Source organism: Vigna angularis, chromosome 5 (assembly GCF_016808095.1).
Source record: "Vigna angularis cultivar LongXiaoDou No.4 chromosome 5, ASM1680809v1, whole genome shotgun sequence".
NCBI classification, from domain to species: domain Eukaryota; kingdom Viridiplantae; phylum Streptophyta; class Magnoliopsida; order Fabales; family Fabaceae; genus Vigna; species Vigna angularis.
In genome coordinates this window covers 26,190,083-26,262,171 of record NC_068974.1, presented here as the reverse complement: position 1 = coordinate 26,262,171, position 72,089 = coordinate 26,190,083, and the positions used below count along the sequence as shown (strand labels likewise).

Sequence of the window (72,089 nt, the reverse complement as noted above, 5' to 3'; positions counted from 1 at the left end):
AAGTTCCCGTTAATTACAAAAACACCACCGTGTTATAATAAGCTTCGGGTTTTCCAAAAACGAAGCATATTAGACGTGTTCTAAAGCTGTTTTTTTACTAGTGAATATTTTAGTGTTTGGAAATGGGCATTTATGGTTGAAATAATTACTAAGGTAAATAAATACACATTTTATTATTTATTTATTTTAATACATTAACCTACCAATAACAACGTAATAGTTACAATTAAATAATTGTATATTATAAATTATATTATAATCCAATTACATATATATCTCCTATTCAATGTATTCAAATTATATGTATAATATAGTTGTATAGTATCTATAACAAATACCGAAGTCATTTCTCTTCTTATGTATGAGTGGAGGTACTAGCTTTGAATTAGTTCCTCATTTCTTTTTACATTGTTGCTTTGCTGCTCCTTTATGAAATTCTTTGTTTGGCATTATATTTGGCGTCAATTTTTATATGAGTAGTGTTACTAGTTGTAGAAGTATGTAAATATTGTTATAATGAACAATTTGTGCTAACCTTGGAATGTTTTTTTTTTTGGAACATAATTCTTCTATATTTATAGAAATTTATTGGGAAGAGTTTATACTTTGAATAATGTAGTAGAGTTGGCTTTACTTAGTGTAAACACTAGTACAAAATGTGCTTTTAAACTTGCACAATAGATCTCTGTTTACACCAAACCGCTGCCTATCCAGACATAGTCGCAGTTTTGTTATTAACGAGACCTTATAGGCCTCGGTTCAGACTAGACCGGTGCCAAAAAGAGCTACCACTTCGGTTGTGAAGGCAACCGGTACCTAATTAGGCAAGCGTACAGACGTATATACCTCAGTTTAGAAAAACCCAAGGTGGAAGGAGTATATTGCATCGGTGGGTAGGAAGGACCGAGGCGTATAAGCCTCTACTGCCTCAGGCACAAGAAGGACCGAGGCATATAAGCCTCTCTTATTTCCCCAAAATTTTTCCCCAAATGTTGAAGCAAAACCTAGTGCCGTCTTTCTCGCTCCCTCACTCTCGCTCTCGCCTCCCCTCGCTCTCGCTCCCTCTCCTCGCTCTCTCCCCTCGCTCTCCCTCCCTCCCCTCGCTCTCGCTCCGTCGCTCTCGCTCTGAAGACTATTTCTCCAAAATCTCCTCCACGCAGAGACTCAAGGTGACCAAACCCGAAGCCGAAAACGAGATCCCTTCGCCTTCCTCTTTGTTCACCAAAACCCTACCGTCGGGAGCCACCACTACCTCGTCGTGCAACGGCTGCGAGCACGGCTTCCACCTCGCCTACGAGTGCGTTGCCTCTGGAGGGAAGAGCAAGCGGTAGTGGTGCGTCAATGGTGGTGGCGGTGCTAGGTGGTGATGAACGGAGCGTCGTGATGGTGCGTCAATAGAGGTTTCTGGTGAAAAAGGTGAGTGCGATTGGGGTTTTTCTTATGTTGATGGTGGTGGTGTGATTGGGGTCTTTCTGATGTTGATGGTGGTGGTACGAATTAGGGTTTGATGACGGCGGAGGCAAATGCGGAGGACGCGGCGGAAGAAAATGCGGAGGGCACCTTCCTGGAACATTTTCTATAGACCGTGAGGCAACTTCCTGGGACATTTTCTGTAGGTCGAAAACCAGTATACTACCTCGGTTCAGGTCCCAAGTGAGGTAGTAGAATCCGAGATATTGACTCGGTTCAGCAGCAACCGAGGAAAAATCCTACTGTTTTTTGACTCGGCTCGCAACCGAGGAAAAAAGAGATAGACTTTTTACCTCGTCTGTATATGCCTCGGTTACGGAACCAGTGTCTATAACCGAAAATAACCGAGGTCATATCCCTTGAGTGCACTAGTGAAAAGACATAATTTTATGGGATTTAAAGGGTTTTCACTCCTTTTTCAGTCACCATGTGTGGTTTTGGGTTTTGTTCTCTATTATGTTTTTAAAATTAAGATGATGGTTTTTTATTGTATTAATAATTAAAGTAGTTATTCTAAGTAACAATAGCTTAACTAAATTTATTCTTTGAGGACCATATTGTTTAATTCATTAGCATGTTTTGTCTCTTTAGAGCAACCTTCAACGGTTCAATTTCCTCAAGATTTTACTAATGATGGATTTCATTGCAGATTGTAGGCCTATGTCAAGCCCTCAATGATGTTTTGGATAGCATGGCTAAGAAGGATTTTCCAGTTCTTGTTTAACGTGGATGATTTTGACAATTTATTTGTTTATACGTTCTTAGAAAACATGAATGACATTCCATATGTTACATCAGAAGAAGAGCTACTATTAGTTAATATGTTGATGTACAAAGAATTGTTCTTTCCCATTAATTTGAATTGAATTTCATTGTATGAAAGTGGTTGAATGAGATTTATTTTATTTTTAATGTTTGTGGACATGAAATGAAGTTGTTATCTAGGTATTTCAAGTTAGTTGGTCAACCAAATAAGGAGGTCTTTTATGTTCATGTTTGGTATTATGTTGACAAATTTGGTTGATTTTGTAAAGTTTGGTAAAATATTACGAAATTCAATACTACGATAGACCCTCCTTGTTGAAATTAAAAGTGTTTGGACATGATACTTAATATTTTAAGTTGGAAAATTTTATGTAAAAGTCAGTCTACCCTGTTGTGCAGAACTCATAAAGTAAGTCCCCACTTATTTGAACTATGGTCCCATAGGTGTATTAAAGGTATATTTCTTATTTTTGAAGATAATTTTGTGACTTAGAAACAAAACTCAGAAAAACTGCATTGGTAGCAGAGGCCAAATAAGTGGAGAGTTTAGGTAAAGGTTTTGCACATAAAGGCCAAATAAGTCATACTTCAGGTGAACATTTTGCACAAGAAGGTCAACTATGACCATGAAACTCATTTTGAAGTGACTAATTTCATTGTCATCATTTTTTCCAATTATAAGTAATTTGGAACCAATTTTTATATAATTTATGAAGAAATACGTGGCAAAGGAAGCATAATTACTAAGAATCATTGTGCAGGAACACAACTGGTACCAAAAGCAAAATAATTGGGTACTTCAGGTTAAGGTTTTGCACAAGAAGGTCAACTATGACCATGAAACTCATCTTGGAATGCCTAATTTCTTTGTCATCATCTTTTCCAATTATAAGTAATTTGGAACCAATTTTTAAACAATTTATGCAGAAATCGTGGCAAAGTAAACATATTTACTAAGAGTCATTGTGCAGGAACACAACCGGTACCAAAGGCAAAATACTTCAGGTGAACGTTTTGCACAGGAAGGTCAACTATGACCATGAAACTCATTTTGGAGTGCCTAATTTCTTTGTCATTATTTTTTCCAATTATAAGTAATTTGGAACAAATTTTTATACAATTTATGAACAAATACATGACAAATGAAGCATAATTACTAAGAGTCATGGTGTAGGAACAAAATTGGTACCAAAGCCAAAATAAGTGGGTACTTTAGGTGAACGTTTTGCATAGGAAGGTCAACTATGACCATGAAACTCATTTTGGAGTGCCTAATTTCTTTGTCATCATTTTTTCCAATTATAAGTAATTTGGAACCAATTGTTTTTATCATTGCCACTTAAGCCAATTTATTTTCATCATTCTTTCTACATACAACCCTGGACATACAATATTTCAAAAATCCTGACATCCAAATTTAGTACGGATTGTATGGATTGCAGTGCTAACATTTTAAACATTAATCGTTCTGATCTTCAAATTTCATTAACAATAAATGTAACAACTACTTTTCTTTCAAAATTCTTAAGAACAAATATGTACAATCAACATCAATACATATTGAAAAAGTTCTTAACAAACAATAAATAACTTTGCAAAAATCATTATTCCCCAACATTCTACAGAATGCCTAAATCTTACAACACTTAATTCTTCTGCACATTGTCCACATCCAAAATCCATTCACAAACATATTGCTCCCTAACCTATTGCAGTTCCTCCTGCAAAGACAAAAATGCACAACATATCAATAAAATGCAACATTTCTATGAAAGCTCCACAACATGAAATATTTTACAGCTTACAGTTGTGTAAGTGGGCATTGTGTTTCAAATATAATAAAAAAAAACACAAAAAAATAAAATTAAGAGGGTTGACGAACCAATTCGGCTCACCATAGATACAACCCAGGTGAGCCGGGTTCTAGTGGATCGAACTCAAAATTAACCTGAATCAAAAGTCCAATTTTTTTTTCAAACCAAACCGTTCCAAACTCGTGATGAGTTAGATTGATGGATTCAAATCCATTAGCACTATAATAAATATACAGTTTTAAATTAAATTAAATTAAATCCACATATTTATCCCTGGTTACTTGAGTGCATTATTCCATCTAGTATCCAATTTTGCTATTCATTTTTAATTAAATTAATGAAACTATCACATGCGTGCTTTTATGGGTCAAGTTGTTTGATGTCATATCATATTTTTAACACTATGGTATAACTTACTCTACATCAGCATCAAAACACAAATACGAATCTAAATCTACGAAAAAAATATGTTACTAAGATCCTCAAACTAAAGAACATCACTTGATAAACTATATCTTTTCGGAAAAAAAAAAACTGCATAGGATGTGATGATGAAATTGTATTGTATATTAATTATTTTAGGAATAGAAGTTAAATCGATTAATTTACAATTAAGTTATAATATTTGGACGGTTACACTTTTGGAAAAAGTGTTTTTGTACTTATTATTAATTATAACTTTTATTCTAATAATAAGTGAAAACGTAAAACAAAAGAAGAAAGAAATAGATCTTAAAATTAAAAAGCATAACTTTAAAATACGTGCTTCCAACAAATTTTCAATAGCTATGAATTGAGTGGTAAATAATAAAAATAAATAAACTTAGTATACTAATGAAATAGATAAAAGAACAACTTCAAGTGCAGTATCATGAGACTTACCACTTTGTGTCAATTCGATGCCCCGTCCAGATGCTTCCATCGATGTGGGATAAGATATAACCTTTCCTTCTGTGCTACAAGCCTCATCAGGTAACAAAGGTCGTACTCTACAGAACACACGGATGTTCCCTTTTAGTTCCTGTAAAAACAGAGATTAGTATGGTGTGCATATTGTTTTATTTTTTTCCATCACCAATGAAATTTGGCTCAGGGAATTACCAAAATCGTATTGTGCAATTCTTTCCTCAGTTTCTCCCCTATTGTAACTTTATATTCTGCATCTTCCAAACGCCTTTGCAACTCATGTACAAGCTTTTGTTGACCTTCAAATTCTGTTCTTGTCTCATTTGCAGATATTTCAGAAACCTAATAAAGAACAAAAATCCAATGTATCATATCACAAGTCCAATGGGACTTCATTTTCTTTTAACTTTATGCCTCATTTATTACCTGCAGTTTCTCCTCTGCAGCGGAGAGCTTCTCTTGCAACACCTTTATCCGCTCATCTTGCAAATTAAGATTTATCTTCAAATAAATTTTACCATTTTAGGCAATGCAATAAAATAATAATAATAATAATAATAATAAGTGAATAATATACCGAATTACTGCAAGAATTTATAAACTACTTGAGACATGGGTATTTCTCATACCTTGGTCTGCATGGATTTTAGACTGGCATATTTTCAACTGATCATCCAAAGCTGACTGGAAGTGAATGTCTATTAGCTCATTTGCAAAATGAATTTCTTCATCACATGGAATATGAAATTTTGGGATAAAGCTTTCCTTAGTGAAAAAACCTTTTATGCTAATCCATTCTTCAAGGGCAACAACATCAGGGTGACTAAGAACACACCTATAAAATAAAAAAGTTAACATTTGAATTTCCAGAGAAAGATATAAAACCAGAGAATGAGGGCAGAAATAAACTAAATAAACATAGTCAAACACTTATATATGGATAATAATGAAACTGGCCTCCTAGAAGAGACCGAAGAAGATGATCAGCAGCCATAGTAAATTGAAAGAACAAAACCTATGCAAAAAACTTGTTCATACTAGGAAAATATTTTTTCGATAAAAACATTTCTGCAGCATTGAAAGATCCATAAGTTGAAAAACACGAGAGATCAGTGTTAATACATTCAGACAAGTCCATTAAAGTAAAAATATCTATAATAGCACATCAAAATTAACAAAACCCTACGTACCTTCTTCCTCGTATGAGAAGCTTTACTCTGTTCACCAAGTTCCTCCATGACAATACACCAAAACCAAACAAGGATAATAAAATAATAAAACCAATAAATGGTGGAAAAAAGTAGAACAAAAATAACACATACCGAACAACAACTAAAGAGTTCCCAAAAGAACGGTCAAACGACTGTGGAACGGTGAAAACGCTCACTTTGACCATTACAATCAAAGCTTCAAAGATGTTCACCGGGTGAGCGGCGCCGGTCAGCAGAACGGACAATACTTTCGTCAACGGCGGCACTCCGGCACTCCAGCACTCTAGCGAGGCTTTTGGGAAGAGACACGAAAAAGGGTGGGTGGGAGAGAAATCCTTCTCTCTAGGGTTCTCTCTCTAAGGTTGCCTCAGAATCTAATTTTGAAATGACAAAATAAAACCCACCACTTGAAACTTTATCCTCATTTTCCTTTTTGCACGTCATTTTCCTTTTTCTAATTTAATTTCCATGTGGACCAATGACATTTTGACATGTGGCCTGTGTCAAAATGTTGTCAAATGTTGTTGTTAAAATATCATTTCCCTTAATATTATAGTACTGGAAGCAAATAAATGAATTTGTTGGTCATGCATAAGCTTGACAGATTGTATTAAAACAAAAGTCATTTTGATAGTACCGTAATCCAATGTCATTTTAAGCAATAACAGTAGCATACATGAACAACGACTAAAGGAAAACCACAATAGTAGCATGTGTTTGCTTATTGGCCAATTGGGTATGCATATAATTTAATTGAGGGTGCAATGTGGTCATCTAATGTGGATAAGAACGTGCAAAGTAATAAATAAACAAGTTAAAATTTGATTATTTAGCCATCTGATTGAGAAAGCAATTTGGCCACGCGATCGCTCACTGTTCAATGTTTGGCATATTACTGGTTCATTTTAACCATTAATTACAGAACACGTTATATATATATAACTCATCATTTTGTGAACATGGTTTTGCTGATTACCGTGTTCTCTCACTGAACTGTATGGTGATTTCACAAAATCCAGACCCCTGCTTGCTTATTCTATGTATAAATTGTCTGCTAGTAATGTGTATCAGCACTTCTGGTTCTACCAACGTGATCACACACTTCATCTCTATTGAAAATCGTTGACAATTGAAGATTTTTAAGGGGAGATTTCTGAGACCTGTGAACTTATTTACTGGACCTACATTGATAAAAAAAACATGATTTTTTATAGGTTTCTACTCAAGAAACCTTCACAATTAACACAAAACGTACCAAACTCACACACCAACTAGTGAAATGCCTCTTCTTGTATTAACAGTAACCAGAATGAAATGTACAGAGAACACCGAGAGCCTAACCTCCCCCACAGGATAACAATTCCTGTTAGAAACTACAATCAATCCAAAAGTCCTCTAAATAATTCAAAAGCTATTTATACAAAGTCAATTCTCGCCTTTCCTAACTGCCAAGGCAGTTAGACTATTAATATTCCTTTCTTCTCTCATACACTTTCAATCTCCTAACATTACCCTCCACCTCTTCAACAACCTTGTGCCCAAGTTGAATTCGGGATATTGATCCTGGATGGTCACACTGTCTTCCCACGTTGCGCCCTCTCTTCCTCCTTCTTCCCACTCCACCAAAACTTGTTGTAACAACTCATCTTCTTGTTGCACTTGCAATTCTGAAGGTAAGTCCTTCTCCACTTTCTTGTCACCTATTGCCTTCTTCAGCTGGGACACATGGAAAACTGAGTTTGTAAGCCACCTCTCCAACTTTTTGCACTACTTGAAATGGTCCAAAATACCGAGCTAACAGCTTTGGATGAAGTCTTACTGGCATGAAAGATTGTCTATGAGGTCTGATCTTAAGATAAACCCAATCATCCACCTTAATATTCGCTGGTCTCCTCCTTTTATTCGCCTGCTCTGTCATTAAATCTTGGGCACGAGTCAAATGAAACTTTAAATGCTTAAGTGCTTCATCCTTTGTTTTCAGCTCTTGAGCAACCGCTTCCACTGGTGTTTCTCATGGCACAAATCTACTCAAAGATGGGAGAGCCCTACCATAAACAGTTTCGAATGGGGTGCATCTAGCCGCCCCCTAGTAATTGGTATTATACCAGTACTCGACCCCAGGTAGCATTGTGTTCCAGCTCTTTGGCCTCCATAATCCAATTTAATACCTCCGTTTGGCCATCTGTTTCAGGATGATAGGTTGTGCTCATCCTGAGTTGGGTTCCCTACATCTTAAATAGCTCATTCCAAAAAACTCTTAGGAATAAGGGGTCCCTATCACTAAAAATCGAAACTTGGATCCCATGTAGCCTCACTATCTCCTTGACGAACACCTTTGCCACTGTCCGAGCTGAATAGGGGTGTTTGAGCGGCACAAAGTGAGCATACTTACTTAGTCGGTTAACCACTACCAATATTGCATCATAGCCCTGTGATTTTGACAATTCCACTATAAAGTTCATACTCACCTCTTCCCAAACAGCGTGAGGTATGGGTAAGGGTTGTAACAAACCTTGAGGAGAGGCTGCCAAGTACTTATGTTGTTGGCACACCAACACTAGTGCAGAAAGGGCTTTAGACGTATGTTATTTTGGCCTTTTAATGTCGGATACATATCCGACGTCTTTGTGGGTGACGTTAATCAGACGTCAGACAGGGTATACCAAACGTCTATATTGATGTCAGACAGGGTATACGGGACGTCTCTATAGACTTCGGATGTGGGATATACCAGACGTCTATATAGAGGTCGGATATGGAGACATTCGACGTCTATATTCCCTGAAACGTTTTGTTCACTGTAACTCATTGGACGTCTGTTTGTGCATTGACAAACGTCAATAGGCGTCAGACATAACATTAACCGACGTCTATTGGGTGTTTTTCTTTAAATCAATTTATTGTTGCAATAAAACCACACCTGAAAAATAGAAAATTGTCCCAGAACAATATACTATAATATATATATATATATATATATATATATATATATATATATATATATATATATATATATATATATATATATATATGCGTTTCATATAAAGAAAGTTCTACTTAATGTAAAAAAAAATCCAATACCAAAACTATCAAAATATAAACTTAAACTAAACCAAAGTAATGTTTAACAAGAAATATAAGTGTTCCTAGCTCCATCTTTGTAGAAGATAAGCTGTCCACTCCTACCTTATCTGCCTAATTGTGTTCGTTGGTATAGGAGATGTACTCTTGAATCGCTGCAAAATGAAGAAAGATTCATTATGGTTTCATATATGTTTAAAGATAAATTTGATTTGTAATGTATTCAAGGTATGCATCATTACCTCATTCCTGTGATCTGTAATGACAACTCGAATGATGGTCTTAATCCAACACATGACATAGAAGCCACATTCCCATGAATCTAGCTGCTTGTTACACTAAAATGACAAACTAAATAGTCAAGAATTTAGATCATTCAATAACATAGAAAATGAATTAGAAGTATAAATGACTTACAACCTTTGGATACAAAATTTGAACTAGTTGACCTCGGGATTTACCAATAACTCTATTTAGATTGAAAACACAAAGTAAAATTAATATAACTATATTTATCATAAAAGTTTAAGGTGAACATCAAATTCAAAGTCATTTTTGGAGAAACACTTACCCTTGAAGCATGGTTCTCAAGTTAGTTTTTGTCTTCCTGTGTAGCGAACAAAACCATATAATTTTACATTATTTGGGAATGATGACCATCAGCTGCCAGTGCGACCTATCACGAATCACAAATAGTTATTTAACTAATTAAGTAAACTTTAATGAACTTTTACATATAACAACACCTAAATAATATTGTTTGCTTTCAAGTGTGTTACCAGAAGGTTGAATGGTCTGAGGTTCAACAAATCCGTACATGCAAGACCGACCTTGGTCTACAACAATTGTGTCCATGTACCTAAAACAACAAAGTTAAGTTGTTAGAAACTAGGAATCTAAATAAAATTAATATGGAAGACAAAATTAACTATCTTACATGCACCATAGTTTAATGATGGAAATATTCAACATCCTGTCTCCCCCAATTACCTCCAATGCATCAGTCAATGTGATATATACTGGCACATGAGGGTGGGAGACCAAATACTCTCAAATCCCAGTATAGTTCTAATAGTGCTCTCTTCAACCTGGGTAATCTTGTCATTAGCTTTGATAGAGGATCATCCTCCGCTTAAGCCATCTCATCATCTTCATCTATGACTGTATCATGAATCGGCTGCTTCTAAGGACGTGTGAACTGAAGATAAGAATTTCAAAGTTATCAATAAATATTTTTAAATTTAACATAGAAATACTAATAACAAAGACATTATACCTGTGGAGTAACAATGTGTGACATGATCAATGCTCTAGGCCAGGATATAAATGATCCTATGGCCTCCCCGACAAAATGAATTTCTGGAGTGGGTACAGGCACTTGAGCCAGGGGATCCCGAACCTCGTTAATTGTCACACGCACGTGGTGGGGTAATATGGGAACACCATGAATAATCTGCCCTCCCTCAAGCACTTGTCTGACAGCCACAATTTGTGGGGGATCCCCATCAACCAACAGCTCATAATGACCGCTATACTGAGTAGGTTCTATAGTAGAGCATGAACCTCTAGTGCTGACACGAGGTGGTGTGGGAGCTTCAGAGGGCCCCATGGTGCTCTACGTCATGGAATGCATATTCTCTTCAAGCACTCTTTGTATTTCTTTTTGTTCTTGTAGCTGCTCCATTAATCGTTGCTCCATTGATCTCATGCTTTGGTTGAGTCTTTCCTCCCACTAAAGATCCATCTACCTCAGTGCCTCCTGACTCATTGATTGAGTGTTTTTATGCGTAGGGCTAAAGTAGTCACGAAGACCAATCGCCCCAGGAACTCCACGTACATGTCCTGGGTGCTCGGGCTTTCCAGTGGCCGTTGTTAGAATGCCGTCCCTACCTTGGATAATAAATGTTCCCTGAGTCTGCTGCTCAACCAACTCATCTTGCACATAAAAAAAACTAAGTTACTTAGAAGACATGCTATGATAAATACACAATCAAACAATGTTTAGAATTTGAACTTACAATTCTTTGTGAGATCAAGGCAGCTGAGGAAGATGTCATGTTCCCATCAGATTTAGTCCGAGCAGCCTTCCATAGCTTGTACCTAGCAGGTGCAGGTGCTAGGTCCGGGGATGCAGCCCCAAGGCATCCGCTCGAGACTTTCTAATTTTCTTTTCCAGTTTTGCATAACCACCTTGTGATAACAAGTGTGGTGCATCGTTTAGCCTTTACCTTTCTTGGGCAGCTAACCTTTTACCCTGTGAAACCATGTATATTCATAAGTGTAAATTCATAAAAACGCAATGAAAGACTTTGTAGATGTTAAGAAGCATACCTTCCATTCCTCAGACTCTCTAGATGCACGAAACCGCATCCACTCCTCCTCTGTGAAGGTATAATGCTAACATGGATTTTCATGTTGTATGTCTCCAAAGACATATAGTCGTGTCAGCCTTGTCTTGAAATCCCTCCATCTTATCGCTATATGCGATAACACTTTCTTTCTAATCTGTATTGTGTTTGGAATATCATAATGTTGCTGTTTAAAACAAAAAAAAACATGTTAATGACATAATAAGATAAAAGAAATAAGTATATCAAAATTCTTTTAAGTAAACATACATGAATATCTTTCCATAAGAGGCTCTTCTCGACCTTTGGGACGTCATCCCAAGATGCATGAAGGATAGAGACATGGCCTTTAGCTAACTTACCCAAATAACTCCTAAACCTATCAGCATTTGGCCCTGATGCTAGACCTGATCTGGGGTCAATGTCAACATGTCTGTTCTGCCCATCAACGCGTCCGGATGTCCCATCTGGCAATCATGTGACGCCTTGACCATGTCTGGTCTGTCCTGATCCTGAGTCTGAGCTCGACATATCTAAAAAATATATACAAGGTTAGTAATAATTCAAATATGATGAAACTACATATAAAGTCATTACAAAAAATATCACAACCTATTAAGATATTGTTTTCTCCCAGATCCCTTCATTGTGATCACTACGAATTGCTTGGATGTCATCGACAACGTCATCAACTGAGTCTTCAATGGGTCTTGATGCAATAGATGTTGTCTCAAGTATATCAAGAGAATCTTCATCATCATATTCGTGCATGTTTTTTCCTTCTAAACCACTGACCATTTTTTATTCGCTGGATCATTTACGTAGAATATTTTTCTTACTTGACTAGCCATGATAAATGGTTCATCATTGTAACTCATTTTGTTCAAGTCTACCACTGTGAAACCAAAGTCATCTGTCATGACACCAGAATTTATATCAACCCATTTACACTTGAAAACTGAGACTCTAAAATTGACATAATCAACTTCCCATATTTCTTGTATTATTCCAAAATAACTCATGGATGCAGTGATTGGATTTTTATCTTTAGAACTAGCAAAGTGCATAGCCTCAGCTTGTAGTGTAACACCACTATTTTGAGCTCTACTTTTGTCATCTTCTACCTTTGTCTGAAAAGAAATATTGTTTATATAGTACCCACCATATGTAATGACATCTGTGTTCGGCCCACGAGATAACCTCAATAAACTTTCAGAAACATGTGGAGTCGCATAAATCTTTTTCTTAAACCATTGTAAAAGGGTTTTGACATGTTCATTAAGATGTCATTTTTCACTCCTTCTTGGGTGTGATGCCTTTATTTCATTAATGTGTTCAGAAATGTAAGGAATCACATCAACAATGTTGTTTAAGATGTACAAATGAGCTTGGTCAACTCCTTTCTACTAACACTTTGAATTCTCACACCTCAAACACCCTTACCTTCACAATTTCCTTCATGTCTGCTCTTGGGAAGACCCACTGGCTCACAAGTTGGCATATAACTTGAACAAAATTCAATGGCTTCTTCTGCAACGTATCGCAATATGATTGAAGCTTCTAGTCGATACTGATTCTTGACATATCCCTTTAAGATCTTCATGTATCTTTCAACTGAGTACATCCACCTTAAGAAAACCAACCCACATATTCGAATTTCTCTGACTAGATGAACAATCAAATGAACCATGATATCAAAAAAAGAAAGTGGAAAATACTTCTCCAATTCACATAGTAGTCTTATTCCTTCATTTTCCAATTGATCTAAACCTCGAGGGTCAACAACCTTCTTGCAAATGGCATTAAAGAAGAAACTCAGACGTGTCAGAATACCCCTAACAGAATGAGGTAATATGCCTCGAATAACAACTGGTAACAATTGTTGCATCAATACATGACAATCGTGAGACTTTAAACCAACTAACTTTAACTCTTGCATAGAAACAAGGTTACTAATATTTGTAGAATAACCTTATGGAACCTTCACACTTCTTAAACAGTTACAAAAACTTTGTTTTTCCTTTTTAGAAAGAGTGTGACAGGCTGGGGGCAAATAGGTGCGTCTTCCTATTATCTCTAGATGTAACTCAGATCGGATTCCCATGTCAGCCAAATCTTGTCGTGCTTTTATTCAATCTTTTCTCTTCCCTTTCACGTTTAATAAAGTTCTGGTGACACTGTCACAAACATTTTTTTCAACGTGCATCACATCAATACAATGTCTAACATCAAGTTTACACCAGTATGGAAGATTAAAAAATATTGATCGTTTCTTCCAAATATTTTTTGCAAAGGTACATTTATGATGTTTTCCAAACATAATGTCAATGTTTTTGACTTCGTTGTACACCTCTTCACCATTCCGGGGTCTGGACACAACCTCATCCTCAGCACTTCCATTAAATGCTTTTTTCAATCTACGATAAGGGTGATTACGAGGAAGGAATTTCCGATGTCTTGTATATACCGTGTTCTGACCATGCTTCAATTGAAGGTAACTAGTGTTTTCTTCACAAATGGTACATGCAAAATGACCTTTAACACTATAACCGCTCAAGTTTCCATACGTTGGGAAATCATTTATAGTGCAAAACAACATTGCACGCAAACGAAACTGTTCTTCAACATGTGAATCAAACACTTCCACCCCTTCTTCCCACAACAATTTTAAATCATCAATTAAAGGTTTTAAGTAAACATCAATGTCATTTCCAAGTTGTCTAGGACTCGATATCATCATGGACAACATCACATATTTTCTCTTCATGCACAACGAAGGAGAAAGATTGGATATCATCAACATAACTGGCCATGAACTGTGTTTGCTACTTAAGTTCCCATAAGGATTCATACCATCAGTTGCAAGTGCAAGGCTTAAGTTTCTTGGATCTGCACCAAATTCTGGAAATTTTTCATCAATCTTCTTCCATTGTGGTGAATCAGTTGGGTGTCGAAGAAGATTATCGCACTTTCTTTCGACAACATGCCATTTAAGGTTCTTTGCATCTTCTTTAACAGAGAACATACATTTGAACCTAGGTATTATAGGCAAATACCACATCACGTTAGCAGGTGCACCATCATTACCATCATCAACGGTGTTTTTGTCAGATTTCTTTTTAAAATGGGATAAACCACATGTTGGACAATACTTTAGCGAAGCAAACTCCTTTATGTACAAAACACAATCATTAGGAAAAGCATGTATCTTTTCATATTCAAGACCCATATGACAAAATTTTTTTGGCCTCGTAATTACGAATAGGTAGAGTATTATTTTCTAGAAGCATGTCCTTCAACAACTCCAACAACTCTGTGAAACTTTTATCGGTCCATCCATTCCTTGCTTTTAAACTAAACACTTCAAATTTGTAGATAGACATGTAAAGTTTGAGCATCCTGGGAACAACAGTTGCTCTGAATCATTTATAAGAGAATCATACAAATTAGCTCTTCCAAAATTATCTTCACCGTCATCACGTATCATGTCCTCTAAATGATCACTCATCCATTCTTCCACATAATCTGTTTCTCGTGACGTGGTAGGCTGGTCCAATACTTCTCCATGCCAAGTCCAAACGATATAAGTTCTCATTATGCCGAACATGAATAGATGGTCACGCACATTGCCTAAGTCTTGCCGTATTTGATTAAGACAACGAACACAAGGACAAAAATATGTCTCATTCACAGACTTAGGATTTTGTTCAACATATTGCAAGAACTTCGAAACACCCTTCTCATATTCTTCGCTGATGCGACGTTCATTTATCCAGCTTCGATCCATACTATGTTCGTAACATACTTCATCAGTTTCAGTTTTTTAACTCTCACAAGGTTAGGCCCTACCCATTTAGAAAAAAATATTTTTCATAAATTGCTAAGACACATGCAAAGAAGTCTACATCATAAATTTGATAAGATTTCGGCAGCATTTCGCATTGGTCTCCGAAATACACAAAATGAGAGTAGTCAAGGATGGCCACAATCAAATATGCATCCGGAGAACAACACAAATACTGAACCGAAATTTTATCAATCTTATCCATAAACTCCAACGTACATGTTATAGCAAATTATGAAAAATAATTTTCCCAAATTGCCCAATCGGACAATTCAAAATTTAATACAAACGATTAAAAGATTAATTGTTTGTGTTAAATTTCAAACGGGAACTAAGTTTCACTCAATGATTTCATACCTATAATCTAACATGCCAATTATAATAACACGACTATCACATGCATATTCAAAAGCCAATAACACATGCATACCTAAACGCCAAAAACATGAATACGCAAAAGCCAATAAAATGCATACACAAAAGCCAATAACATGCATACAACAAAAGTTTTCAACAAAGCAACTAACATTTTTAGCAAATGAAAAAAGCCATGGAGGGAAATGGAGTAATGCCAAAAAGAGTCAAAAACGCCGCCCAAGCACACGCTAGAAACTGCACCAAAACGCAACGAAAACGAATTTTAATCGGTTCAAATGGAAGATATTTCATTAAAGAGTAATTTAATCGGAGTAAAAGTAAATTTAAACAGTCCAAAAGAGAGAAAACCTACATGGAAATGCAACGCCTTAGAGAGAAAACGCAAGGAAGACGATGAACAGTATGCGTAACACTCCACGGGTTCACGTTTTCCTGTATAATAGGTTATAGACGTCGGGCGCTGGGGGCGTCCAATGTCTATAATAGTATAGACGTCGGGGCCCTCACTAATATGACGTCTTTCTGATTTTAAAATTCATATTCGCGAGGCTTATAGGCGTCGGTTTAGAGGGACCCCGACGTCTAGGTGAGCGTTTCACCTACCCTGTCAGGCATATAAACGTCCTTTAAGAGGGGCCCCGACGTCTATAATATTATAGACGTCGGGGGCCCTCCTAACAGACATCTATATGGCGGAAAAAAATAACTTCTCACCTATCCTGTCAGCCATATAGACGTCTGTTAAGAGGGGCCCCGACACCTATAATATTATAGATGTCGGGGCCCCTCTTAACAGACGTCTATATGCCCATTTATTTACGAAAATTCCACCGGTTAATAATTTACGTCGGTTATTTGGTGGATCGACATCTACGGGGTGACGTTAAAGGCCAATTCTGCATTAGTGCAAACACCCTGCAACGAAATCAGTAACTGACTTCTTCATTCCCCTCTGATACAACGACTGGGCAACCCTCCTGTATGTCCTATACACTCCTGAATGACCGCCCGTTCAGGTTACATGGAACTCGACCAACAGCTTTGAATCCAAGCCGATTTTGCAAACAACACCAGCCTCCCTTTATAATGCAATCGGTCTTGTTCTAAAGTAAAAGCCGCATGAGCATCGAGATCCTTCTTAAGATCTTCAATCACCTTTACCAACTCCTTATCCTCCTCTACCTCCTGTAATATTTCCTCAAAATCTTGCTAGTATGGCCTTGCAATCAGTCTTATCTCCTTCTCCTCTTCTTCACCGCCTTCACCTCTTCTCGACAGCGCATCCGCCACTCGATTGGTGTTGCCAGCTTTATACCGAATCTCAAAGTCATACCCCAATAACTTTGTTATTCAGTTCTGCTGGTTCTGTGTAGTTATTTGTTGATGGATTGGCAAGTGTACCAAATCGCACAAGTAATATAAAATGGTAAAACCAAGTACCGTATCCCAGAAGACTCTCGGCACTAAACAGTTGTGTGATGACTCGATTAATTAATACTTAAATAAAAATAGATCATTGGTTTAAGATGCAAAGACAGAAAATTAAATAGGAATGCAAATTGATCAATAGTAGAGTAACACAAAGATGAACGAATGTTGTTTAATATGAGATGAATATGTTGTTAGAGTTTGATTTCACCAAGTTTACTCTCATGTGTATAAGAATTCTTCTTTTTACATTAATGTTAACATCACTCACTAAATTACTTAGAACACGATCCCTCGGCGCAATAAGCCTGCCCTAATTCCTAGTTCGTGCAATTCCTAGCGTTCCTAGAAAATTAAGTCTGAAGATCAAGAGCTTAAGACGACCAAGTACTCATACCCTCATCCCTGAGAAATATTACCCTTGGGAGAATTCAACAAGAACCTGAATTGAAGGAACCTTTCGGCACTCATGCAATTCATAAATCATGCTACTAAATGAGTTAAATAGAGCAAGCATTGAAACAGATGAATTCCCTAACAATTAATGAAAAAGCATATAAATTAAGAATCAATTCAAATAGATGAGAGTTCACAAGGTTACGTCACCCCCAGAAAACAAATAGAGTTTAGTTCCCCATAGACATGGAAAAACTAGATGAATAATGGAAAAGCATGAGATAGTGAAACCCTAAAAGTAAAAGAGGAAGCTCCCGCCTCTAGATCCGCCTTTAGAGAGTAGAAGAGTGTGTTCTTATGTTGCTCTAGCCAAAGATACCAAACCTAGGACGCCAGGATCCTTTAAATAGAATAGAATTAGAGCAAAAACAAAGCCCAAGCCTGAGTCGCTGGCGCTCAAGCAGCCCCCCACTTAGGGCGCCTGGGCGGCGAGTGGTGGTCTTCCACGCTCAAGCCTCGTAGAGGTCGCCCAAGCCTTCTACATCCGGCGCTCAAGCGCCCCAAAAAGAGGCGCCCGGGCGGTGAGCGGCACTTCCTGCGCTTAAGCCTTCTAGAGTACGCCGAAGCCTTCCAGAGTACGCCGAAGCCTTCCAGAGTACGCCGAAGCCTTCTTTATCCGGCGCTCAAGCGCCACAAAAAGGGGCGTCGGGCGGTGAGCGGCACTTCCTGCGCTTAAGCCTCAAAAAGAGCGCCCAAGCCTCGAGCTTCTTTTCTTCTGGTGCTTTTTCTGGATCTTTCTGAGCTCTATCTCCTTAGCACTTTATCCCTGCTTTCCATATTAACTCATTTTCTATCAAAACAAAGGGAATTAGTCATAAAATCATCAAATTCAACCTCAACTCTCTTATTCACAAAACTTAACAGAAAAACATGATTCCAAGCAAATTTCTAAGTAGAAAAGGGTGCATTTAGTATTAAAATTACATCACAGATAACGGTATTTTCAACCGTTATCACAACCCCAAACTTAGAACTTTGCTTGCCCTCAAGCAAAACAGATTGTAACTCAGCTTTTCAGAACAATCACTACAATGACTCAACCTTTTTCAAAAACTTTTTCTTCTAGACAAGAAATCACTTTGATCAACTCAGCATACAGTTTAAGATGTATAGATGCCTTATTCAATTAAAATTAGTGTGATGCTCATGTACTTCAACCGATGCTATCCTTAAGAAGGTTCAATCAACCAAGCAGAGATGCAATCAGAAATTCAGAGAACTATTCGTCACCAAAGAAAGTGGTTCACTCAAGCACTCAAAAGTGTATCACTCAACTCACAGGTGTATAGTGAGGTGTTGGCGTTTCTTTCACTCTATTATCACAATGTCACACAAATTAATTTTGCCTTTCATATAACCAAAATCAAACATACTCATAAGCAGGTTTTCATCACAAGGGCTTTTCTTGGCTTGTAACTTGGTTGGGCTAAAAAGAAACATGGTTTTTTAGGAATGCAAAATCCTTGAGTTAAGAGAAATATTTATGAATTTAACAATTACACACAGGTTCTCTTTTCAAGAAGATCTTTTTCTTATTCCCAACCTCTTCCCTTGCAGTGAGCTTTTGTTTCTTTTCTTTTCATTTTTCTTTTCTTTTGATTTCTCTTTTTCTTTTTCTTTGTGCTTACTACTTATTTTTCTAGCACCCCAAACTTGAACCTTTATCAATACCTCACAAATATTCTCAACTCAACTCAAGGTAAAGAATTTAAAACAGGGTTTTCAAAACATGCTTAAGGCTAAAGGTTCAAAGGATGGAACAAACTGTTCTCTTTTTATTTAGAAAAATTCATAAGTAGGCTAAAAAATATTAAGGGATAACAAAAAATGGCCTTGATCATATGAAACCTGCAAGCAAGTAGTTCAATCACAGAAAATTTGGGCAAGATCATTCATGCTTCCAAAGTAATAGCAATTATTCACAACAACTCTAAAGCCCAAAACTCACATAGGTAAACTCTCAAGTCCCAGAATTCAAAAAAACATCCTGCTCGGTATCTCAATCAAATTTTACCTCAAGCACCTGTTTGATACTTTTTGAGCCATCACTTGTATATTATCACATCATGCATCATCTCAACATCAATCAACACACCAAAGCATCACAAAGCAATACTTATCACAAAACACAATAGTTGGACCAAAGTAGTGTAATTTATCCAAGCAGAGTACAATAAAAAATTAAATAATTCAAAAGAAAGCTAATAAAACAGAAACAAAATACAGTCAATCAAAGAAATTAACATAAAAAAGAAAAATAAAATAAATCCTGGTCATAACAAAGATGGCACCCTTCAATAGGTGCTAGATACAAATCATCACTCCTCATCAGAATCATCATCATCAACATCAATGGCTGAAGTTGTAGTTGCTTCAGCTCTATCACCCTCTTGTGCTAGGTCAGCGGGCCATGCCACATAAACTACAAATTCATCCTGAGACATGAACTGTCTCTCGGGGAATGCGGACATTAGTGTCCTAAGCAAAACCTGCTCGCCCCTATATATGGTAGCCATCCTAGCTTCCAGTAGAGAGTAGTACATGTCCCGCATCTAGAAAGGAGCGACCTCATAAACCGGCTCCTGAGCTGGTGGTAGCGCCCTCCTATGTGCCCTAGGCTGCTATGGTGGTGGCTCTGGATGACCTGGCTCATCCACTGCACAATAATGAGTAAAGTTAGTTGCATCCAACTCCTTTCTTGGAGGCTCCAATGGTGGCCTAGACACATCAACGCCTACGGCTTCACAAAGGTAGGTGATCAATGAAGGATGTCCCAGGGGTGCCTTGCTGGTTGCACAACGGGAACAACTCTGGATCTCATCAGCTATGACCTGGCCTATGTCAATATTAAGGCCCCTGAGAATACAGTAGAGGAGGATAGCCCTAGGAACAGTGATGTCAGAAACATGAGAGCAGGGATGGATGTTGGCATGAGAGAATGTCATCCAATACTTCGCCAAAGGCGTCAGATGGGGTTTAGTAAGGTGGATGGGTGCCCTAGACCTGTTCCTCTGAAAATGCCCTCCAACCATACATAAGGTTCGTTCCACATCCTTATAATCCACCCCTTCCAACATGGATGAGGCAAACTGACATTGCTCCCCCTCCCACTCTATACCAAGGAAGCAGTTAATAGCATCAACATAAAAAATAACCCTCTTTCCCCTCACGTAGCTGAAGTACGTCTCTTCTTCTCCCTCCAATGCTTTAGCATTTGTGTAAAACTCTTTAACTATGTCAACATTGGTGGGAGAGGGGTATACTGCTAGGTGGCCCGAGTCTCTATTGTTCAGCTCCCTTCCAAATTAGGGAGCTAGAGTTGGTATAGATGTCACCTTCCTTTCCATTAGCAATTTTCTTCCCTCCACTTGTGGGAAGTATCTTTCATGAGTAGGGCTTCTGAACTTGTCTCAGTGAAACTGCTCCTTCTCCTTCCTCTTTGTTTCCTTTTCTTTGGAATCAAGGGTTTTAATCCTTTTTCCTGAAGAAGATGTCATTCCTACACAGAAAAAATTCACAAACGAACCCCCTAGAAATCATCAAGCATTAGTTCTCAAAAATCACAAACTCTCATTATTCAGAAAGAGTGTATAACAGAGAACCCTCAACACCAGCTGCACAGAACCAAATAGCCAAAAATTGAACACAACAAAAATTCAAAATCTGCCATTATCGCTCGCCGCTTGGGCGCCCCTTAGGAGGCACTTGAGCGGCGCACAGTGCAACCAAGCGTGACCTTGCTGTTTCAATCCTTTTCCAAATTAGTTTCCACCCAGTTTAGATCAAAATTGGCACAATTTAATCAGTCCAAACAGTGAGAAATCAAGCATAAACAGTATAGGGCATCAAAAATCAAACTTTCTCATCCAAACCTTACATAAATCAAACTTTAAAGTGCTCAATTAATAACTTAACAAGAACTTACTTAATTGGAGACAAGAAAACAAAGATTGAAGCTCAAATTAAGTACACCAATCTGTCCCTTAGCAGCCACACAATCAAAAACCCCAAACTTTGATGGTTAGAAAGTGAAAATCAAGTGAGAAATAGGGTTTTTGGTGGAAAAGTAAAGGGGGAAAGAGAAGAGAGGACTTGTGAGAAGTGTTTAAGGAGGCTAGAGTGAGGAGAATCTAAGAAAGGGGGCTTGGGCGAACCCTAGGACGTGAAAATAAGAAGTGGGATGAAATCCCGCTTAAGCCCCAAACTTAAAAACCAAGTCTGCAATCGCGCCGCCCGGGCGCCCCTAAGAGTGCGCTCAAGCGGCGGGCGACAGTTTTCCTCTTTGCTTTTTAGCTTGTTTTGGGTGGTCCTGGCCCTGAGTTCTCAGATTCAACTTAGAATTTTCAGTTTCTTTTCCCTAGTCCTCACAACAACTCTTAAATCAATCAATTCATCTTTCTTCACCCCTCAAACATTCAGACTAAGCACACTAAAATCACATACAAACAAAAACTAACGCAATAAAAGTTTGTAAAACACTGGGTTGTCTCCCAGCAAGCGCTTCTTTAACGTCACTAGCTTGACCCAAAGCAAACATAAAATAAACAAAAAAATTGCAAACTCAAAGAAACAATAAACAAATAAAAGTTTTTAAAACACTGGGTTTCCTCCCAAGCGCTTCTTTAACGTCACTAGCTTGACCCAAAGCTCATGTCACATATTTGATATTGGTGTTAATTTTTCCTTCTCCACACCAAATGGTCTTCAGCGATTTCCTGTTCACCTTTTTATTTTCCTAAAAATTGGTGATTCAATCTCTATTAGTCCATCAGTTCTGAGTTCTTTCACAACCCATAGCTTTTTGTTGAATCTCACTAGAATCCCTAGTCTAAATTCTTTATGTTTCTCCAAGGTATTCAGATGAACACTTTCTCCTTTGCTATGTTTTTCTTCCTCCTTTACCTGTGACAAAAAGAAATTTTTACCTTTCTTACCTGGCTTGACAGCTACAGTACTGGTCTCTGGTGTACCTCCACTTGAAGTCCTGAGACTAGTCTTCTTCACTTGGATTGGCTGCTCAACATTGAAGACATTGAAAACCACCTCCTCTTCTTGGTCTTTAAGTGCTATAGTTCCATGATCAACATTAATGATTACCTTGTCCGTTTTCATGAATGGCCTTCCAAGAATAATAGGGATCTCCAAATTTTCTCCCATCTCCATTATCACAAAATCTAACAGGAATCTGAGATTTTCAATTTGAACCATTAAACCTTCCACCATACCATAGGGCTTTTTAGTGGATCCATCATCCATAAACAGAGTCATCCTTGCAGGTTTGACTTTAAGACCACCAATTTTTTCCAGAACAGATAAGGGCATCAAATTAATACTGGACCCTAAATCGATTAGGGCTTTCCCTATTTTATGATTCCCAACAGTACATGGAATGCTGAAACTTCCTTGATCTTCAAACTTAGGAGGAAGTGTCTTTTGTAAGATCACACTGCATTCTTCATGTACCTCCATTGTCTCCTATTTTAAATATTCTTTTCTTTTGAGGAGTTTTTTCAAAAACTCAGCATTTTCAGGAATCTGTTGCAATGCTTCAGGAATTCTAATCCCCAATTCTCTAGAAATTTCTTCAAAGCACCCTAATTGTTTTTCTTTCTCTTTTCTAGGGCACTCTTTAGGGTGATTGATCTTTTTCTCTAATTTTTCTTTTTCTCTCTCAACCTCTTCATTTTTCTCTCTCTCACTCCCCTCTTTTTTTTCTTTTTCTATCAAATTTTCTTTTTCTTTTCTCTCACTCTCTTCTTTTTCTTTCTCCCTCAACTTTTCTTTCTCCCTCAACTTTTCTTTTTCTTTCTCTCTCTCATCTTTCATACTTACAATAGTATTACATTCTTCTTTGGGGTTAACTTTAGTATTAGCCCCAAAACTTCTGACAGGCATCTCTTCCAACTTCTTAGCCATTTGACTAACTTGCATCTCCAGATTTCGTATAGCAGCTTCAGTGCTTTTCTGACTAGAAAGACTGGCCTGTATGAATTGTTGGAGAGTCTCCTCAAGCTTTGTAGTTCTGTCAGATAGAGAGGGTTGTTGTTGTCACTATTGTTGTTGCTACTGTGGTGGTTTATTGAATAGCCTCTAGTTTGCCCAAACTAACTTTGTCCATTGCTAGGATGAGATTTCCACCCTTGATTATAATTGTTGGGACGAAACTGGTTGCCCATGTAACTAACTTCTTCATTGATATTTTCAGGCACAGCACATTGACCATTGATATGATCACCTCCACATTGCTCACAAAGTTGTTGTTGAACTTGTGAGACATTCCGACACTCCTTTGGTGGCTGAGAAAGTTTCTTTGTCAACACCTCTAACTGTTGAGTGATAATCTTATTTTGAGCAAGCAAGACATCATAAGATTGGAACTCTAACACTCCCTTAGGTTGTGATGAAGTTCCTCTCTCATTGTGTATTTCATTGTCATTGATAGAGAAATGCTAAGAGTATTTAGTTTAAAATGCTTCAATCCTCATTTTTACCAACCCAAAACGTAAGGTATAGGATGCTATATATACAGCATATACAATTCAAAATAAATGAAAATCATCTGACAAAAAATTTGTAGATAAATCTCTTGTAATTAACTGTAACCTGTGAATTTTTAAAATCTGTAAGCAATGTATATGGTCAGGTTCGTAAGTAATGTTCTTATATAATTACCTATATACAACAACCATATGTAATTATATATTATGGATTAAATTTGTAAATAATTACATATGAAAAAGAACTTCTAGATAATTATATACAAATTATATATGAATTATATAATCATACAATCTTTTTTTAATTCATAGGTAACTACCTATAAAAAAATTGTAAGAAACATTTTCTTCAATTGTTCTTGTGCTCCTACAATATATAAGTTCTAACACTATAAAATAAAGAAAATCCACAAAAAATTCAACCACAATTAAATTATTTATAAAAAAGTTATATATTTATAGTTGTTATTAATATAATTAAACAACTTTTAAATTATATTTGTTATTGCTGAGTATATTAATTATGTTATCATTGTATTTATGTTTATTTCAAGTATACATTTTATAAGTAAATATTTTCTATTATTCTTATTAGTAGTTTGATACTTTATATACTTAAAGAATGAAACTATTATTATTATTATTATTGTTATATTATTTTATTTAGATATAATTAAAATTATATTATTTAAATTATATTTTAATGATATATTTGATTTTATCTCTTATATTATCATTTTATATTTTTGTCAAAAAGAATTTCTTTTATAATTTCTTTATATAAAAACTCACTTTTATAAAAAAATGCTTTTAATTTTTCTTTAGTTTCTACTATATTTAAAATTACGGTGTACGTTATTAGTAATGAAAAAAACGATAAGCATAAAAAAAATAGAAAATTATTAAAACTAAGAAAGTAAAATGATTAAAAATGAAAAAAAAGAAGAATTTATAGTGTAGGAGCTAATCAAGTCATCATAGTTATTGTACAAACATCTCTTTCACTGAATATTAACTCACATGGTGTTACTCAATATTAGATCCTTCATTAACTCATATGGTATTAGAACCATCTTATAATTTTCAAAACTTCCAAATCAACCAACAAAAGAAGAATGTTAGGTACATTTACAAGAGAACAATGAATATGATCAAATTGAACAAATATTTGCAAACACATGTAAGGACAAAGAAATAGGTCAACCTCATACTTGTATACAAACAAGAAAATCATTTTCTTTTTTTCTAAGGAAAAGTTTTTACTAATGGCCACTCATCAACGTTGAATATCGAAGAAAAACGAAAATTATGGATGCTCAAATGACCTTTCAAATCATGTAAAGTTGTGAGGTCCTTTATAAGCTTCACCTTCATTTCGGTTTAACTCATTTCCTCACCATGATTTAGTGGTTAAGGAACACCATAATATCCATTCAGGGATCAGCACAAGAGCAACTAAGATTGGATTGGTTTGGTGTGCGAAACTAGGATTGAAGTGGGCCACAATGATATTGAAAAGGAGAATGTTTTGGCTTGACAAGGGCTGCTATCACATTACAGATATAATGGTGCTTACACAGATTCAAGGTGGCATTCGACTCTCGATTGACACTTGTTCTGGTAAGCGTTAACAAATTCTAGTTGTCCACATCTAGTAGGCGACATCTGACTATCAGTAGATGAAACTTGTTTTGGTAAGTGGAAATTGATTCTGGTTGTCTACACCTAGTGGGCAACATTCGTCTCTTGATAGATGACATGCAATCCTTGACTAACGGTACAGACTTGATAAGATGCACGTGGTTAATCAACAGGAACTGCTTAACCTTTTGAAGGTGATACTCAACCTTCGACACAAAGCACATGGTCATCGATAAGCGACACTTAACCTTCTAGCAAGCAATACTTTGACTCGGCAAGACACACTTAATCGTTGACAAACAACACTTAACTTGTTGGTAAACAACATTTAGACTTCGACATGGTCATCGATACTTAGTAGGTGGCTCCTGATTTTCAATAGATTACACATAATATGTGTTGTAGTGTAATTGTCTCATGATGTGATTAATGTTGATAAGGTCGAAGGATAATAGATAGTCTATAGTTCAATTTTAAAGTTGTTTTTGTTTTCTTGAAAATATAATTGCATAAATGATTATATTATATAATTAAGTAAAATAAATTAATATACTTTTTAAAATTTGACAGTAATACTATTTTTTATATTCAATAAAATAATGTAATTAATTACTTATTTATATATATATATATATATATATATATATATATATATTTAACATCTTACGTGTATTATTAGTTTTTGGGCTCACAAAATCTCATAATTGACATTTTCTGATATCTTTTATTTGACAAAATGGAAATAATATATTAATATTATATTTCTTTTATTTAATTGAAATAAATAGAAAGAAAAGAAAAGACGACGATTTTATTGCATTCTGTTGAGATTGTTGATAGAAGGAGCACTGATTTAGTTGAACCCAAAATCTCAGTAATATCTGAGTTTTTGATGATGACAACACATAATTAATAACACGTGTGTATTTTGTGTTACGTTTTATGCTTACATGTTATATGAGTATATGAGAACATGATTGTCTTGTTTGTTGTGTTGTTATTTGCATTTTACTGAGTTATATATGTGATTTTATATATGAATGCATGACACATGTTTTTGGATGAAAAACCACAAGCACTAATGTTAAACTTTAAAATGTGTGGCAAACCAACAGTTTGAAATCGATTACATTATGGGGTGAATCGATTAAAACTCGTGTATTTGCACAAACTTTTTCAAATGTGTTGTGAGAGTTTTTCAGAGAGAAAAATTTTCAAAACTTTGCATAACACTGTTGCATAATCGATTGCATGCGATATGTATTCGATGAAGTTTGTTATTGTTTTGAAATATGTTAATGCTTGATATAACTGTTACAACGACTATATTTTTAAATATGTTGACCAAGCATTAAATGCTATTTGACTGCATTAATTGTGAATTCAATTAAGTGCTTTGACTGCTACTATTTGTTATAACTGAATTGGTGTATTCGACTGCATTAGTAGCTTAGTCGATTAAAATGCGTCAGAGATGTGTTATACTATAAATTGACGTGAATTTGATTTCTGTAAGAGACTTTTGTGATTCTAACATTTTCGTATTCTTTTGCAGAAAAGTGTAAAGCTTACAGAATGAGAAAGAGCTCCAAGAAAGTAGTTTGACCGTGGTGATCAACTAGGTGTGATTTCTTGAAGAGCAAGATTGTTGAGTTTTCAAAGTTTGATCCATCTCACACCAATTCACCCCCCGTCTTGGTGTGAGAAATTGAGCATTCCTTTTTAACAATTGGCACTAAAGCTGGTTTTCATAAAATATTTGAGAAACTATAGTCGATTACGATTTTCATTCAATCAACTCATCCTGGAAAATGGCGTTCAATTCTCAAACCTTTGGTGAAGGTGCATCCACAAATAGACCACCACTATTTGCTGGAGAAAACTATGCTTTTCTGAAAATAAGGATGCAAATCTTTCTTGAATCCGTGGATAAAGGAGTTTGGGATGCAACTATAAACGATCCATATGAACCCACTCAAATTGTGAATGGAAAAACTGTTTTGAAAAACTTTTCTAAGTAGACTCAGGATGAAAACCATAGAGTACAATATGATGTTAAAGCTAGAAATGTAATTGCTTCTACGCTAACAATGGATGAATTTTTCAAGATATCACAATGCAAGACTGCCAAGGAAATGTGGGAGGTTCTTGAGGTCATGCATGAAGGAACAGATGAAGTGAAAAGGTCCAAAAAGAACTCTCTTATACAAGAGTATGATTCGTTCAGAATGAAAGCTGGTGAGACTATCTATGAAGTACAGAAAAGATTCAAACACATAGTCAATCACCTCATGGCTCTCGGGAAAGTGTTTGATAAAGAGGAAATCAACATAAAGATCCTAAAAAGCCTCAATAGAAGCTGGCAACCGAAAGTCACTGCAATATCCGAATCAAGAGACTTGACCAGCATGAACATGGCTACATTGTTTGGAAAACTCAGAGAACATGAATTGAAGCTTGGAAGGCTAAAGGAGGAAGAAGAAATTGAAGAGAAGAAAGCAATTTCTCTAAAGGCCACAAGCAAGAAAGCTACAAAGAATCATGAACCTGAAACTGAATCAGACGCAGATGTACTAGAAAAGGAAATGATGAATATGATGGTAAGAAAATTTAACAGATTCATGAAAAATAAAAATTCTACAACTAACAATGCAGGTTTTTCAAAAGGAGGAAAGGAGAGCTCAAGAAGCAACGTTGTTCAATGCTATGAACGTGGAAAGGATGCTCAAGAAGAACAAGTATCCTGAGGACAAGAACAGGAAGCAAAGGAAAGCTTATATTGCTTGGGTAAACAATGATGAAGACTCTTCAAGTGATGATGATAATTGTGTTGAAGAGGAGTCAAATTTATGCTTCATGGCAGGCTTTGCTCAATCTGATGATGACAGTGATCGTGAATTTGAAATTGAACCAATAAAAGTCAAGTACTACATGCTATTGGATGCATTTCAGGAAATACATGCAAAGGCCATGCGACTTCAGTATAAGGTGAATCGATTATCCTCTGAGAGAAGAGACTATGGATACAAAATTGATAATCTAGTACAAGATAATGAAAAGCTTGAAAAAGATCTTGAAGAACTGTTGAAATCTGCAAAGACAGTTAAGACCGAAATACAAGTTATTGAGAAAGAATATGGTAACTATCTTGTACACATTGAGAAAATTGACTACTTAACTAGCACATTAGCCAAATTTACTCAAGACAAAGAAAATCTTGATGTTGTGTTAAGATCATCTGGAAGAGCTATCTACATACAAGGTATTGGTTATAAGGCTAAGAGTAATAGGATAAACTCAAAGAAATTTATTGATATGAGTAAACCTACTACTAATGCATGCTTTTACTGCAACACAATTGGTCATAATGTTAGAAACTGCTATTTTAGAAATGTTGGTGTTCCAAAGGGAAAATACAAATGGGTTCCCAAGGAACAACCTCCTGCCACTAACAAGACAAGATCTAAGTCCAAATGGGTACTAGTGTCAAAACCTTTTAACTATTGTGCAGGAATGAAGCAGTAGCTGCTGAAGCAGTATTGAACTCAAGGATGATCTACCATGATGATATAAAAAATTCTTGAGTCACTGATTGTGGTAATTGTAACAAAACTCTTTCATGCATCATAAGTATTTGTATGATTGATTGTAAAATTCATGTTTGTTGTGAACTTATCTGTTTGGATGAATTAAGTGAAATTCTGGTAATGCGAATTTTAATCGATTGTATTAAGTGTTGAGTCGAATATTTTGTGGGTATGTGTTTCTCTGTTTGTAGTAACACACTATTAACATATTAAGTCGACTTTCGTTTTAATGAAACCGATTTATAATCTCTGTTTTGTGTGCTCTGTATTTTTGAAAAATTTAACATCTGGTTAAATCGATAAAGTTGAATTTTGGAGCGAAAATGAATACTTAATGTTCCCTCCAAATTTATTTTTATTTAGATTTAAACCCTAAAACACATAAGCGTGTCATTAATCTTCTCAGCAGACATTTGAATCCTTCCTTTATGATATTCTACAATCAATATCTTTCTCTAAACAAAAATGGCATACAGTTCAGCTCAAAGGAAAAGAGTAAAGACCTTGGGCACTAAAAACTTGAGGTGACCATCACAGCTGGAAGGATGAATTAGTGATGATGAAGCTCAATCCAAGTTTTTTGATTGTTGGAAAATGAAGCTCAATTCCAGACAAGTCGTTTAAATCCATAAGGAAAGCACCTCTATTATACTATGTAGATATTAGTATATAGTAAGTTCTACATTAGCATATTTAAGATTAGGTTAACTTTGTACATTGGTTTGATTTATGCTTTTAACTTAATTTAAGATTACAATTTTATGTACATTGAATTTATTTATGATTTATTATAATTCTCATTGAAATATATGCTTCTAGACTGTTCTGGAGAATTTTATAATATGCATGTATGTTTCTGTATTTGCGATTGTTGTAGAAACAAATCTATTTTAAAAAAATAGTAGAATACGCCTCGGTTGTAACCAACACCGAAGCAGAAAGCCCTCTATGGCATCGGTTCTGGCCACAATAGAGGCAGAAAGGGTGACGAAAAAAAAAAAAAAAGAAAAACACCTCTACTGTCTCGATTCAACCACAACCGAGGCAGAAAACACACCTCTATTGCCCCGGTTCTCCACCAACCGAGGCTAAAAGTTTGACGAAAATAAAAATAAAAAGAGGAACAACCTCTACTGCCTCAGTTGCATTTGAACTGAGGCAAAAGCCTACACCTTTTTTCCTCGGTTCTCAACGACTTTTTTCCTCGTCTGTATATGCGTCGGTTCAAAAACCAAAGCGTATTGTCAAAAACAACCATTGTCATTTCCCTTTGCTGCATTAGCGTCTACACAAATGAGATGCCTTAAATACTACAATGACACTAGGCTGGAGCGAAGAGATTAACGAATAACGAAGCATAAGGTGAGAAACAATGTTCGATGAAGAACAAACGCCAAGGAAGCTCCAAAAAATGCTTCAAAGAAGAACTATGCATGCAGGGGAAATGAAAAGGTCAAACCTTCTTAATCCTTGTTAGCTTTTTTAACTATATGTATTGCATAAAACCATTTTTATTTTTCTCTAGTAAAGTTTTTGACTATAGTTAAAGGTTAAATCCTTGTAATTTTTTAAATAAGTAACAACGGTTAATTGTCGAGATCGTCGTTTCCCTTTTTGAACTTGTAACTTAGGAACCATCATTGAAAAGAGACTGTTTCTCCCTAAACCTCACTAAGTTCACCCTGCACCTCCTAATTCTTTTGTAATTCTAACTGTACCCCTGTCAGTGTTACTGAGAATATTTTCGTTTTATAAAATAACTGACCCATCCACTAATAAATTTAAAAGCTTCCTCTGCCGCATCTCACGTTTGAAACCCTACACCCCCTTTCTAAAACACTCTTCTTTTTCTCCACTCTAGCGCTCATATCCTCCTCCCTCCTTTTTCACCATTTCTTTATAACGTGGTGAGTGCTCTTCCTTCCCCCTCCTCCCTGGTTTGTTCACTGGTGTTCTGGTGAGTTGTAGTAGGGTATCTTCTTCTCACACATTTCACGTACATCAAGCTTTTTCTGGCGTCCAGGTTAGTTATTTTGATTTCCTTACAGCTATAATATATGATGCATGATGGATGGGTGTGGGAAAAAATGTTTTGTTGTATGATAAAATATATGTTTGTGCTTGATTTCTGGTTGATCTGCTCTTGAGCATGGTTTTTCTACTTGATCTAGATCGGTTTTTGGAACTAGGAGGAGGTACAGGCTTAATTTCACTTGGAATTACGGTTAATGTCCGCCGCATTTGGAACTACAGATGAGGGTGGCGCCACAGTAGGATCTTCTACTGATGGTAACCGTAGTTGGATCTGCAGTTGGGTTTCAGAGTTTCATGGTCGTCGCACTTGGAAGTGCGCATGTGGGTGGTCCGTAGTTGAACCTGCGGCTGAGGCTAACCGCACTTGGATCTGCAGCTGGTTGTCGTTGCACATGGAATTGCGGTTTAGGGTTATTTTTTCTAGTTTTGTGTTTTTTGTTTTCTACGTTAGTATATTTTATTTTTTTTAACAATTTTTATTTTTGTTTGTCAACTTTTATATTTATATATTCTATAATTTTAATTTTTATGTTAGGTTTAAATGTTAAATAAAATGTAATATATTTTCAGAGTATATTTTGAATTTTTTTATTTGTTTGTTAAATTTTTTTGAAATTGTTTTTTTTTTTAATTTTTAATTTTGTATATATTATTTATTATGTATATAATTTTATTTAATTTTTTATTTTTGTTTATGAATTTGGAATTTTTATTAAATTATTTATTTAATTAAATAATTATCATTATCCGTAAATTTTATTTTCTTACATGTTTTTTTTTCTTATTTGTAATTATTTAAGTAATATTTTGTTATTTCATTTATTTATTTATTATTTTATTATTAATTTTATATTTTTGATTACTTATTATTTGTTTCAATATTTATTATTATATATTTATTTTTTTTGGTATATAATATCTTAAAAATATAATTGGTTAAATAGAAATGTTTAGAACTAGAGGTGCATCATCTTATCGTGGTGAGGTTGCATCCTCTCGTGGTGAGTCATCATCTTCATCACATGATGAAAGGAGACGACCTACGACATCTGCTCGTAGAAGACACGTACAAGAATATCGCGTGGATGTCCTTGATGAGCATGATCATGAGTTGCAGAAGAAGTTTATACAATAGGGACATGGTGATGATGATTATGTTGAGCAGGAGGCTGTTTAGCACAAGGATGACTTTAGTAAGGAAGAACATGAAGATGAAGATGAAGATGGTGGATTCTAAGAAGTCCACATGACACCACCTTACTTCCCCATTATACCCAGCATGTTGCATTTGCCATATGGCAAGGCCGGGTTAGTCATCAACCTAAATGTTAATTTTTCATTAATTGTTAATTTATTTTTGTTATATAATTTTGTGATTTTATGTAGGATCGAAGGGAGATCAAGGTGATCTCCCATCGAAAAAAATTGAAGCATTTTAGAATGTACCATGAGGCCATTGAGCTTTATATCTCCATGTCGGGGTTGGGTTCTTTAGTGAACCTATCATACGAGTATGCCTTTTCAGAGAGGTGGCACCTGGAGACGAATACTTTCCACCTCCCAATAGGTGAGATGAGCGTCACATTAGATGACGTTCTCAATCTGCTCCACCTACCCATCATGGGTCAAATTTGTAAAGTCGAGGAGTTAGAGTATGATAAGGCTCGATCTTACATTATGGAGCTGCTTGGCGTAGATCACACCAAAGCTTCAGCTGAGATGAAACAGTCACGTGGTCCAAAAAATAGGCTTAGTTGGCTCCGCGAGGTCTACCAGGAGTGCATTGAGCAGGAGAGTTGGGAGTGCGCTGCTCAGGCCTACTTGTTGCATATGCTTGGATGCACAATTTTTACGAATAAGAGTGCCACTCTAATTCGAGTCTCGTACCTCCTTCTCTTGAGAGACTTGAATGCTTGTTCGAGAAATGCTTGGGGAGCAGCGACACTGGCACATACTTATGAGCAGCTAGGAGATGCTAGCTTTAGTGAGGTCAGACAAATACCTAGATATTCCACTCTTCTACAGGTACATTACCATCTTGTAAGTTTATTTTAATATATTTTAGCAATGCATAAAACAATTTAATATATGTAGAGTTGGACATATGAGTACTTTCCTGGCATGGAAAGGAGGCAAGTGTTTGAGCGGTACATAGACCTCGATCCACGGGCTTCACGATACATACCTCCGAGGATGGGTTGGAGTTTGACGGAGGGGCAAACATATCTCGCATCCATACATTTTGTACAGACGTAGATGCCCATTCATGGCCATATCTATTGATGGAAGCAACTCCAGGAAATGCAGAAGAAGCTTCCCGAAGCAGAGAACTGGCAGCGGATTGAATGAAATGCAGTGGAGTTTATGGACGCATGCAAGGTGTTTGTGAATATGCTGGAAGTGTTTTGGAGTGGCTGTTTGGTAGAGTTCTAGCTCAGCAAGCTTTCCAAAGGGGAAAGAAGCTAGAGGAGGTGCAAGATAACAATGCACAAGGGTGAACTTGAGAGTAAAAGCTGAAAATTGGCAACATTTCCTTACTTCAAATCAAGTTGAGTTTACAAATGATCAGTTCTCTTTTTATAGGCAAAGATGAGCTTGGAAGTGTGCTATGAATTAATGAAGCCACACGGTTGGCTTGTGTTCCACGTGTTGCACATGTAAAATGTGTTTCTAACTTGGCTAATTGATGATGAGCAATAGCAAGGCTTCTTGGCTGTTTGGTATAGGTTCCAAGTCTTCCTTATTTGGCCTACAAAACAAGGTAAAGATATTTAGTTAAAGAAGAACAAGCTAAGGCTTAGAAAGAAAAGATTAAGTCCTTTATTCAACTTCCCTTTCTTGGTCTTAGAGTGAAGTTGATACTTCTTTGGATGGGAAGTCCCTAAAGGGGTTGCCATCATCTATGTTTTTGGGATGGATCTGACTAGGCGACATGATTCATCAACATCTACCTGAACGCGTGTTGCGTCAGTTCAGTTTTCAGCAGATCATACCATGATCGCCTGAGAGTCTTCCAATGTCAAACATTCCTACAATTGATCTACATTGGTTACGGTATGTAGAGCATGTCATTACTAGTGTTATTGAAGATCATGACCCATATGCGTGTGTTGATGGATACTTAGCGTGGTTTGGGCGGGTGTCCCACCCGTACATCACTCCAACCGATGATCATAACCGACCCAGTCTTGCACCGTGGATGAGGCGAGACCTTCCGGATGACAGGCTGGTGCCCCCAATTCATCGTAGACGGACGACTAAGCTAGGATTATTGGTATGTATTGAAACTAACTCTTATGGTGCTTTTTTATCAATTTTTTGTTATTTTACATAATAAATTTTTATTATTATTATATTAATTTCAGGGGGGTATGAGGCGTGTGATCAGGATGCTGTAGGGCATGTTAACCTGTCGAGACGTCACAGAGGGCACTACAGCTTATCAGCGTACTACTAAGACACAACATGTAACTCGTAGGTATGTTGAGGAGTATGAGTCTAGTAGTAGTAGAGGTGGTTGTCATGTGCTGGGACGAGCATCATTTTCTTGAAAGGACATACTTTAAGTAACATTTAATGGTTATTTATGTAACGTTTTAATGGTTATTTATGTAACGTTTATTTATACTTTAAGTATTTATAATGCATAATTATGTATAGTTTTAATACTTTGATTAATTATAATATATTTAACGCAATGTATTAATCGCCTTCGTTGAATCAAATTATATAACGAAAAGTATTTACAATTGAAAAAATAAAAAACTACCTAACAAACTTAATTTCAGTCTTCTCCAAGATCTATATAAGTCGAATTAACTCTCATTGACTCCATAAATGATTGCATCCTATGTGTATAAAATGTAGACCATGCTCGCGCTTGTGGGTAACAATGATTTGACGAAATCATTTCCACCATGGGTAAGGGACAACCCTCTTGTAAGTGAACCTGAAAACTTAATATTAGTAAGTGAATCATAATGGCTAATGGTGCAATAGAAATGGAGGTTTACCTGTACAAAATGACATCCATTAACAAATTCAATGCATAGGATTCGATCTTGTGTGATATCTATAGGCGGTGAAGTGCGTAGTAGGAAGATGGTAAAACTCTGAACATAGGACAAACATACTAAGATGACATTGTATCGATTTGCAATGGCATAACCAATGTCCGGTATGGTCATCCACTACTTAGCATTAACCTGTAATGCATGAAGTTAAGTAATTATGAAAAGAAATACAAAATTAGAAATAAGTTATGTTTATGAGGTAAATAAGAAATACCTGTGATTGATCGTGGACAATCAATGATTGTCGTAGTTCTTCCAATTGGTCGTAGCTTCCTACTAAGTATACGTATTCATCACGCCACTGAGTTAGTTCTTGGTAGAGGTCATGTTGGATAACGGGCCATGCCTTTTCACCTAGGCCCAACAAAGCAGCAATGCATCAATAACCGCAATGACAATCGACAACAACACCAACAACATCCACTACCAGAATTTGGCTTATTATCGACGGAATATTACAAAGGCCTATGGGCCGTTGTAAAAGTGTGTTCTCGACGGCCAAAATGAGCGTTACGGACGACCATGGTCAAATATAATTATCGAAGGCCAAAAGAGCATTACCGAGGGGTTATGGCCTTCGGTAAGAGGCTCGACCCCTTAAACTAAGGTCATCCCCAATTTCGTTAGACAAAACTCTACCCTATGTTCTCGTCGTGCTTCTCATTCTATCCCTCTCCGTTCTAATTTGCTCATTCTCGTCCCATTGTGCTTCCCATTCTCTCCCTCTCGCTTCTATTTCACGTTTCTCTCCCTTTCCCTCTCCTTGTCCCTGTCCCTTGTGATTTGTGGCATTGTGTGGCTAGGGTTCACTTGCTGAACCTCCCCCGTAGTGGAGTTTGAGTGTTTCTTCCACCAATGCGTTGGCATTGCTGTCAAGAGGGTGGTCCGTTAATATCACGGTGTGTGGACGTTGCTGTCAAGAGGGTGCTCCCGTGACGTGAGGGTGTCTGTCTTCATCAAGGGAGGCTCTTGGGAGACCGTTGTGTCGAGGTATGTTCTTTGTGTCTGAATGCAGTAGGTGTTGATGTAGCTAAATGAATCAATAAACCTAACTTCACTTGCATTCCATGTGTTAGGGTGAGCTTGAGAATGGATTTGAATTGTTTCCAAAAGGGGAGGAAGAGAGTCTAGGGAGAAGACGTGACCAATGACCAACAAAGGAAAGCAAAGGCAAAGGTATGGGTACCTAAATTGAAATTGCATGATTGTATGGTTTGAAACTGATTATGAAGTATGTAAGTCTTAACTCATTGGCAAGTGTACCAAATCGTATTAAGTAATATAAAATGGTAAGACCAAGTATAGTTTCCCAAGAGACTCGTGACACCAAACAATCGTATAATACCTTAACTAATTAAGACTAAAGAATGATTCCATTAAATGAAATTTGAATGCAATAAAAGTAAACATCATAACTTGAATGTAAAATTGATCTTTTGAAGCTAAAACAAGAATGAATGAATGATATTGAGATGATATGAGATCATGATGTTGTTAGGGTTAAATTTCACCTACTTCACTTTCATGCATATTAGAACTCATCTTCTTCATTGGAATGCTAATGTCACTTTCAAAATTACTTAGAACCCAATCCCTTGGCGTAAAAAACCTAGCCTTGATTATTAGACAACAATCCCTTGAAAACCCTAACAACCAATTTCGCATTAAGAAAAAAAGCTTAAGACAACTAAACGTCCTATTTCTATCCCTGAAGGAGGCAACCAGGCGGTAGCTGCGTGGCAACTAGCGTCGAGGGCTCCTAAGGGGCAACCAGGCGTCCTTGAGCCTTATGAAGCCTTCTATTCTAGTGCTTTTGCTGTCCTTCCTGGGTTCCAACTGTAACACCCCTTACGGAGTGCAACTAAAAAATAACAAAATCCAAAATATAACCCAATTTTTTTTTTCATTTAAACGTCTTACAACATAAGTTCGAACCTTACAAATATCAAATCCATTATTGAAAAACGTAAAATAACTTTAAAACATGATAAATTCCCTATAGCTATTCCCATATCTCTCGTCGTCCTACTCCATCCCTGCCTTATCTGCAACGCCTTCTACTCTCGTACAAGTACGATCATCGCAGGTGGAACCACAACCACAAGTACGATCTTCATGAAGACTTGTTTTTATATTAAAGCTTTTATAATTTAGTCGATTTATGTATATGATGTGGTTTATATTTGATTCTATGTATTGTTTGCCTTAGGTTGCGTTAAAATTTATTTTGAATCAGAAAACCTCATTTTATACTCAAGATATTTGATTATTAATTTATAATAATCGATTATTAGTAATCAATTATGACTTGCCACAATTGATTATAATGAGCAATTATGAGAATTTTTAAATAAGTTTTTTACCGTTGTGCATTCATTAAATGCATAATTAATTACCATAATTGGATAATTGGTTAGCACACGTTAATTAGTTGACAACGGATTTTTGGAGGTATCCTTGAGTGAGATCTCTATAAATTAGATATGGACTCTCATTCAAAAATACAAAATACAAAATAAAAAATAAGTGTATTTCAGAAGATCTTATCTGTAGTGTGCAATGATAAGTGTTCTAAGGTTTGTTGAACCCTTGTGATGTGGCTTTGAGAACTTGACGTGTTGGCATAGAGCGAGAACTTTCATAGGGAGTGTGATTGAGTGTTGTTGTTGCTGAGTTAAAAACCTATCATCCTTCGTGAAGCATTCGGAGGAGGTGTTCATCCTTTGTGAAGATTCAGAGGAGGTGTTCATCCCTTGTGGGTTACAGGGGAAGTGACTTTCATCTCTTGGGGTAACAAGAGAGGTGGTTTCTAAACTTTTACAAATTGTTTCTTTGTGATTGTGATTGGTAATTGTTTTGTGAGTAGTGAACTGTTTATCTTGATTTGAGATAAGCGACTGAATGTAAGATTGGTAAGATCTAAACCAGGATAAAATCATCTGTGCAAATTTCTCTCAACCTTACTCTTTTTATTTATCGTTATTATTTGCTGAGTAAGTTAAATTGAAAAGAAATTTTAAAAGGCACACATTATTATTAAAAACCAATTTAACCCCCTTCTTGGTTTGTTATTCCACGTTAATCATTCCACTGTAGCCGCTCTGACATATTCGATTAAGTTTACTACTGCATTACATATCTTTTAACTTGCGATTCAAGAAAAGTGTAAAAGAATCTTATTTTTGTGAAATATATTTTGAAAGCTTAACAATTACAATATTAAAATTTAGTAAATAACAAATAACAAATAATAAATTAAGGAAAACTATTAAAATTATAATCAAACTACAAAGAAGTTGTTTAAGCAAACAACATTCAATGTTATTTTCTTAGTGTTAGTGACAAGTTATATTTATAGACCTAGAAATAGTTATTATGCTCTCGTGAAGAGATAGAGGATCTCTCTTTCCCAAGTGGACCTTGAGTCCAATTTCCAGAATAAAAAATATACTAGATTTCTCGTCTTAAAGCCACACCAATAATACATAATTATTTAATAACATTTACTTTAAAAATAATATATAAATTATTTTGATGCATTTTAAAATAGTTTATATTTTAGGATTATTATATGCTTTAGATTATATATATAATAATTTAATTATAATAAAAATCATTTATACATAATTCCATCGAACGCAATTAACTAAACTAGAAGGTTATTGCAGCGTCAGACTCAGTAGAAGTTGGTCTTGTTGATACATTGGCATAGACATTATGAGCACCCAATATGGTTGGATTGTTAAATTAGTGAAGCAGTTCAAAAATAAATAACAAATAAGTGTAATACAGAAATAAAAAGACAGAATTAGAAAAAGACCACATTGTTAGCTTCTTCTAAGGGGCAAGATAAAGATAATTAGAGAAGAACATTGGGATGATGGAGAAGGCAAAAGAATGGTCAGACATGCGTTGAGAAAAATTTAGGGACCTATATAGGGCACAACGTATGCGTTGAAGATTATAATGGCCAATAACATTTTCACTATTGGGAACTTCATAATCCACCCAACTCAGGCTTACACAAAAAATTAGTTGATTTTACGTAGCTGACAAACAAAATTATATCTTGTTATGCACACTCATGCAGGTTGCCAGACAAGTGGCTTTGCAAGCATCACGGGTTACAGCAGCTTTGAATTCTCCCGTCACTATGCACAAAGATCTACCAAAGAGAGGATATTCTAAAAATACTTACAACATGAAAGCAAGCGCACAATTTTTCTCATATTCAGATAAAAGTTGAAAATCAACCTTAAGATCAAAAAGTTCTACCCAAGAGGTTTTCCCAACCTTGAAGTAACACTTCCAGAAATGGAGGCGATTCATAACTAAAACTACCCAACTTGACTCATAACTAATACATCTAACAGAGCATAATCCATAAATAACACATATTAAATAAAAAATCATACAACATAATACATAAAATACAAAATATTCAAAAAAAATTAGTCTGTACAATGCAAACGCACTTGGAAGTGCGACCCTCAAAATCGCAGTTCAAAGTGCGGTTGGGGGCAGCCGAAAATTGAAGTACGACTGTGTAAAATCGGCGTTCAAACGACGACAACCTAAATCGCAGCTCCAACTACGGTTAAATGTGTTTAGTTGAAATCTTGAACTAACTTGGACGAGCTCTCTGTCACAACCTTTTTCCTCCTCCTCCAGTATCCACAACACCACCACCAAGAATATCCTTCACAACAGATCACCACCACCACAAATCAGAACCACTAATGTATAACCTCTAAAGTGAAAAAAGTTAAATAGTAAAGTGAACAAAATGCTAGTAAAAGTGAAGTGAACAAAATGCTACTGTGAGTGAAAGAATGGGAACCACGAAGAGGGTGCATGTAGGTTAGGGTTTATACAATCAGAAAAATATTTGGGTTGTTGGTATTAAGAAAATTGTTGATGGTTAGGATATCATTAAGTAATCATTAATTGTGTTTTGACTTTAATAAATGAAGAAAAAATATATAAAATTGGGGGTGGAGGGTGAAAGAGGTGACGTGTAGGGAGCATCACTCTTGAAAAAATTATTTCAATTACAGTTTTGTCATCATGTTGTTATTTACACGCTAGATTGATAAACGTTGTTATTCAGTGTCGTGTCGTTGTATATTTTTGCACGGGTGTAAAGTTAATCCTCAATTTAATTACATATTAATAAAATTAAAACTTTTATATTAAGATGATAATTTATATATATATATATATATATATATATATATATATATATATATATATATATATATATATATATATATATATATATATATATATGTGTGTGTGTGTGTGATGGAATAATTTGACAAAAGGATCTCTTTAATTTCCTTTAAATTATATTTTATTTTAATGTAAGAGAAATATTAAGAAATTTAAACATAAATTGAAATCTCACTTAATAGAAGGCTAAATAACATATTATTTCAAAGTTTTAGATGACAAATAATATTAATTTCTTGGTTTAATAGGTTCAGAAGTCCCTATATTTGCGGGTTAGTTTCAATTAGGTCCTCCAATTTTGGAAGTGATCAATTGAGTCCCTGTTTTGGTAAAATTGAATCAATAATGTCCTTGCCGTTAATCTTAGTAAACGGTGTTAACTTTTTAGCGAGGTGGCATGTTGAGGTGGCTTTTAATTAGCACGTGGCATGTTGTGTGGAAACCTTCTCCCCTTCCCCTTCCCCTTTCCCGAAACCTTCTCCCCTTCCCCTTCCCCTTCCCTTTCCCCTTCCTCTCCAACTCCAACCTCACCTTCTCCCATCTTTGGGAAACTTTCTTCTCGCCCTCCCACACCTACCTCTTCAACATCTACATTCACGCCCATCCCCCAATCCAACCGTCAAGCGCACCTCCCTTGCCTCCACATCTCTCATCGTCGCTCGCCGTCTCATTACTGTCGCACTCCTCCACAACCCCCTCAACATCTACTTCGCCATCCGCCGTCGTTTCGGAGTTGCGGTGGCGCACCAATGTCTACGGTTCAGGTTCGTGACAGAATCGACATATCTGATACCGAGAGAAGCATCTTTGATAGGCTTCTTGCCACTCTTCGCCACTTTGATCTTAGCTCCATGTCGCGGGTGGCTGGGTTCGCGACAAGGTCACACACTCCTTGTTATTCTTTTTGTCCTCTTTTTATTTTTTTTGTTCTGCAGCTTCTAGGAAAAGAGTGCTTCTGTTATGCATAATTAAGTGTTTATTTTTTTTGTAAAGTTTTTTTTATTATTATCCTTTCTTTTTGCATCAATATTCCTGACCAGTCTAAACATTTGCAGCAACTCCTTTCTTTTTTCAATTTCTTTTTATGTTGGAATCGCATATATGCAATGTTGGTGTTATTTGTGTAATGTCTGACAATGATTTGAGAAAAATAAAAATAATATGGAGGTGCTGCCAAGTGCCATATTCAGAAGGAATCTGGCCGGAGAAAAAGTTGTCGCCGAGGTAGAGGTGGCGGAGGAGGGGCGCAGCGGTGACAGGGAGATGGCGTGGGTGTGGGAGGGCGAGAAGAAAGTTTCCCAAAGATGGAAGAAGGTGAAGTTGGAGTTGGTGGGGAAGGGGAAGGGGAAGGGGAGAAGGTTTCGGGAAAGGGGAAGGGGAAGGCAAGAAGGTTTCCACACAACGTGCCACATGCTAATTAAAAGCCACCTCAGCATGCCACCTTGCTAAAAAGTTAACGTAACGGCAAGGACATTATTGATTCAATTTTACCAAAACAGGAACTCAATTGATCACTTCCAAAATTGGAGGACCCAATTGAAACTAACCCGCAAATATAGGGAATTCCGAACCTATTAAACCTAATTTCTTTTATGTATTTGACATGTCATATGTAATAAATACTTTTTGAAAGTTCCATCAATTGATAACAGAAAATTAAACTCAAACAGAAAGAAAACATACAGAAATTTATGATAGACATAGTATTTCATGAACTCGTTTTTCAGAAGTATCACACTAGGGATAAATCTCAATAATAGACACTAATCCGAGAGTGAGTAATCTTGTAGTCACTGAAACCAGCAGAGAAAATGAGGTTGGCCCACTCTTTCTCGTATCTTTCTTTTCCGGCGAACAACATCATCATCTGCATATCGAAGAAAAACTGCGTCTCAGTTAATTCATGGTCTTCCTTCTTATTCTCCATCACAATGTCTATGATAAGAACCCTTCCTTCGCTAGCTATTGCCTCCTTGCAATTTTTCAGTATTTTCACACATTCCTTGTCCTTCCAGTCGTGCAATACCCACTATTTGATTGTCAAAGTAAAAAGGATAAGAATCACAAAATTAAAAACGGAAATCAAAAAGCGTTGTCTGTATGATGCATATTCGTTTTTTTTTTTGTTTATGTGTTATGTATTTATACGGTGATATTTCGATATGAGGCCCTACTTTAAGTTAGTGGATAGGTTTGTATTATATTTATTCTAGAGGTTACTAATTTGTCATTATGGGCATTCCTTCTATGCCCTTCAAAGGATTTTAGTATTCTTATAAGTGAATCTAATAAAAAACATGTCTTTGCATAATAATTTTAAATAATGTATCAATGTTTTAGTTCACAATCAAACTACATCTAATATGTAACTACACTCTCTCATAGGAAGATGAATCGGGACGTGTTGTCACCCACCACCGTCACCACTGCCACCGCCGCCCTAGCCATATATCTCCCTGTCGATCTCGGTTGGGTGAGCTTTCGCTTTTTGGATCGTCTTTTGCCCAATGTCAATCAATGTGGTACCTCCCATTTTTGGTTGCCATTGGATTTACCTTGTTTACATGTCGACCCGATGGCAGCAAGAAAAAAAAGGCGGTCTTCTGCTATACTCTAGTAATCTCTTTCCTGCCGAGGCACACCAACCCCCATCATGTCCCAAATCATATTCCCTAAATCAATAGAGGAAGCCTACTCATCAATTACCTCTTTTCGTAGATGAGAACGGGTTTGCAGAACGTCTAAGCATTGTATGTGGGTGGTGGAAGAGACACGGCCTTACTAGTGGGTGGCCGACAAGGATTAGGTGATCGGAGTTAGGTTGAATGAAGATCACATTGTGTAATTGCATATGTTTAGATTTTCTGTGACTTCAACTAAATCAATGCCTCATTATTTAAAATTCGCACACACGTACATTATTTAATATTATTATACTCGACAAGTTTTTATTGAATTGATGTGAAAGGTAACGAAACCCATTCTTTAAAAAGGAAAACGAAGCAAGTCCCTTGTCATTGTTAAGTGTTTTAACTCGAGCTGTTATTAGTTTTATCTCTTGTAATTCAGTTAATTCGGTTTCCTTTATTTTCGTTGTCACACCTTGTTATATACGTTGCCTTCTAGTGCATTCAATAACACACGCAGTTTATTTTCTCTGTGTCTTACGAATCCTTCTGATATCTCTTATCAATATTTCCATGTATTTCTTGCAGTGTTATCAAGAGCCTTGGTCGAGAGAGGACCTAAGGAGCATTGTGCATCTGGGTACAATGTGGCTGGCCAAGTGCGGTTGGAACGTCCAAAGAAAACAATTCTTGAGCAAGAAAAAGAAGGTGGATCATGGTTGATATCCCTACGACAAATTTTTATGTCCTCATAGACAAAAACTAGAACAGGTGGAGCATGCAGATGAGGGTCTTGTTTCGTTTTCAAGACGTCAACAATGTGTTAGAGGGAGTGGATTCCGTGTCTGATTTTTGCGGCTCGGAGGATCAGAAGGAGGTGTTAAGGAAGAAAGATGATAAAGCTTTGTTCATCATCCAATAATACGTGGATGACATGCATTTTGAAAAGATACAAAATGCTACTACGACGAGAGAAGCTTGGAGCATTCTGGTGCGCTGTCATGCTGAAGGGGAGAAGATAAAGAAAGTAAAACTTCAGACATTGAGGAAACAATATGAACTTCTGCAAATGGAGGACAATGACAAGGTTAGTGATTACTTCAACCAAAACTTGACTATTACCAATCAAATGAAAGGATGTGGCGAATCCATTAGTGATCTCATGATAGTGGAGAAGATTATGCGATCACTACCTCAACGGTTTGATTATATTGTGGTGGCCATTGAGGAATCCAGAGACACTGAGAAGTTGAAGATTGAGGAACTTCAAAGTTCCTTGGAGGCACATGAAATGAGATTGGTAGAATGAAATCCCGTCAAGAATGATGAGGAAGCACTAAAGGTACAACATATCAGAAGTGAAGAGAAAAAGAAATTCAAGAAGTGGAAAGGAAAACCAGCAAGAAGAGAGTGGAAAAATGAAAACAGTGTGAATGAGCAAGATGAGAAATCTGAATCTATGGAAGGCAAGGGTGGCTTTGAGAAAAATGCGAAGAAGAAAGATAAAAGGAATATAGAATGTTTCAACTGTCACAAGATGAGGCATTACGCGTATGAGTGTTACTCAAATAAAGGCAAGCAGAAGAAGAAACAACAAAACAAAGAAGTGTATATAGCATAAGAGGATTCAGATTCAGAGCCATTAACTCTGATGGTAACAACTACTTCTGAAAATACAAATTCTTTAAGTAAATCTTGGTATTTGGATTCGGAGTGCTCGAATCACATGACATGCAACAGGGAGTGGTTGATCGGTTTGGACGAATCAAAGAAAAGTAGAGTAAAGTTTGAAGATGACAACACACTAAAAGTAGAAGGAATGAGAAATGTTATCATAAAGAGGAAAGATGGCTCTCATGCTATCATAGAAAATGTTCTGCTAGTGCTAGCAATGAAGTGCAATTTGTTAAGTATTGGACAATTGCTAGAGAAAGGTTTCACGGTAGTCATGGGAAATCATGACCAAGTAGAAGTATTTGACAAAAATAAGATGTTGATCTTGAGAAGCAAGATGTCTAAAAATCGAACGTTTCAAGTTTGTATGGATGCAGTAGGAAGCTGGCGCTGTTTGTCTATTGTGAAAGATGATGAAAAATGGAAATGACACTTAAGATTTGGCCATTTGAATTTTAAGGATCTACAACAGCTGAGTGAAAAAGGTTTGGTTTCTGGAATACCATATATCAGCATACCAGGAAACGTTTGTCAATCTTGCATTGTTGGAAACCAAACTAGAAGACCGTTTCAAACAAGATTGGAGATGAGATCCAAAGAATGTCTTGAGGTGGTACACTTTGATATATGTGGCCCCCTGGAAATTTCAACCTTGGCTGGAAATAGGTATTTTATTACATTCGTTGATGAATTTAGTAGAGTGGTATGGGTGTATATAATAAAGTTGAAAAGTGAAGCACTTGAGGTATTCAGAAAGTTCAAAATCAGTGTAGAAAGGAAGAGTGGAAAATTGATTAAAGTGCTTAGAACTGATGGAGGAGGTAAGTATATGTCTTATGCGTTTGAGAAATTCTGCCAAGACAATGGGATTACTCACGAGGTAACAGTACCTTACATTCCTCAACATAATGGCTTGGCAGAAAGGAGGAACAGGACAATTATGAATATGGCCAGGTGTCTTCTGAGAGAGAAAAATGTGCCACGAAATCTTTGGGGCGAAGCCGTATCAACAACTGTTCACATTTTGAAAGATGTCCCACTGAGAGACTTGCAGGCAAGGTGCCACTTGAGGCTTGGACATGTACGAAACCTTCTATTAATTACTTTAAAGTGTTTGGATCCTTGGTTTTCTGTCATATTGCAGATCAAAGAAGATCAAAGCTAGAAGATAAAGGAGAGGCAACGGTGCTTGTTGGATATCATCGAAATGGTGCATATAAGCTCTACGATCCTATCAAAGAAAAAATTGGTGATAAGAAGGGATGTAATAGTCCTAGAAGACGAGAACTGGGATTGGGAGCGCGGACAGACCAACCTTAAGAAGATGTTGGTGGTGCATGGAATCTCTAATGATCCTATACGATAGGAACGAAAACTGCTGATATTGTTGGGAATGATGCAGATCTAGAGAACACAGAACGGAGACCGAGAAGGCAATCTTCTAGACTATCTAGGTTTGCATATTACGAATTATATTCAGATATAGGAGTGACTAATGAAGGAGATCTAGTTCACATGGCATTGATGGCTGGGACAAAACCGATAGATGTAGGTGAAGCCTTGACACAACCAGTTTCGAAGGAGGCTACGGTTGAAGAACTCAAATCAATTGAGAAAAATAAGACATGAAGCCTAGTTAATCTGCTAGATGGAAAGCATTGCATTGGGGTGAAGTGGGTATTCAAGAGAAAGTTGAATCCAGATGGCACGGTTTCGAAGCACAAGGCTAGACTCGTGGCAAGAGGTTTTCTGTAGAAGCAAGGAGTAGACTTCACAGAAGTTTTCGCACCTATGGCAAGGTTAGAAACTATACGATTAGTGGTTCCTATTGCCTGTGCTAGAAACTGGTCATTATTTGCACTTGACGTTAAATCTGCATTTTTGCATGGACCTTTAGAGGAGGAAGTCTATGTTCAACAACCCCCAGGATTCAACAAGAAGGACAAGAAAAATCATGTGTACAAACTGCATAAGGCGCTTTATGGGGGGAGACAAGCTCCCAACGCTTAGAACAAAAGGATTGACGCCTTCTTCCTCAGTCATGGATTCGAACAATGTGTTGTAGAGCATAGTCTGTACGTGAAGGAAAGTGTCAGCGATGACAGAATGATCATCTCTTTGTATGTTGATCATTTGTTGGTGATCGGCTCAAGTTTGAAGGAGATTGCTGAGTTCAAACAGATGATGGAAACTGAGTTCGAGATGACAGATCTTGGAAGGCTTAGTTACTTCTTAGGTATGGAGTTCGAGATGCATCAGCAGAAGTATGTGAAATATTTATTGGAAAGATTCAAGATGAATCTATGCAATGATGTTAGAAGTACACTTGAGGCTAACGCCAAAGTAAAGGTAGATGAAAATGAAGAAGATGTGAATGAAACAGCTTATAAACAAATTGTTGGGTCTTTGCGGTTCTTATGCAATAGCAGACCATATTTAATGTTTGGAGTTGGTCTGATAAGCTGATTCATGGGAAATCCAAAGAGGAGCCATATGATTGCTACTAAACGAATATTGAGATATGCTAAAGGGACTGCGAGTTATGGCATTCTGTTTCCATATGGTATGAAGAAGGACGACATGGCTATGCTGTTTCATGCAATTAAAGATGGATAAAGCAAGCACATCGAGGTAAAGTATGTCAGCATAGCCAACCAACTAGTTGATTCATGCAGTTAAAGATGGATAACACGTCTGCCATAAACTTGGCTAGAAATCCTGTGAGTCATGGAAGAAGCAAGCACATCGAGGTAAAGTACCATTTTTTGAGAGACATGGTGAACTGACCTATTGCAAGACTGATTTTCAACTAGCATATCTTTTCACAAGAGCACTCAAATTTGATAGATTTGAGTTTCTTAAAAAGGAAATAGGAGTGTTACTTCTTGACAACTTAAATTAGGAAAGAATGTTAAGTGTTTTAACTCAAGTTGTTATTAGCTTTAGCTCTTGTAATTCAGTTAATTTGGTTTCCTTTATTTTCGTTGTCACACCTTGTTCTATATGTTGCTTTCTAGTGCATTCAATAACATACGCAATTTACTTTTTCTGTGTCTTACGAATCCTTCTAATGTCTTTTAGTGAGCCCCACCACGGGTTAGTCACTTAGTGAGCCAACCCAACCCGGCTCATTTATTAGCGAGCCAAAAATATTCGAACTCGACCCGACCCACCACGGGTTGGTGGGTTAAACGGGTTGGCTCATTGACTCAATTAACTTTTTTTCACCCTCTTCTTCTCAGATTCTTATAACATGTTAGTTTGATCGATCAAATTGAAATAGCAATATTAGAGCTGTCAAAACGGGTAACCCGACCCGACCCACCACGGGTTGGTCACTTAGTGAGCCAACCCAACCTGGCTCATTTATTAGCGAGCCAAAAATATTCGAACTCGACCTGACCCACTACGGGTTGGTGGGTTAAACGGGTTGGCTCATTGACTCAATAACACACGCAATTTACTTTTTCTGTGTCTTACGAATCCTTCTAATATCTCTTATGAGTATTCCCCTACATTTCTTACATTTCTTACCGTCATTATTCCTAAGTGTTAACGAAAGGTGATATATGAAAGAGAAAATAAAGCTTTGCTATTGTTGTGAAAAGTCAAGGCTACAGAAGGTATAGCCCGTATATAAGCTAGGGTGAACAGAAAACTACAATTGAACCTATAATAGAAACACCAAAACTGATATATGCTTAACACCAAGCCCTAGTAAAATATTCTTTTAGGCCTTGTTCACTTGAATGGATTTGGGGAAGAGTAATTGAGGAGATTTGAGAGGATTTGAAGATAAATTTTTTTATTGTTTATTTGAGTGAATTTGGAGGTAAGTGAGAATGAATTTGAAAGTAAAGTTTATGAAAATTAGTGAAGGATTTGATTTACGTGACAGATTAAAAAAATTTATTTTCAAATCCACTCTCATTTACCTCCAAATTTACTCAAATAAACAACAAAAAAAATTATCTTCAAATTCTCTCAAATCTCCTCAATTACTCTCCCCAAATCCATTTAAGTGAACAAGGCCTTAATCTTTAAAAACATAGTTAAATTTGATTTTGATCTTCACACTTTTTGATGGGGAAGTGCATACCTAGAGAGAATATACTAAATGACATTTAAGAGAATGGGAAAGAAATTAAAAATGGAAGAGATTAAGGAAGAGGAAACTTATGATTTGAAGATGCGCCACTTGAAGGAAGCTCCAAGATAAGCATCAAAGGAGGACCGCCACTTGCTTGAGCAAGATAAGGTCTGCCCAAAATAGGGACTTTGGAGACAGAATACTATCTCAAAGAAGATTGAAAAAGTGCAAATCAACTCAAAATTCAATTGATTCAAGGTAAGGTGTACAAAAAGGAGACCCCTAAGCCTTCTTATATAACCTTTGGAGTGAGCTAAGATGCAAGATCTAGAAGATGTGGGACTTTTGAGGGTGTAGTCCGTCCAGCAGCTGCTGCAGGTCTTCTAGGAACTTTTGAGTCCCACATTGCTCAATTCTCTCCACTCCAAAGGGTTTATAAGGCAACTAGTTCTCCTATAGTTCAAAATATGAATACTAGCTATGCTACTAACTCCTACACGCCTAGTATGCTCACTTTCTCTTCTCTTCTTTTAAAGATCAAGCCATGGATAGTCCCATATTGCTTTCTCTTAAAGAGAAAGAAGAGTTTATAAGCAATTATTCACAAGAACTAAGAGAAAGAAATCAAAAGGCAAATACACGCCCAAAGAAAACCTATTCTACTCTTTTTTATGCTTGTTGTCACTTTGAAAGCTCTTCATTGTTGCTCCATTTATGATCATATCACTTTTTGAAAATGTTGCCCCACAAAATTTAAAAGTTTCAAAAATATCTTTAATATGACAACTCCATCCATAAGAAGGGCAATTAAACTTGATTTTAATCTTCCAACTTCTTTAAAATATATCCCTACAAAATTTAAAAGTTTCAAAAATATCTTTAATATCACAACTGAAGCCATAAAAGGGGTTGTTGACATAACAACAAACATTTTATGATAATAGATATATACAGAAAGGGGGAGAGAAGGAGATAGAGAGATGGGGGGAGAGAGAGGGAGAGAGAATATTTACCTTCAACATAACGGAATCAGCCGGAGGAATTGCTTCTAACATGTCTCCTCCGACATATTTTATGTTCTGAGTTTCTTCCAAGCCTGTAACAACATGTGGCAGATCAAATACAATGCACTTTACCTGTGGGAAGGACTCAACAATGACCTTAGCCATAGTCCCTGTTCCTCCTCCAACATCAACCAATGATTCTATTCCCTCGAACAATCTCTTATACTTCTCAATCGCCACAGTGGAAACCAATCGACTGTCCATAGCCATGACTTCATTGAAATTAGGCTCACGTCCAGCAAAATCCCAGAATCCCATACCATTTTCACTGTGAAACGGTGAAGGGTTTTCATTTGTGAACCAGGTAGAGAATTGAAACCATGGATTAATCATAACTGGATTAAATATTAATTGCGTCAAAGGTTTCATACTAAAGGGGTGGTCCTTTAGGAGTAATATAGATGCATCAGTTATCAGATACATGACTTCAGGCTGATTTGGGGTGGCATGGTGCTCAGAGAAGAAACCAGAATGAGTCAAAATTTTCATCAAGCGGGTGATAAAGGAAGTCTTGGATGGGTGGAGTGGTAATGAAGCAATGAGTTGTGAGAGTGGCATAGGTTGGCCATAGTTGTGTATGATATTTGGTATGCTCATCTCAATAGCATACTTAAGAGACAAAGAGTTTATGAATTTCAAGATATAATTCCAAACATGGGTTTGAGCTCGAAGCAATTTTGAAGCATGCTCTTCACCATCGGTTTCCATATATAATTAGGCAAGTTTGTGTGGTATTAAATCTCGTATTAGCTCGGTGTACTTATAAGGATCAAAAGGTGTGCTACATAAATATCTTGGTGTTTTATTTCTAACTTTAAGAAAAATTATATTTTCACAATCACTTCCGCTTTCGATAGTTAGTACATAACTTTTTTTTATAATTAAATAATAATAAATATAAATGAAATTTCATCATAAAATAATAATACGAATAATAATAAATATTATCAATATTTAGGAAGAAATGATTTGTTATTTACAGTCTCTGTTTTAGATATGTATATGACAAAATGGCAAAACCACCGCTTAAAAATAACAATATTCACTAGTACAAAAAAGGTTTTTTATACCTCTTAAAAAAGGGTTTTTATACCTATTTTTAAGTAGATATAAAAGTATGAGGTATAGAAAGTTTTCGATTTTTTACACCTATTATTGAAACGGTGTAGAAAATTTTATTTTTTATACCTATCTGTTTAAATTAGGTATAGAAATCCGATATTTACACCTAATACTCTGGGAACAGGTATAAAAGAATCTCACCTTTATACCTGCAGGTATTATAACAGGTGTGAAAAACAAGACTTTTTATACCTAACACGGTTTTAACTGATGTAAAAAGTGACGTTTTTTTAAATATTTGATTTGTATGTGCTACTTTTCATATCCATACCTACATAAAATTCAATTCTATAATACCGTTTAAATAATCAATAATGAGTAAAATAATCAATATTATTTCTATTAAATCATCAAAATACAATATTTACCTAACAAAGTTCCTAAATATATTTACCTAACATAGTTACTTAACTTAGTTACACATAAAATAGTTCCTAAACTCAAAATGTAATATTGAAACATCTAATCATTTACAAATGGTTAAAAGAAATACAGCCAACTGCTCTCGAATATCTTTTATGACATGTTACTCCATTGAAGACATATCATCAAATATCTACACAATGAATAGTTTGAGTCAAATTATAATATTAATGGCTTAATATCTTAGTTATAAAAGTTGTAGTACTAATATACATAACATATCACTGCCAGTGCCAAAAAGAATTTTAAAAAATATCCCTCTATTACTTTATTATTGCATGTCTCATCATAATAACCAGGAAAAATGCTGCAAGGAGTTAATTTCCAATAGTACCCAGGAAAGCATTCCATTAAATTTTCAGAAACTTCAAATCTAAATGTAAAAGCACGAAAGCACGAGTCCATAGAGACAACGGTGATTAATATTCTACAGACTAGAGCATAGATGCATCATCCTTAGACATAATATATTTGAATAACTTGAAAATCAATTACTGCTGGTAACTAGTGAAAAATAATGACATAATGGTTTTTAATTTGTTTTTTGGAAGTAATAGAGCTCAATAGTAATTCTCTTAGATCTAAAATGAGAGTAGGATCAACCTAAAGCCAACAGGAGTAGATATTATTAGCAGCTGATGATTATGCTGGAGTAATACACTTAAGGCACATTAGTTAAAACAATAATGAGATGCACTTAAGGCACAATAGTTAAAACAATAATGAGATGCACTTAAGGCACATTAGTTAAAACAGAATTGTTGGTAAACGTAAAACTTACATCTTCTAATTTTGAGTTCAAGTCATTAACTTTTTTCTCTAACAAACACTCGAGTTTCCGTGTTCCCTTTCTCCTTGTTTTGTGTTTCTAGTTCCCCTTTAAGCTTGCCCACCTGCATAAAGAATTTCTGAGTCTGCACTATAGAATAATGATCATAAAAGACACATCTACTGGCTGATTTATAAGTAACCTGCTTCTGTAGAAAAACCTTGGCTCAGTTTGTGACAGCCGAATTTTCACTAGAGTTAATTAAATAATCATAGTTTTTTTTTTAACTGGGAATGTTAAGAAAAATTAATCACATTGTTTTGTATAAATCCTCATATATGAATTTTGTGAGATAAAGGACAGAACTAGCACCAATTGATCAATGAATATAAACATAGTATCAGTTTTAAGTTGGAACAATACATAACACTATTTCAGAATTAAAATGATTTTTTCTTCTAGAAAGAGAATAATATGACCTGCCATGAATCATGGGCTGCATTTACAAAGAAAGATAAGTAAAAAGAAGACAAATAAGCTTACACATTGATAAAATAACCAGCATCTGCAAGGCATTTCACTTTAGTTGTTCTAGGTAGTAGTGATTTGAATCGATCACAATTTAAAATTGCAGCCAACTCTCCAACACAGAACATCCAGAGATAATTGCCTAAAGTTACAAGTTTCAACTAGTGAATTAAAAATTATTCAAGATGAAGACAAAAGTATGTAACCATCAATGTCCCATACATTTTGAGCATTTTTCATTCCTTTTGCTAAACTTCTGTTTCTTTTCTGTGTTTCCTTTCTTTTTCTTATATAATTGCTTTTTTTTCTCTTATCAAAATATTATTGTAGAATTATGATTTGTGTTCGGTTCATCTCCTAAATATTTAAATAGATCCACAAAGTGCAAGTGTATGTGATGAGAAAGCCTACACATTTTAATATGATTTTTCTGATATTTCTGACTTCAACTTTGTTGCCCCGTTACATGTCATTGCCATTATCTTACTTTCACCTCTTCCAAAGTAATTATAATATTCAATTATTTATTTTATGTAATCACATAATATTTTTATGTATTAGATAAATATTAAATGGTTTAGTATGTTAGTTTAATTATTTGATTAGTATGTTAGCTATATTTAACTTGGATTCTTTTGTATACATATTATTTGATTAGTATGTTAGTTTAATTATCTTTTACAATTAAGATTTGCTACAATCATATATATCATCTTCATGTCATTATCAAATGTGAAACAATATCAAATGCATACCTGTTAAGAAAGATGGAATTATAAGGCCAGTTGTTTGAACTTATTTTGAAGAATTAACGGTTTTTTAATTAACAGATGTTTCAATAAAATATAAATAAAAACTGAAAAGGAAACAAAAATGGTTTTAGAGCTTTTCTTTTTTCACTCTCAATACTCCTGAAAAAAAATTCAATAAAAGATGTATCACAGAATCACTAAGCAAAGAAGCACTTACAAAGAAATCAATATCTCTGCATTGATATTAGCAAACAAAGCCTATAATTGTTCATCCTTCTAACATTTTAATAACAATATCTCTGCATGTCTAAAACCTTAGCAACATAAATTTAATACCAATCTCATCCAAATGGAAATGAAAATCATTTGGATAAAGTAATCAAACCTCACACTTTCACTGATATTCTAATTTGTGCACTTCACTTCAATATTCCTTCCAATTCAAACAAAACTTTCTCCAACATATCAGACTTCACAGGATTCACAATACTAATTTACTATAATAGGTAATAGGTATAGGTAATCTAAATACATATAAAAGAAAGTTGGCTCACTCTTCCCTGAGAATATTCTGACACACGCGCACCTAAATTCTGAGTCTCTATGTTCATTTTCGTGCTATCAGAAGAGTAGATGTAGCTACCGAGAAAAATATTTCTCTTTACCGTGTGCACAGAGGGTAACAGTGGGATTTTCTAGTGTAAAGTCAAACACATTCTTTGAAGGTGTGACACAAGGACAAGCAAAAACACACAAGTCACAGCGGTCCTTCTAGGACATCAGTAAAAAGAAGCAAAGCCATGCAGAATAGTTGATGTGAAACAAGATATGAAAGTCTTAGGTGACTTTGCATGCAAAGAAAAGATTCATAACTTCTAAGTGCTTAGTTTTTAGAGTGCATCTTATATAGAATACTTGTGCATTCTATAAATCCTTCACTTGATGAAGTTAAGACTCTAGAAGCAAGGAATGTACATTTGTATTATCCTCTTTAGTGATGTTGGAAGTCTCACATCGACTAGAGATAAGGTCAATTCTTAGTTTATAAGTGGATGCAAACCTCACCCTATAAGCCGGTTTTGTGGGGTTGAGTTAGGCTTAAAACCCACTACTAACATGGTATCAGAGCCATGGTTAGAACCTATCCTAGCGAGTTCTAAGTGGGCATTCTATTCTTCTATTCCACCCGCTATCGGGCCGTTATCGGACCACCCAATTTCTACTATCACGCACGAGATGTCTATACCTCGGCGTGAAGGGGGTGTGTTGGAAGTCCCACATCGACTAGAGATAAGGTCAATTCTTAGTTTATAAGTGGATGCAAACCTCACCCTATAAGCCGATTTTGTGGGGTTGAGTTAGGCTTAAAACCCACTACTAACAAGTGAGAGTCTTCCTTATAAAAATAACTTTATTATTGTATAGCCTAGAGATACCTTTACACACTTATTTTGGAAATACTTTGTGTACTCGGTGCTTAATCTCAGAAGGAGATTAGCAAACCAGCATTATGATTTAAGTTTAAACGCATAACTTTCTCTGCATTGAATTGTGATCTTCAAATGATATAATGAAGAATCAAGAATACTAATCACCTTACGAAAAACTCAGTCACTGGGCCATCGTTTTCTGATGCAGTCAGCTCCTCTTTAACCTTTTCTAATCCCCTGATGATTGCTTGCATTTCTTCTGCTAATGACTTCAATTGTATCTACAAGATCATGGATTTATGATCACTATACATATCAATCACGTTAACTAATAGTAACAGTTATCCAGTACAAACATCATTTTCTTTTCCTTAAAAGTGCAAATATCCCTGGGTTAATAGCCCTCTAAGGTTTTAATTTTTAGCAACGAACCTACTTAAACTTTCAACAACTAGTTGTATTGATCAAGTGGTCCCTAGAACTAAAAATTAGTACCCATTCAATAAGGACTTTTGTTGATCTTGATTGATTCAACAAGTGTGGCCCTGTGCGAACTTTCTTGATTTTATGAATATGGGAAATTGCAATTTCATCCATGGTTTCTAAATTTGCACACTTAAATATTTCCAATGAAAGGCCTCTAAACATCAAGCTTAGACTGCAACAAAAGCAGGAACCTATCCAAGGAATTCCAGTTTCAATTTTTGTATCAACTCACAACCACCGAACAAATTAAGGAGGAACAAGAGGAGACATTACATGAACAGATGTTTCAGAAAAAAACAACAATGGCATTATAGTTTCGACGATCAACAAGGGCAGCATAGGATGATTCCTCGGAGGTGCCTATGAAAAAAAATTATGTCCTAAGAAATGTTATGTTGGCTCAACTTAGCAAAGCACTTACCTTATTTATTATCTAAAATTTTGATGAACACTTACCTTTTAGGAACTGTTATGTTCTGCATTGAAAACTGTCAAAGTTAAAGGAAAAAAGGTTTCTATAATTGAGTGATAAGACTCTGAATCATCATTATACAATGATATGAAACAAACCTACTAATGGCTTCTTTATGCTGATAATCTAGGACAAGCGCAAGTGTAGTACAACTAACACAAGCTGAAGCTAAAAATACTCTTAACATCCTAATGCAACAAGAATTGAATAGAAAATTACCCTTTTGTGGAGGTCACTATCTAGATGGATCTACGAATGTGTGAGGAAGGAGCCAAAATATGTCTTTTGCACCAGAACAAACTACAAGAAAGGAAGAAATCAAAAGTTAGCATAAGCCTCAGGTGAAAACACAGAAGAAAAAAAGTTGAATACCTTAGGTGAAAGGTCATATCCAATGGCGTTAGTTCTCACGCCGACAAGAGCAAAAGAGGATGATTCCTTGGAGGTGCCTATCAAACAAAATTGTGTCCTAAGAAATGTCAGCAAAATCACAGGGAGAGAGTAAAATAAAGTTGCAGAGAATTATAGTTCCAGAGAGAGTTTCCAATCGAAATTTGAGAGGGAGACATAACGGAGTTCATCGGCTGTGCAAACGGAGGGAAAACCTTAAGACTGCTCAATGAAGGATGAGACTCAGGAAATGGAGGAAAATAGAGGAAAACCCTAGGCGCTGAAAAAATACCTATTTATACTTCTTGCCCTTTCCGTCGACGATTTTGATGCTGAACTCGGTGGAGAAGATGTTGGTGAGCTTCACACCATAGCTGTTGCATCCACCGGTGATCTCCTTGACGTTGTCACCATAATTGCTGTTAGTGAGCAAGTGGCCGCAAATGAGTTTGGGGATCTCGATGGGTATGACATCGCCGTTGTTGAAGACGGATACAGTGTTCTGTTTGGCATTGATGGTGACCTTGACGGCTGCCATGGAGGGATCACGCTGCTTGTTGTCGACGGTGTTGACGAGGATCTCGTCAGAGATTTTTTAGAGGCCTGGAATGTAGGAGAAGAGGCGTCGAAGATCTGCGATGGTCTTTCCCTGCGGCGAGTGCGAGAAAGAAGGATGAAGTGCTGTAATTTCAAACAAAAATAATCTATACTGCTGTAATAAAAATTTTCTAATGTTACCTTTTTTTTTTCATAAAAACTAATTCTACACCGATCCGTATATTTAATAGGTATAAAAAATGATTTTTTTTATTTCTAGTTTCATTATAACCGGTATAAAAATATTTGTAATTTATTAACTTTTATATTAAACATTTTTTATACCAATTTTTAATAAAAGCAGGTGTAAAAAAGTTTTTTATATTTACAATAATGTCATTATATCATTTTTTATACCTGATAGATTTTAACAGGTATAAAATATTGCTATAAAAAGTATATTTTGTACTAGTAATTAAAAAAAATATTTTTAATAGTAACTATTTATATCCATTATAATTAGTATGTTTAAAATGTGAAGTAATGGTATAACTATAAATATAATAACACCTTTTATATAGGTTAAGTTATAACAAATATAGAAAGTGGCACTAGTACAGTAAGGGAAAATGACAGCGGTTATTTTTGTCCATCAACAACAGTTTTCGAACCAAGACATATTCAGACTTTTTGCCTCGGGCGCGAACCGAGGCATAAAAGGGTAGGATTTTGCTTCGGTTCAGCCTTAACAAAAGCAGTAGATTTTTTGATTTTTTTTTTCATAGGACTTTATGCCTCGGTTTCCTCTGAACCGAGGCAGTATGTCCACCTCTACTACCTCGGTTGTAGCTTGAACAGAGGTAGTAGAGTCCTTTTTTATTTTTTTTTCATCTGCCAGCCTTTCTGCTTCGGGTGTGACCTTAACCGAAGCCATAAGGGGCTTTTCTACCTCGGTTATGACCTCAACCGAGGCATATGCCCCTTTTTTTAAAAAAAAATGAGGTATGTTTCTGCAACATTCCCAACTACAGAAACAGACCTGCATATATTTTTATAGCCAAAACAATCCAGAATAATCCAAAAATGTATATTTTGAATGAAAGTTATATTAAAATATAAATATATTCAATGGAATCATAAATCAACTTCTTAGAAGCATAAATCAATCCAATGTAATCATAAATCAAGTTTGAAGCATAAATCAATGCAATGTACAAAGTTAAACTAATAATAATGTAGAAAAGCATAAAACAACTTAGAAACATAAACTTAGAACTTACTATATCCTAATATCTACTACATATTATTATAAAATTGAATTACATATTTAGCTAGTGCTTTCCTCACAAGTTGAAGTGACTTCTTTGGAATTGGAGCAGTCCTATTGAATCTTTGCATAAAACACAAAGATTTCAATTAGTGTATATGAAATATAAACTATAGAGAAAATAAAATTCAAACCTAAATATTATCGTTTGCCATCCACTGGTGTAATGTGCACGAATAATGGTCATCATCTAAAACATGACGTAGTAACCACATTCATATGACCCCGTTTGTCTATTACACTACAATATATCATCATAATTATAAAATGTTAAGTAACATCATTTGAATGGAACCAAATGTAACAAAGTATGGACTAAAATACCAAACCTTAAGGGCAACCCATGCAAGCTTTTTAGCTGTAGTAGTAGATCTCCCAGATAACATCATATGTGTTGCAAGGGAACTATTAAACAAAATTGCTTTAGCATACAATTATATAACAAAGAAAGTTGAAAAAATGAGGTTCTTACCAATCTACTACATGTCTAAGAGGGTTGGGAGGAGACTTTTGTAATGAACAAAACCATACAATAGTGTTCTCCGGTATGGAGATCACAAGTAGCTGCCAATGACACCTAAAATTGGTAATAACTTAATTGTCATATACCAAAATTAATAAATGAAACTTTAAAGTTAACAAACTTCACTTAGCCAAGTATATAAGGGAGGAAATATATCAAATTCCCCATTCCAAAGCAGGTGGTGATGTATGTTTGGATATCGTCAAATTTATTTCTTTCATGAGTCATAGAGGGGTCAATGAACCCATATACATCGTTGAACCCCTTCTTGTTACTAACAGCAAACATATACCTAAAATGAAGAAATAATCTGATATAAGTAACTTGATAAAAAATAATTATATAAAAAAGTTCTCATAAACTTACACATCCACAGCTGAATGAGTATAATATTAATTTCTTCTCACCCCCACGCAAGCTCCCTAACATCTTGATGATGCAAGTACAATGGGATCTGAGCTTCTCTTCCAAATGTAGTAGAATCCCAGTGTACATTCATCGGCGCATCTGAAATGATTTTAGCAAGCTCGTCTAATGCACCAAGAGGGTCGTCCTACGATAAATGAGTCCTCTTCGGTGTAGGACTTCTCTCTTGACCTATCTGCTGTTACATGAAAAAATGGTTATGTTATAACGTCAATTAGAAGTAAATATTAAAATTGAGAAGTATATAGTACGAGTGTTTACCGGGTGATCAAATACATCACCAATCAAATGTCTAGGCCAGGCAAAAAAGGAGTTAAAAGCATCTTCCACAGTGAAGAACTCATCTGTAGGCACAGGAAGAACAACATCTGGTACAACAACTTCATCCACCGTGACCTTGACCTCATCTTCTGCAAGCTGTACACCATGCACTACAGTGGTTGTCTCATAAACAGTACCACGAGCCACTAGCATGGTCCCAGTATCAGAGAGAATATATAACTGACATGGACGAGTGTCATCCATGTCGTCCCCTGGGCACCGGCAGTTGAGCAACTTCCTTTACCGCTTCTACTTGTCAAATTAAATGTTAGGTGATACAAAAAGTAAATTAATAAACAAAATCATTAAGTTTACCTGTAGGGGGCATAACATGTTCCGCTACAGGAGATGGCGGAGGACGATTGTCATAATCCTCATAACGCTGCTAGAACTGGCGCGCAACCATTTTAGCAACTTCATCATACAACTTTGACCGAACCTTCTTTGTGATCTCCTGCGTCATCTCTTTTCTTATGTCCTCCTTCATATTTTCTTATGAAAATGGACGCGAGGAAGACCTAAAGAACTATCGTATGCCTATGCCAGTCCTAGCAGCACGCACTTGTCCTGGGTGCTCAGGTCGTCCAATAGCTGTGGCAAGAATATCCTGACGACCTTCTTGTGTGAATTGACCTTGGGAGCTCTGCTCAACCAAGGAGTCCTGTTACGTAACAAAACTTTAAAATCATTTGAAAGATCTATGTAATATATATAACAAAAATAATGTAAAAATATGAGAAATGACATCTTACAATTCTTTCAAATTCTTGCAAAGTCGGAAGTGTAGGAGCCCGATGGTCTTATACGGGCTAACTTCCACTTCTCATGTCGAGATGGTGGTGAAGGAGGAGGAAGAGGGTCACCACCCTTAGAAAGTGGAAGTCTACTATCTGACTTCTGCTTCATTATTTTTTCCTCAAGCTTCCTATATCCACCACGAGACAATAGGTGTGGATTTTTATTCTGAGCACTTATTCCCTGTGCTTTTGACTTTTTTCCCTGTGACAAAATGAAACAATTGTCATAAAAAATAATTATGAATGATGAATTGAATGATTTTACTACACTTACCTGCCACGCTTCGGATGAACGAAGCTCTACAAACTGATGCCATGTTTCTTCGTCAATTGCTGAATATTCGGAACATGGAGTTTCATTACTTTTTGGTCCAAATATATATCTGGACGTCAAATTTGTCTTAAACCCTCGAAAATCTTTCTGTAATTGTAGATAAACACCTATTCCTTAAGCTCTCGACATTTGGCATATCAAATGTCACCTGCAACAAAGAAAGTAATAACCTTATATCAATACAAATTTATCAATATAATGAATCTAGAATTTGGAGCAATATTGCTTAACTTACCAATAGATCTTGCCAGATGAGATTCCGATCAACCTCAGATACATAGTCAAAGGATGGAGTAAGTATTGAGATACGATCACGTGCTAGTACTCCAAGGTAAGACCTAAATACATCTACATTTGGGCCAGATGCAACTCAGTGACCACGTCAATAATGACAGGTGTCCTCTCACCTGCATTTCTTCTAAGTATAAGTTGTCGTAACCTCGTCACTCCTCTCGTCCGTCTAGAAGTGGTGGGGACTTCATCCCCTGACGAATGAGGTGACTCAGCCATATATCTGTCACAATAAATAAGATGAAAGATTAATAAAACACCTATAAAATAACATATATTATTTAACAAAAGCCATAAATATTTACACAAACATGAAATTCATACATAATCATATGGATTGGTCATATGTATATTCCCTCATTGTGATCTTCCCGAATTGCTTGTATATCATATATCAGAGGGTCGTCATCAAAATTTATTGTTTTTTTAAAGCAATGGTTGTCAACAATATGAAGATTACTTAGATTCTCTTATTTATCTTCAATTTGTCTTTTTCCTTGAAGAGCAACATACCAATGGTCAGACGCAGGATCTTTGACATAAAAAACCTGACTTCCTTGATATGCCATGATAAGTGGTTCGTCTCCATAACCAACCTTTCAAAAATCAAAAAGTGTCATACTAGATTCATCTATTTTGATACCACTCTTATTGTCGACCCACTTACATTTGAAGAGTGCAATGGAAAACTTAGTGTAATCAACCTCCCATATCTCTTTAATTCTACCATAATATCTCATGGATCCAATTACATGATTTTGATCTTTGGATGTGGAAAATTGTAGCGACTCAGCTTCTAGACTGACGCCACTATTTTGTACTGTGCTTTTATCATCCAAAGTCTTTGTATAGAATGTGCAATTATTAATATCATAGCATGTACAACATACAACATCAAACTTCAAACCATTTTCTGGCCACAACAAAGTCTCAGAAGACCGTGATTCTTTCAAAACTTCAGATTTGAACCAAGACAAGAATGTTCTGTTATGCTCTATCAACTGTCATTTCTCTAATTGTCTTGGATACTTGTCCTTTACAACGGCTTTGTGTGCTTCCAAAAATCTTGCACATATGTGCTTGCATCAATTCTGTGTTGTTTAATATGCACAAATGTGCTTGCATCAATTCTTCACGACTTTTCGTCACCACATTCACACATCGGATGCTTTTACTTGTAGAATATCTATTCAACCATGATGTCCGAGGGACTCCTATCGGATTTGCTTTAGTCATATAATTAGAGCAAAACTCGACACTTTCTTTAGCAATATATCTTTCAATCATTGAACCTTTTGGACGATATTGATTTTTGACGTACCCTTTCAAAATCTTCATATAACGCTCAATAGGGTACATCCATCTTAAGTATACTAGTCCACACAACTTTATTTCTCTGACCAAATGAACAAGTAAATGCACCATGATGTCAGAAAAGGATGGAGGGAAAAACATTTCTAGCTGACACAAGATGATGATAATTTCGCTTTGAAGTTCATCTGACATTGTAGGATCGATGACTTTACTACAAATTGAAGAGAAAAATGAGTAGAATCGAGTTATGGTCTGCCTAAAGTTTTTGGGAAAAAATCCACGAATTGCCATCGATAACAATTGTTGCATTAAGATGTGGCAATCATGAGACTTGAGTCCAACAAGCTTTAAGTCTTGCATTGACACTAAGCTCTTGATATTTGAAGAGTATCCTTGTGGTACCTTGATACTCTTTAAACAAAGACAAAAACTTATCTTCTCTTGTTTGGACATTGTGTAACATGCATGGGGCAAATAAGTACGTTTACCAATCTCTCTTGGTGCCAACTCTTCTCGGATCTTCATGTCAACCAAATCCAAACACGCATTCAATCCATCTTTTGTTTTTCCCTGGATGTTTAGTAGTGTACCAATCAAGCTATCACAAACATTCTTCTTTACATGCATGACATCTATGCAATGTCTAACATCTAACTTTGACCAATATGGAAGATCAAAGAATATTGATTTCTTCTTGCAAGGGGTTGTTACAGAAGACTTCTTGGACGTTGTCCCAAATACATGATGTACTCTATTAACTTTTTCAAGAACTTCAAGTCCAGTAAGTGGAATGAGTGCATTATTTTTCTCTTGTTCTCCATTGAATGCTTTCTTTAACCTTCGATATGGATGATTAGATTGTAAAAATTGCCGATGACGCATATACACTGTCTTCCTTTCTTGTTTTAATTGTTGAGCTGCAATGTTTTCTTCACATATAGGACATGCTTTATGACCCTTCACACTGTAGCCCGACAAATTACCGTAAGTTGGAAAGTCATTAATGGTGCAAAATAACATGGCATGCATCATGAAAGTTTCTACAGAGAACCGAAGTCGTAGGTGAGGTGACAGGCAAAAGTAAGTTTGTAGAGGGGCGGGTGAAATTTTGGCTGAGTATTAGGCACCGATTATGTACTTTAACCGAGGTCATAAGCCTTATATGCTTCAGTTCCTCTTCAACCGAGGCATATAAGTTCGCCTAATCTACAAAATTGCCACCGCATTCTGATAGGCTTCGGTTTCGTCTAAACCGAAGCCTATTGTGCGAGGTTAAATGCTGTTTTTTTACTAGTGTGGATGCGATGACTTTTTTGTAATAAAGAAGAAAATGTTTTATATCAGTTTTAGTTATAACTTATATAAAAAGATGACTTTTTTATAATAAAGAAGAAAATATTTTATATCAATTTTAATTATAACTTGTATAAAAAGTAGATGATAATATTTTTTTTAACAAATAACATAAATTTTTATATCACTTATCATTAGAACTAGTATAAAAAGTAGTTTCTTATTTCTTTTTATTTAAAATCTCTTCAATTCCATACAAAACTCTAGCCGTCACAAGCAAGCTTTTCAAAATCACATCTTCTTTCTCTCTACTTAACGCCAACGCCAACCATATACTCCTTATGATAAACAATTCTTCTACATTTCGTTGCTATTCTCATGCCAAAAGCTTTGTTCCTTGTGCCACCAAGCGTTCAAATAATTATCCCTTAGCCGACATCCTTTTTAAACCTGTGAAGAGGTTAAGAAGGAGTTCAACCTTGTCCCCATACTTCCAGAAGCTTCTCTTGCTCGCCAAAAGTACACCAATAAGTGTGAAGTTGTTGTCAACAAACAGATAAAGTGCATTGGGCTCCCTTCTTCTATCTTTTATTACTTCAAAATTAAAATTCTATATTTAGTTATATTTACCAATGATAATCCTTATAAATTTAAATTTATTTTTATTGGTGGGAAACAAGTTCGTCTACTTCTTCCCTCACTAGTACAATCAAGGGAAACGACAGCGGTTATTTTCGGTCATAGGCAGCGGTTCTGGAACCGAGGCATATACAGGCGAGGTAAAAAGTCTATCATTTTTACCTCGGTTGTGGACCGAGACAAAAGGGATAGGATTCTGCCTCGGTTCAAAAGTAACCGAGGCAGTAGGATTTTGCCCCCTTTTTTTTTAAATGACTTTTCGCCTCGGTTCTCTTTTGAACCGAGGCAGTATGTTCAAAAATTCAACAAAAAAAAATGTAGCTAATTTCTTAACATTATTGCAGCAGAATTATTAAAACATAAAAATCTTGTAAAATTAGTAATTTCTTAACATTATTTGCACCTATATACTTATTTCATCATAACATCAAATAATATATATATATATATATATATATATATATATATATATATATATATATATATATATATATATATATATATCAAATTTCTAAGAATTCATATAAGCAACTATAAAATGTATCACAATCAGCATACTGTAATCACTTCAAGCAAATTAAATCTTAAAACGAAAAAATTAATGAAAATAAAATCATAAAAAAAGAAATTACATCATAAACTTATCTCAATATTTTTAGATTTCAATAAATTTTAATCAATAAAAATACTTACTAAAAGCAACGTGTTAGTAATTCTCTCCACAATAGTATGACATCATCCACCGAATACAAAGTAAATTCATTCTAGAGAAGATATTGATCATCATCATCATATCTAGTACAACATTGTTGTTCCACTGGTATTGTTCCATTTCACATTAAAACTATACAAACTATATACGTAAGCAAGCACCAAGAAAATCAGTGCTCCAAGTATACAAATCTGCCTCCAAAACAAAAGATTAGCACAATATCATTTCATTTTCCATGTACTGATATGGAAAGACCTATCTATCAATCTTACACACATAGTCTTAGAGCATTATCACAACCCTTTTTCTTCTTAGCAATGGAATTCAACATTCTGGGGTAAAAAGAAGAACAAAAGTTATCAATATATGAGCAAACTGCTAAGTATAAAGGAATGATCAAGTCCAAATTCGAGTTCAAAAGCAAGTTACTTACGGGTAATCCAACAGCTACACTGAGAAATCACACTGATGTGTGGACCCTGCTGAATGCACACTGATGTTGGGCTTTAGAGATGCAAATATTTATGATCAGAAAAAATGGAAAAGTGATAGACCACAAAAAATTTTCATCTGATTTTAGTAGGGTCCTTTGGCCACCAATTCTTATCGAATTTCCTTGTTCTTCATTCTCAAGCACAATTAGTCACCATTTTTTCTCTCTGCTAACAATATCTTCCTTGTGTCACCGAGTTCTGCATTATGACTACAGGAATCTAGAAATCAAAGTCATTTATGAAGCAATCAAAGTCATTTATGAAGCAATCAAAGTCATTTATGAAGAAATCAAAGTCATTCTCAAGCACAATTAGTCACCCTTTATTCTCTCTGCTAACAATTAGCTGACTCCACATAGCATTTATGAAGCAATCAAAGTCATTTCTGTCTGCAGTGGTGATCAAGACTCAGTGATTCCATTAACAAGTTCGAGATATCTAATGAATGGATTAGCCAAGGAAATTGGACTTGAGACCACAGTGGCCTATAGAGCCTCGTTTGAGGAAGAACAGGTTAATAAAAACAAATACTTGGAAGGCAATATTTACAAAATTGAATTCCTGTATGGATTTGGCATTCACTTAACCTTGATTTGGAACACATATTTCAGGTAGCAGAATGGACACAAACATATGGGGACATCTTATCATATACCACCATAAGAGGAGCATTTTACTCAACCTCAAAGACCACTACTGCTACTCAAAAAATTTGAATATCAACTGCTTACCATCATCTTCCAAGCAAGATACCCGGTTGATCCTCCTTTATGCCCTTCTTTATCCTCCGAAGCATAAGGGATTCCGCGCCTCAAAACCTCTTCCGCAAACAAGACAACTCCTTCCTTCTCCCCCATTCATCTTCCCCAGCCCCACTCGCATTGACGCAAACCCCTCTTCCTTTCTCATCCCATTCATCCGCAACATAACTTCAATCCCCGCCAACCTTCCTTCTCTAAGGATATCCAACAGCGCCCTTGTCACCCCTCCAAGCGCAAGGTTGACTTCGATTCCCTCTCCAACGCTTCCTTTCGCCACTCTATTTTCGCCACCTCCGCCCCCTCCAGTCCCTCGCGCCGTCGGTCCCCCTTCCCCTACTTTCAACCTCATGAATAGATCTGAATCAAGAAATCAGTAAAAAAAGAAGAAATGGAAAGGGAAAAAAGGTTGAACCTGATGTTGGAGACCTGATGTTGGAACCTGTGGTAATCGCCCTTCATCTTGAGGTAGAAGACCTTAGAATCGCCGGAGGAAGCCGAGGGAATAAGGCGAGAGTTGAGGAGCTTGAGAATACCGTCGCAGATGTTGGAGATCTCGGACTCGATCTTGGATCGGTAGTCGCGGATGACGGTGACGTGATCCTCCTTGTCGCGGCTCTTCCTTCTGCTCGATCGAGGAGATGATGCTCCACGAGGAGGCGGCGTAGGGAGGAGGCGGCGTAGGGAGCAGAAGCGTCTGAAGTGGTTGGAGGCAGCAAAGGAGGAAGCAGCGTAGTTGTGGAGGCAGCAACGCAGGGGAAACACGCGAAGAAGGAAAACAATGGCATATGTTTTACTGCCCTAGACCAGGCCTAATAACTCAGTTCCAAAAAAACCGAGGCAATATCTAGCCTACTTCCTCGGTTGTGCTGCCACCCGATGTCTAATGCCTTAAAAAAATTTTATTAAAAAAAGCATACGCCTCGATTAGGGGAAACCGGGGCAGTATGGGGAATATCGTAGAGTTATATGCTTCGGTTCACTTACATACCGAGGCAGTTACTGCTTTAGACACCAGTTAGTGGAGAACCGAGGCATATACCTTGATTTTTATTACTAAACTGCCACCGTCCTTTTATACGCTTCGAATTTTACGAAACCGAAGCGTATATGGCGCGTTAAAAACTCTTTTTTTTACTAGTGCCTTTTCTGTTTCATTTTCCATTTGTATTGGAGTGTTAACGAATTAGCCAAAACAAATTTTGTTTCTATTTTTCACCTATTTTGTAGTTTGTGTTTTGATGGTGATTTAGATTTTGCATGATGTGTGTTGTGGGAATATGAGGATATTTGATTTGATTGGTATAAGTGATTTTGATGAATTTTGACGAAGTGCTGGTATTTTTAATGGATGTTTGAAAGATTGCGGAAGAAAGATCTCCCTGTTTGAAATGTTTTTTTTATCAGTTGTATGTTTAACCGACATAATAACACTTCTAGAGCCACTATAAAAAATGTAAATTTTCTATATCCTATACTTCTATATTTGTTTTAGACTCGATATAATTTTTTTTTAACGTGTATAAAAGATCTTTTCTATATTAATTTGAGAACAAAATAAAATATCTCCATTTCCGTACCAAACTTCTTGTCATTTGTGAATTATAGATATTTATAGTTTTACCATACGAATATTTGTGCTACATAAATATATCTAGATACTTGAATAAAAATTATATTTTCATAACCACTTTTCGTTTAAATATTTTTTACATAACATGTTTTTAATTTAATCATAATGAATACAAATGTTTTTTAAAATAATAATAATAATAATAATAATAATAATAATAATAATAATAATAATAATAATAATAATAAAAGATGATGATCGATAGAATCGTCATTATTTAAACTACCGCATGTGATTTACACTCGTTATAATTGAGACAAGGGAAAGCTAAATGGTTACAAAACACTTGGCACACATAAGAACGAAAGAAATCTTATCAAGAGGGTGACAATGATGTCTCACTTTGACAATGGATATGAATATTAATAAAACATTATTGTAAATTGATGTCTCACTTTGACAATGGGTATTCACTACAAGAAAAAAGTGTATTACATACAGCAAAAATCCGTATATAAGACCCAAAATCCGTATATATTTTGTGTTTATATACGGATTACATACGGATCAAAATCCGTATATAATACCATCGTAGCTAAGTTTACATACGGATTTATCCGTATATAACTTATATACGGAAATTATATACGGATTTATCCGTATATAAGTTATATACGGAAACATCCGTATATAAATTATATACGGAAATTATATACGGATAAATCCGTATATAAATTATATACGGAAAAATCCGTATATAATTTCCGTATATAAGTTATATACGGATATTTCCGTATAGAACTTATATACGGATAAATCCGTATATAACTTATATACGGAAATTATATACGGATTTTTCCGTATATAATGGTTTAACGAGAGCTAAATAAATTCTTTATATATAGCAGTTCTCCATGCACAATATACAAGCAAACCTGGACATTGTAGTGAACATTCAGCATTGTTACAAGCAAACCTGGACATTATACATTGCACATTGACATATAAATTTAATAAGGTTTTCAGATACATTTATTCCACAAAGAAAACATTGTATATGAATACATAAATATTGTATAGTGTAAATATAACTGCAACATTTGGAGTTCATAAACAGATTGTAGTTGTGGTTCTAAATAAGTTCAACACTAATGGAAATAAGTTCTATAAAATTCCTAATAATGCATGTAATCATCATTTCCATCTTCTGGTTGTTCATGTGGTGGTTGCTGGAGTGGTGGTTGTTGTTCTGGAGGTTGCTGTTCTGGTTGGACTATATTGGGTACGTCATTTTGAACTTGAGGATTTTGAAGGTTTAAAAATTGTTGTGCAGCCGCGGCTGCTGAAGGCGGAAGGAACGGCAGGAGGACGCCAATAAAGCCTTTAAACTTTTGAAGCTGCTGACCATATTGTTGTAACTGCGATTTCAGGTTAAGAATTTCTTCTGAATTTTGAGGTTGAGCAGTAGAAGATGCCTGTGTCTGTTGGATGTAACTATCAACACAGTCATCTTGGGAAGTGACATTTCCAATGCCGTATACGCGTCCCTTGTATTTTCCACTAGCAGCCTCTAACCAACATCTATTTCTCAATCTTTCCTCCTCCGCAGGGTCTAGAGGAGAAGATGTTGAGACACCAACAGATCAGTCTCAGATCTAATTTGAGAAAATTTTGCAACAAATTGTTCCTGTTAAATGAATAAATATTATCATTACACATGAGGTTTAAAAAACGAAAATTTATAATGTGATAGAGTTAGTACAAACTTACATGGGTCCGCCTAGACCTTTCGTCCACAAATTCTCCTGTTGATTGACGAATATGTGTCTGCTGAAATATTTCATCAACATGCACAGACCGACCAAGCTCTTGTGACTGCAAACAAAAGGAGTTGTTAATAAATATTTGTAAAGTTTATGATTACAAATATAAGAAAAAAATGTACAAGTTATATACCAAACGAATAGCATGCTCATGCACGCTTATAAATAGTACAATCAGAGATAAATGCAAATTTAACCAAATCATGGTTTTACATATATAATAAATTTCAAAGCATAATATGGTACAGAGTACACTACTAGCATACCTCAACAAAAGACAGGGTGGATCAAATTTTCAATAATTTAATGAACAACAATACGATGTACTTGCATTTCATATCAATGTATATCTTTTAAAGAGCACACTTTTAGAATAGGGAAGTACAAAGGTTACTTGATATCGATAAAACAGATTTTTTTAGTGAAATATTCCTTCCATTCCTCTGCATAGAAGTCATATACAATTAATTAATCACCAATAGATTCAGTGTGCTTAGCTGTTAAGTTACGTATAACACAAGACCATGTGACATATAGGCCTTTTGCTAGAGTTTGTCTTTGATTTTTTTAAGAAAATAAAAACCAAATTTTGTATAAGTTAAAAATAAAAATTGAAAAAGCTGGTGAAAACTTCATCATAAGTAATGTTCAATGAACAGAACACTTTAACAAACCAGGAAAGAAAGTGACAGAGGAAAAAACAAAGTGAGAGAGGAAAAAAAAAAGCAGACATCATGGCATAACATATTATAATATAGAAATAGAAAAAACACAAAACTAAGGATAGATATTGTCATAAATGAATTATAAATCTAACTCAATCTATAAAACCCACTTCTAAAACTACTTAAATATTCTAAATTGGTCTTATAGATAAGAGATCCAACATATATATATATCCTTAGCAGTGAGAAGGTAGCCATAATAATGAGTAGTAAACATTGAAGTATTTACGTTTTTGCTTGGGAAAAGTACGCACACAATCACAATCACAATCACAGATAGCAGAATACAAATGATGTGGTCGTGGTCTTGCATGGAAACGATTCCCAAGGAGAATCGAATCAGCCCACTTCCTTTCCTCTTTATTCTTCTTTACAGTTTGCCTCTACTTCCCTTTACCCTTCCCCAAGAGAATGGAGGCCAGATCTTCTTTCTAGGTAAGTAATATATGTTAAGTGGAATAAAGAAAAACACATGGCCCCGCTAGCTTGGAAAAAAGAAGCCTTTCATTTTGGAGAAAGAAGCAACACGTAAGGAAATCAAATTGTCAAGGAACGCAAAGACCCACTGAATGAGACACATAACACATCAACAGAGGAAGTTAATATAATTGAATTTTCCAGAACTTCCATTTCCAAATATTCTGGGCAACAGGAATGTTTATATGGTTGAATTCTAATACATCCAAATAAAGAACATTAAACTAAATTATTCCATTTGTTTAAATTGGGCAGAACTTTTCCCTTCCACGCATCTCAATTTCTTATCAAAATCACAATCCATGCCATCGGTTCCAAGACAAACTTCAAATTCAAAGAGACAAATTTTAAAAAACCAATAACTCTCAGGAAAAACTGCAAACAAAAGATTTCATATTGGAGAGACAAGAACTCACTTGTAACTCCACAGTGATAGCAAGGCCCTTGCTTGCCCATGTCTCAAACTTTTCCTCAAGTAAAGGGGAAAATATGTAGAAAAACTCAGAACACACAGAAAATATGTACAAAGGCAGCAGAAGCCAATACACCCAGAAGAGTTTATGTTTTACTGTCCTTAAAAAAACTCACATAAACATCACAGAACACACAGAATTACAGAAATTGATATCTGGGTGTTGTAGCTAGAAATCTGTACAAGAGAAAAAACCAGTAAAGCTATCTCAGAAATCACAGAGAAAAGAAGAAGGGAAGGTGCAATGGAGAGAGACAGAAAGAGAGAGGAAGGTCTGAGTATGTGACTTCTTGTTGTATTGTACATAATTTGAATAATCTGTTGACGGCCAATCTTCCTACTTTGCAATTAACGGCATGCTTAACAAATTGGAAAGGTGTTTTGGATAATATCAAAAGCAAAAAAGCACATAATGTAGGAGTACTTTAGCAATTAGAGGGGTACATTTAGTAGTTATCTTCAAGATTTTAACTCACCTTCTTTTAGTTTTACACCAAACAAAACCCAAGCAAATAAGAAAAGGTGAGCTACATTCACAAGTCACATAATAATGAAAATCATTATAAAACAATTAAATAAATGTTAGGAATAGAGAGCCAAAATATAATTTAGATTTTTATGGTGCTTTATCTATAAGGCTTAAAACCTTTGTTCTATGGTG

At 35.8% G+C, this 72,089-nt stretch overlaps 3 protein-coding genes and 2 long non-coding RNA genes across 9 annotated transcripts; all 5 read right to left on the bottom strand.

Annotated features, from left to right (window-relative positions):
• Window positions 1-3,743: 3,743 nt before the first annotated feature.
• On the bottom strand, window positions 3,744-6,559 carry LOC108340031 (kinesin-like protein KIN-14D). Of its 4 annotated transcripts, none has more exons than XM_052877751.1 (7): window positions 6,278-6,559; window positions 6,146-6,187; window positions 5,585-5,790; window positions 5,382-5,437; window positions 5,151-5,297; window positions 4,932-5,070; window positions 3,744-3,956 (listed from the first exon to the last, which is right to left on the bottom strand). In XM_052877751.1, the coding sequence occupies exons 1-7, from the start codon at window positions 6,349-6,351 to the stop codon at window positions 3,937-3,939; spliced, it is 684 nt and encodes a 227-aa protein (XP_052733711.1). In that variant the 5' UTR covers window positions 6,352-6,559; the 3' UTR covers window positions 3,744-3,936. The 4 variants fall into 4 exon arrangements, with proteins under 4 accessions (XP_052733711.1, XP_017432749.1, XP_017432748.1 ...); XM_017577260.2 differs by having other exon boundaries at window positions 6,146-6,172; window positions 6,278-6,558; XM_017577259.2 differs by having other exon boundaries at window positions 6,146-6,558.
• A 35,956-nt stretch (window positions 6,560-42,515) lies between these two features.
• On the bottom strand, window positions 42,516-50,928 carry LOC108340161 (trans-resveratrol di-O-methyltransferase). The gene is made up of 2 exons (XM_017577379.1): window positions 50,170-50,928; window positions 42,516-42,794 (listed from the first exon to the last, which is right to left on the bottom strand). The coding sequence occupies exons 1-2, from the start codon at window positions 50,926-50,928 to the stop codon at window positions 42,516-42,518; spliced, it is 1,038 nt and encodes a 345-aa protein (XP_017432868.1).
• Window positions 50,929-55,404: 4,476 nt separating this feature from the next.
• On the bottom strand, window positions 55,405-57,288 carry LOC108340084 (uncharacterized). 2 transcript variants are annotated; one of them, XR_008248938.1, is made up of 4 exons: window positions 56,885-57,288; window positions 56,575-56,671; window positions 56,422-56,502; window positions 55,405-55,525 (listed from the first exon to the last, which is right to left on the bottom strand). It is a non-coding gene; the product is annotated as an uncharacterized LOC108340084 (long non-coding RNA). The 2 variants fall into 2 exon arrangements; XR_001833154.2 differs by having other exon boundaries at window positions 55,407-55,525; window positions 56,575-56,651.
• A 7,902-nt stretch (window positions 57,289-65,190) lies between these two features.
• Window positions 65,191-65,821, bottom strand: LOC128196549 (uncharacterized). Its single transcript, XR_008248978.1, has 2 exons — window positions 65,540-65,821; window positions 65,191-65,438 (listed from the first exon to the last, which is right to left on the bottom strand). It is a non-coding gene; the product is annotated as an uncharacterized LOC128196549 (long non-coding RNA).
• A 783-nt stretch (window positions 65,822-66,604) lies between these two features.
• Window positions 66,605-68,893, bottom strand: LOC128196699 (uncharacterized). The gene is made up of 3 exons (XM_052878203.1): window positions 68,867-68,893; window positions 66,774-67,159; window positions 66,605-66,718 (listed from the first exon to the last, which is right to left on the bottom strand). Exons 1-3 carry the CDS (start codon window positions 68,891-68,893, stop codon window positions 66,640-66,642), a joined length of 492 nt encoding a protein of 163 aa, XP_052734163.1. The 3' UTR covers window positions 66,605-66,639.
• Window positions 68,894-72,089: the final 3,196 nt, after the last annotated feature.

What these genes read in the sequence shown, in the direction of transcription:
- LOC108340161 (XM_017577379.1), bottom strand. Translation starts at nt 50,928, where the DNA reads ATGGAAACCGATGGTGAAGAGCATGCTTCAAAATTGCTTCGAGCTCAA. An exon ending in CTGATTCCGTTATGTTGAAG is followed by an intron (nt 42,795 to 50,169) that starts GTAAATATTCTC and finishes ACAATCAAATAG; the next exon opens with TGGGTATTGCACGACTGGAA.
- LOC108340031 (XM_017577259.2), bottom strand. Translation starts at nt 6,351, where the DNA reads ATGGTCAAAGTGAGCGTTTTCACCGTTCCACAGTCGTTTGACCGTTCT. An exon ending in CTTCTCATACGAGGAAGAAG is followed by an intron (nt 5,791 to 6,145) that starts GTACGTAGGGTT and finishes TTTATTTTATAG; the next exon opens with GTGTGTTCTTAGTCACCCTG. An exon ending in CTGCAGAGGAGAAACTGCAG is followed by an intron (nt 5,298 to 5,381) that starts GTAATAAATGAG and finishes GTTCTTTATTAG; the next exon opens with GTTTCTGAAATATCTGCAAA.
- LOC128196699 (XM_052878203.1), bottom strand. Translation starts at nt 68,893, where the DNA reads ATGCTGAATGTTCACTACAATGTCCAG. An exon ending in ATGTTCACTACAATGTCCAG is followed by an intron (nt 67,160 to 68,866) that starts GTTTGCTTGTAT and finishes GGCCTGGTCTAG; the next exon opens with GGCAGTAAAACATATGCCAT. An exon ending in CATCAGGTCTCCAACATCAG is followed by an intron (nt 66,719 to 66,773) that starts GTTCAACCTTTT and finishes TTCTTGATTCAG; the next exon opens with ATCTATTCATGAGGTTGAAA.